The sequence below is a fragment of the Lucilia sericata genome, unplaced genomic scaffold, assembly GCF_015586225.1.
Source record: "Lucilia sericata isolate MDLA Ls3-8-SP2 unplaced genomic scaffold, ASM1558622v1 Contig000027F_arrow, whole genome shotgun sequence".
In the NCBI taxonomy this organism is placed as follows: Eukaryota; Metazoa; Arthropoda; class Insecta; order Diptera; family Calliphoridae; genus Lucilia; species Lucilia sericata.
In genome coordinates, this window is record NW_023994065.1 from 258,543 (window position 1) to 330,631 (window position 72,089).

Consider the following 72,089-nt stretch of genomic DNA (forward strand, 5'->3'; position numbering starts at 1 on the left):
TAAAATATAATAATTAAAATATATAGAAAACAAAAAATCTCAATCTTAAAATCATAATGAAATAAAAAAGTTTCTTAAGAAAATTTCAAACATTTTTGAACAAATATAAATACATATCGTTTTACATCACTTTTTGTTATATTGCTATCTCAAAATAGAATTTGAATTTTTGTTGAATAAAATAAGTGCTAACTTCCATACAAAATTTACAACATTTTCATCATTTTTAATTTAAATTTAATTTATTATTAGTTGTGTTTTTTGGTAACGTTCAATGGCAATTTCATATAAATTAAAAATGTATAAACGTTAGGATTTAACGTGTAAAATTATACAAGTAAATTTTAACTTCGATAAAAGTGCTTCCAATTCAAAAATAAAAATTCAAATATGAATGTGTGGATGTCAAATAATAAAAAAAGTATTTTAAAATAAAATTTAAATTACAAAAAATTAAAAAATAAACAAAATTTTAAAATGGGAATGTTTTTAACAAAAGACCATATAAAAGAATATCAGCAAAAATAGTCAAGTTCTACAAACTACTCACATATTTCATAATTTTCAGTTTAAAAATCATAAAAAGATTTTAAAAAGTGTTTCAAAAATTTGTTGTCAAAGACTCCAGATTTTGTTTGAAATAAATTAATACTATTTAGGAATTTATTATTGAATATTATAAACTTTAGTTTGAAAATAAAGCAAAAATAAAGACATAAAAAGGTTGATGCACATATAAAATAGAGGATTTTTCTAAATAAATAAAAATTAAATACTAAGTTAATCTTAAACCATAACGTGCTGTATAATATAAATATGTTAACGCTATATAATAGCTAAAATAATGCGGAAAAAAAATATGTACCTACATAAGAACATTTTTTATTTGCCTACACCACAATTATTAAATTTGTAAACACTACGTTTTCTGCACACGAGAAACTTTGATGCAAATATTTTTGTGGTTAGCCAATAACTCCTTGTTTATAATTATCTTCTGCTTCCATTTCTGAATTTAAATGAGTAAATAATATAAAAACCGTTAAAATGAATATCTATATGAAGTTTGGAAATAAATTTCATACACATGACCGAACTTTTTTCAATGTATTTAATATAAAATCGTACTTTTTTCTAACGTCTTATCGATTTTGGTATAAGCATCATTGTCAGCTACCGATTAATGTTAAGTATTACCAATTTTAATTAGCGGTTTAGGTGTGCTTCGTCGAATTATCTTGTAACTCAAGAAACAACGCAATTTCGGCTAAAGAGAAATTTTTATGAAATTTCTATTGTAGTTAGCATAAACCCTTTTCAATATTTTGTATTCACTCTAAAATCTTTGCATGCTAATATTTTATCGCGGCTTTATGATTTCAGCATGTAAAATTTAAAAGTATTTCGATCACGCGATATTTTGGGTATATTGAAGTTACGCTTTTAGTGTGCTTCGCGAAAAAGAACTTTTTTCTAAACTTTCACGTTTGTTTTTCCAATATTTAAGCTTCTCCTGCCGTGATATCTTCTAGAGCACAATTTAGAGATATACATCAAACGACGCGTAATTACAATGTCTACTTTTTCTCATTTATACATTTTGCATAACGGAAGAGCCGCAAATATTATATCCAAAAAACTGCAAATATTGTAAAATTATATAAATTTGGTCTCAAAACATTGCGATACGTCATTCTTTACTTATAAATGGCACAATAATTAAATATGAACTATAGTCATTCAACAAGTGTATACAGCTTACATTAGCAATATTGACTTTCTAAGTTGTAAGCCGCCCTCATAATATCAAAAAGTTTAAAAAAAACTACTTGGTTTCAATCACATTTTTGAGAAATTTTAACTTTAAGTGTTTATTTCTCCAACACGTAACTACTATCTACCACAAAATTTTATGGACGTATCCCACAACATTTTATGGACGTATTCTTTGAAGTCTTGTGAATAAAAATTCCTCATCACTTAATTTTCAAAATATTACACGAAAGAAATATTTAATGCATAAAGTTGATTTCTTAAAATCTAAAACAAAAAAAAAAAAAAAAAAAAAAAAAAAAAATAAAAATTCCCATATGTATATTATACTCAAAATGCGGTGGATTTCTTTTTAAATCTTTAAATGTAGTATCATTAGGTGCTCCAAAAAAAAAAAAAAAAAAAAAAAAATAGAAGCATACTTGTTTTTGGGTATATTCCATCAAAGATTAAAAAAAAATTAACCCACAGAATTAAACGTGTTTTTTAATATTTTCTCTAGTCCACAATTAAACATCGATACCAAAAATTTTATAATTAAAATGTAGCCTATATATTCACCTATCAAATGTAAAAAAAAATAAAATTTTTGGCAATTATTTTTCTAAAACATAAAAAAAACACTTTTTTATCTTAGAGTTTTTATCTATAAATTGTTCTGACTTTGGTGCCATCTAGCAGATACGTTACGAGTTAAATATATTTTTTTTTACAAAATTTGTGCTAGTTATTTAGTTACGAATCTAACACAAACTTTTTTCTTTCGGTGGATTTCTTTTTAAATCTTTAAATGTAGTATCATTAGGTGCTCCAAAAAAAAAAAAAAAAAAAAAAAAAAGAAGCATACTTGTTTTTGGGTATATTCCATCAAAGATTAAAAGAAATCAAAACCTCGCTGCTATTGCGTTTAACAATTTGCAGCATACATATGCCAAAAAATGCGCAACACAATTCGGCAGCCAATTTATTGAACACCACGCCACGCAGAGCCGGACCAAAAGAGTTATAGTTCGGAGAACTAAGAATCTCACCCGAAACTCTCAGCCATACTCCTTTATCCCCCGTGAGGAACTATCTCTTCGCCAATTGGCGATTCCAGATATCTGGAAGGTCGTCCGAGTAATCCCTATTCTAAAACCAGACAAACCGGCTACTCAAGGAGAATCATACCGCCCTATCTCCTTGTTATCACCTGTAGCAAAGATTTTAGAATCACTACTACTACCAACCCTAGAAGAGCATTTTCCGCTCGCCAATCACCAGTCTGGATTCAGGAAGGCGCAGATAACCTCACAGATCGCCAATCGCCTTAGTCAGCACCGACCTTGTTAGCGCACCATCGTCGCCGCCCTGGATTTATCCAAGACCTTCGATACGGTCGGTCACTCGATGCTGATAAACAACATCAATAATTCAACACTCCCCAACGATGTCAAACGCTGGATAGCTAACTATCTCTGTGGAAGACATGCACTTGTTGAGTTTAGAGGTCAAAAATCAAACTACCGCAAGATAAAAATGGGCGTGCCTCAAGGAGGAGTACAAGTATAAAGCTGATCTCAAAAAAGCAAAAAGGATTTCATGGTCCCAGTACTGTGAATCCATAGCTATCTTTCATTCGTCCCCTTCAAGTCACATGGGCTGGATGGCATATTTTCAACGCTTTATCTCTACTACTGAAAATTTTTAGGAGATGCCTTATTAGTAGGTATTTACCAAAGAAATGGAGGGATGTTAGGGTAATTTTCATACCCAATGCCGGAAAGGCAAGCCACTCAAAGCCAAAGGATTTTAGACCTATCAGCCTATATTCTTTTCTTTTGAAGACACTTTGTAACGGTTCACGCGTTGTGTGGAGACCTGCGGTACCTATTATTCCGACCGTGCTCAAGGTTTGGGGTGGTGTTCTTGTCTCCATCAGGATAGGCTAAGAACTGCACATTAACTTAAAAGGTAGCTATTAATATCAACTAATAAAAGTAAAACAAAAAAATAAAGAAAGTTTTAAGTTAAATGTCCCAAGAAGATGGTGGTATTTCTTTTCATTCTATACCCTCCCAACCTTTGTATCTTATTAAATCATCCTTAAGACACCCTACAATGATTCCCGAACTGTAAATGTGTAAAGCTGGGTTTCCGCATCACCGTAATCGGCGACGGAAACGAAAACTGAAACTTAAAAACGTTGGTGTTCGTCGCCGTCTCGTTTCTGAATTGTTTTCGTTTAAGTTAGGTGCGTTGCGGCATAAAACATTAACGAAATTATTTTTTAAATTGTCATTTGGAAGTTCCCCACCGGGGCATGTTTCCATGATGAAATGTCCGTCATGGTGTATTGCAATCCCGGAGTAAAGAGATGCTACCAGTATCTCTAGTCTGCCGGGACTATAAACTGGTGATGTCAAATGTATCCTTGGCTTCGCCTCGGAATGATTTGGCATGGGGTCTAACCAGAGCACCATATAATCTGGCACTACGGTTGGCCGGTTGCCCACAGGACCTAGTCTTGACCGGTCAATTGGTTGAGGTTCCTTCGGGATCCACGTAGTGGCTGTGGTTGAAACCCAAATCGCGGGGAGAGAATGTTGGTTTAAGGACTGTCAGGTTAGTATTCAATGGTTGCCTGTCATCCCGTAGAGCGATCTTTATGGTCATGGGAATGGAACTGATGCGGAAATTGGTGAAAGATCGGGAAAGTCTCCATATATTGGAGATAAGTACTGATTTAGTATGCCTTTTTACGCTTCGGGGAAGTTCTTCTGTGCTGTTGCCATCTCAACAGGATATATTGATACATGCTACGCGACTAATTTGTCGGGGCAATTATTGGAATTAATTGACTTTGGAAATTCCTTTGTTACATTGATCGGTTCATAAAAGAGGGATCCTGATCCATTTTGTTGGGTATTTCGGACTACCAAATATGTCTCTAGGTGCTGTTGCCAAACCAACAGGGCCATCTCAGTAGTGTGGTTGCGCGGTCTTAAAGAGGTTAAGGAATGCACTGGAATGGGTCATTAGATGATGGGGATTGCATTTTGAATAATGCAATCTTTCATGACATCATAAGGGTGGTCACCTTCCGGCTTAACGGAAGATTGATTTCACCTGATGGTGGGACTTGTCACCCCCTTCTATTGACTTTAGACCAGTGATTGCTTTTTTCCTTGTCGGGGTTTGCATCCCATGCTGCCTGTCATTCCGCAACGGCGCTACTATGGCAAGAGATTAGATAGCTCGAGTTCTTTAACAAAGTGCTCAGCCATGTACAAAAATTGCTACCTGAGTTCTTCATTGAAGAATTCAGGGGCGCGGGTAGACCGTCTCTAGTCTACCCAGTGGATGAAAAAGACCACCGTGAAATTAGGCCGTCAAGGCAGGTGTTCACGTTAAACTCTTGACATTCATTGTCATTTGGAAGTGGAAAATTGTGCATCGAAAAGTATATTGAAGAATTACTAAGATTACTAAGAAGAATTACATGGTACAGCATCAATACGAAGAAGATGTGTTATTGCTGTTAATATTGAAAGCAAGAAAAAAAGAAAAAAGATTCACGTAATGTACAAAAACCGGTCCAGGGAAGGTGCACACAATATCTTGGTTGATAGATATTTGATGGATGATGATACGAAATTTAAAGAATATTTTCGTTTAAGTCCTTATCTCTTTGAATCCGTGCTGAATATTGTGAAATCTGATTTGGAAGGAATACTTACAACCTGGAATAGAAACCCAATTACACCAAGACACAAATTATGCATTACCTTAAGGTAAGAAAAATGTTTTTATTAAATGAAAATTGATAAAAATGTGGCCAATATTGGAATGGTTAAATAGAATCATTGTTGTTTCTGACTTCCTCTTCCGGCGAATTATTTGCATTTGTATTATGGACAGTTTGGACGTTTGTTGAGGCGTTTAAGCTTGTTTTGGTTGAGAGATTTGTAGACATTTGATTGTTTTCATCGTATATTTGGATGTAGTGGACTTGATTTAATTGACTTCCTCCTCACCTACAAGCTGCGACATTTTCAATTTTAATTTTGCAATTGAGATCGGTGGAAATGGACGCATCGTACTGGCAAGTGAGTCAAAAAAGTGATCCAAATGGTCCTTTGGTCTTATTTTCGGTTGCAAAAAATCCACTGGTTTTGGCTTGCGACATGAAATAAGTTCGTAAAGTAGTTGGATCGGAAGATGGGGCACGTCGTTTGTTTTGTCTACGTTGTGGAGTTTCCAAATCAAGGCTACTAGCCCTACCATCTGTACAAACAGATGATGATGTTATGTTACTTGAACGACTAGCAGTTCCATCCTTCATTATCGACTCCCGTTCGAAAATAGTATCCAGTTCGGACTGATCCACTTCAATTTCTGAGCTTAAATCAATATAGGTTTCACTTGATAATGGTCCCTGGTTGGTTGGTGAAACCTCGTAAGTTATTGATGCTTGGCTTAATATAGAAAATGAATATTAGCAATTCTAAAAATTCAAATATATTTACCTTCGTTTCAAAGAGAAGGTATCTAAAAGAAACATCATAGATTCATCTCGCTTTGTAGCAGTCGCTGGCTTTCCGGTTGATTTTTTCGTTTGGTTCAGAACAAAATAGTCGCGCATATTTGCCCATTTTCTTTTCACTGCTTCAACTACATAAAAATTAATAAAACGTCAATAAAATATTTTGTTATGCATTTTAGATATATAGCTACTGGTGAAACATTTGAATCGTTAGCCTTTCAATTTAGTATACACAAGTCCACAATTTGTAAAATTGTTCCAATATTCCTTGCATCTATTGTCAAACATCTAATGCATACTGCGATGCCAACACCAACAACTGAATCATTGAGCCAAAATATTGCCGAATTTTCAGCCAAATGGAATTATCCGAATTGTTGTGCGAATCAAATGTCCCCCCAAGGCCGGGTCGGCTTTTTTTAACTACAAAGATTTTCATTCCATTGTACTTTTGGCAATGGTCGATGCGAATTATAAGTTTACGGCGATAGACGTTGGCTCCTATGGCCGATAAGGAGATGCAGGCATTTATTTGAAAAGCGAAATGGGCCTAAAAATCAATAATGAGCAGTTTAATATACCACCACCAAACGTTCTACCATACACTTAAACAGTTTTGCCGAATGTAATACTTGGTGATGAAGCATTTGCTTTGCACAAAATCCTGATGAAGCCCTATCCAAGACAACAATCACTACATGATAGATCTAAAGCTATTTACAATTATCGCCACTCCCGTGCTAGAAGAATGACGGAGAATGCTTTTGGAATTATGGCTTTATATTTCCGTGTTTTTCACACACCGATTGGTATTTGTACACCAGAAACAATTGACAATGTTATTTTTGATGGATGTATAATTCACAATATGATGCGGTCAGAAAAAATTAATTCACCAGCAGACACCATATTTGGAAATGTAAAGGATTTGACAATGCCAGTTAATAATATGTTTCCAATTACAAATGTATCAGCAGGTGGCCGACCAAATAATGAAGCATCGATAATTCGTGATAAATTTAGGGATTATTTCAATGAAATTGGGGCGGTTGAGTGGCAGGAACAATCAATTTCACCATTTTAAGAAAATAAATTTAAAACAACTTACCTCTTGCGTTTAATTCATCTGCTAATATAACCCACAATATATTTTTCACTTGACTGTCAAGGAATTTTGGATGTCGCACATTAAATTGAATTTCATTGGTTTTGACATAATCTATTATTTCTTCCTCTTCCAATAAAGAAAATTTATTTTTTTTTATTCATTTTGATTTTTATTTAATTCGAAATAAAAAATAAATAAAATAATTTCGTTTCTACAGCACCGAAAACAACCTACTTGAAGTTGTTTTCGTTTCGGCCCCAAATGACAAGTTTTTCGTTACTGATTGGTGCGTTTCGTTTCTAATTTTCGTTGCCGGTTTCTGAAACGAACTTTTTTTCGGTGCAAGTGTATGGATTTTTCGGTGCCGATTACGGTGTATGCGGAAATGTAGCTTAACTAACCTTTCGTGGAACAACAAAAAATTTAATTATCCATAATTTAAATAAAATTAATAAAATTTATTATTAAATTTTAAAGTTAACATATAAAAAAAATTTATAATAAATAATAAAAAAAATGTTTATTAATTTTTTTGTAGTATAATGTAATTGTTTTTTTTGAGTATTCTAAATTGAAATGTTATTAATAAAATAAATCTAAATTTACTTCCAAATGTTATTAACATAAAACTTTATGATATTATGTTAATAATATTAATGTTTTAACATAAAACAAGTAAGAGTGTTATATTCGGCTATGCCGAATCTTATATACCCACCATCAAACCTCGAATGAAACTTACTTATGTCGAATTTCATCTATATATTCGTATTTTTAGGCCAGTTATAAGCGTTAACGTAATTTTCTGAAGGGGACCTTATATGGGGTAGGGTCAATCATGGACCGATCAACATAAAATTTTTTAGATAGATTTTGACTCGTATGAAACTAACTTATGTCGAATTTCATCTATATACTAGAATTTTTAAGCCAGTAATGAGCGTTAAAGTCATTTTCTGAAGGGGACCTTATATGGGGGGTAGGGTCAATTATGGACCGATCCTCATAAAATTTTTGGATCATAAGAAACTTACTTATGTCGAATTTCATCGCTATATTCGTATTTTTAAACAAGTTATGGCTGTTTTTCGAAAACGTGGACCGCTATTGCCCATTTTCAATACCAAACAAACCTTACCTATAAAGAATATTTGTGGAAAATTTCAATCCTTTATCTCGCTCCGTTCGGACTCTATCGTGCTTTCAACAGACAGACAGATAGACAGGCGGACGGACAGACGGACAGACATGGCTAGATCGTCTTAGAATTTAATGAGGACCCAGAATATATATACTTCGGTAGCAATAAAATAATTAATCAAATTGGTTTAGGTTCCATATGTAAATATTGAGCCATATACTAATTTTAAAAGTATTTTAGAGAAGAAAATCTTTAATGTAAATAGAAAAGAATACTCTCATTAATTTGTTATTAGAGTGTTCAAAATTGTAAATTATGACCATACTCAACATCATAAAATATATCTTCATTAATGTCAACAGCCTTACTCAAGGTTATTTATTCATATAAACAAACCAAAAATACTCAAATGCTACCCAGGAAAAACTTACATTAAAAAGTAATGAGTTAAAAAGCTAATAAAACCTCTTTTTACTACTTCTTCATTAGCATTTTAAGTCATTATTTTAACACGGTGATGTCATTGGAGGCAAGTACTTCTACGCTCGCTTACAAATAGGGAGTTAAAGAAGTACTTGCAATTTCTCTTACAAAACAGTTGTTGAGTAAGTTGTTTTATTTTTTAATAATAAAAAGAGCCAGCTAGAATACAAACCAGGGACTTCGGTTTGTTAGTCAACCGTTCTACTCACTGCACCACTGCTTAGCTATTTTATTGCGCGTCAAATAATGGTTTTCACACACAAATTTTATTTTGTTTTCTTTTTTGTAAAATACAATTCTTTACACGTAATTAAATAAAATGTGCAAACAAAATGACAAAGCCGAAAATAATGTACTTCTATATCAGATTATAAAAAAGTCATTACTAGAGTACTGCTAAGTAATGCAGACGATAAGTAGTAGTCATTGAAAAGTAAGTGGTTATGGAAGTACAACCCGTTACCGAGTTTTTGCTGGGTACTGAATGAATATGAATGAAAATTAAATTGCAAATATCCAATGATAGTAAAGTTGATTTTTACCTAACTTTGTATATTTTTATACGTACGCGTGCAAGTATAATAAAATTATGAAAAATATAATATAGAAAATAGCGATTTTAGCATTTTTATTTATCAATAATAGGTAGTAGTTTTCGCGATTTTTATACATACATACATATGTATAAAATATAATAAAAACTCACAATAAAGCATATTTCACAGAATTATTTTGGGAATATGCCACTTTTTAGAAAAAAAAAACATTGTCAATTAAAAAAGGGGAAAAAATACTTTTACCTACTTTTTGTAATATTTATGTTCACACGTGTAAATGTAATAAAATTCTAGAAAATGTATGGTAAAAAGATTTTGATATCCTTAACTTGAATGATTTTTAGTGATAAATAAACATTTATGAGGATTTTTACCTGTTTCTCGCGGTTTTTATATATGTATGCATGGATGGAAATGAAAAATTTTCCACTGACAAAAAAGGTTTTTTGTTGAAAATCATCATTAGACATAAATATAAATAAATAATATAAATATTTTTTAAAACTTACTCATTAATAAAGATCAATTATGAGAAATATGAATGCATATGATCATCCATACATACATTCATACATACATACATACATACATACATACATACATACATACATACATACATACATACATACATACATACATACACATACATACATACATACATGTGTTTTTAAGTTCTTTATTGTTTATCAGTCTTATGCAGTACAATTAAATTAAATTTTTTATGAACTTTTAAACAATATTTACTCCTTATTAAATTAGTACTAAAAATAAAAACAAAGGCTTTCTCCTTAAAGAAATATTTAACAAAAAAATAAAATAATTCATATTAGTAGCGTCAAAAGAAAATGTACATAATAAAGGTACTTCTACAATAGATGAAGTGTACTGAAATTTAATATTTTGTTTGCTTCCCTTTTGCCTTAATGACGGCTTCAATTCTCCTAGGCATCGATTTTACGAGGTTTCCAGTTACGTCTGGCGAAATTTTTTGCCATTCCTCCATTAACACGGATTTTAGGGATTCTTTGCTTGTTATGGTCCGTTTTCGTATTTGACGGTCCAGATGTTCCCACAAATGCTCTATGGGGTTGAGGTCCGGTGACTGAGGGGGATGATCAAGTTGTTTGGGCGTGTTAACTGCCAACCATTCCTTTACTATTTTGGCAGTGTGTTTGGGGTCGTTGTCCTGTTGAAACACCCAATTTTCCTCCAAGCACAACTTTTCAACGCTAGGTACCAAGTTTTCTTTTAAAATGTTCAGATAATCTGCCTTGTTCATTGTACTTTCAATAAACACTAAGTTTCCCACACCATTCGCTGCCATACATCCCCATACCATCACCGAACCTCCCCCATGTTTTACAGTGGACAGTATATTTTGCTCGGCAAACTCCATATTTTTGCTCCTCCAAATTTTTACGTTTTTTTTCTTACCAAAAACTTCAAACTTACTTTCATCAGTGAAAATAGTGTTGTTCCAAAACTGGTTTCCGTGATTTCTATACTTTTTAGCAAAATCTAGGCGTCGCTTTTGGTTAACTTTTGATATAAGGGGCTTTCTACGAGGAGCTCGACCATGTAATCCATTAGCATTCAATGCTCGACGAACTGTGCTGGCACTAACATTGATACCTGATGTTTGTGATATTTCTTCCGATATTTTAACATCACTTGCTGTTGGATTCTTCCTCACATTTCTAACAATTGAGCGTATTTCAGCCTCATTAAGCCTCTTTGGTCTACCGGATTTTGGACGGTTTTCTAAGTTTTTAAATTTTTTGTACTTTTCAATAATTTTTTTTATAGTATTATGACTTCTGTTTATAATTGATCCAATTTCCCTTAAAGTTTTTCCTTCATTATGGATCTTAAGCACGATTTTGCGAGTATCCAAAGATGTTTGTCTAGCCATATTACAAAAATATTTTCTACGCAAAATTTTAAACGATCGCGACTAAAGAAAGATTGTAAATAACTAATTTTAATTATTTTGAACTTAATTCCTTAAAAAAAAGTAAAATAACTGTAAATCACAACTGAACGAAACTCTCCAAAACAAAAAGAGACAATTGTACACTTTCTTTTGATTCTATAAAATATGCAAATTTTTTTTCTACTAAATTGTTGTTGTCATTTTAATGCTAACAAAAACGGAGTAAATATGGTTTTCAAATAGCATAAAATTTTTAGTTCAATTGCATTCCATAAGACTGTAATGCAACGAAGATCATAAAAAATCAAGCTGTACACTTTCTTTTGAAGCTCACAGTACATACATACATACATACATACATACATACATACATACATACATACATACATACATACATACATACATACATACATATGAATGTATGTATATAGTAATTGAACATCTGGATATGTGGTATGTACGTACATATCAACAGCTCTAATATGGGTTCATATATAATTCCATATATGGAACATAATATTAGTTTTGAAATCATATATTTTCATATATGATCCCATATATGGCAAAATTATTTATGGATGAATCCATATACAGTTAATCACAAAAATAAGTATACAGAAATACTGACGATTGGTTTTATTTAAAAAAGATATTATTTTTTCAAAAAACAAAAAAGTAACACATTTATTTATTAAAAACAATTATGATAATTATTATTCACTACTTTTTTCTTCATATTTTGGTTCTTTGAGTTCCCATTTAAGGTGAAGTTAAAAAGGTGCAAAATTTACGTCACAAAAGTAAGTATACAGATCATTTCAGTATATATTTGCTTTAATGATATTAACAAGATTTATGAAAATTTTACTTGTATTAATATAATTACTTTTTAATAAAATATTTTTTACACAATAACTTGGAAAAAATAAACTTTTAGTTCCGAAATCTTGAAATTTGGGCCGATTGGCTCCGGAATTAATTAGTAGAACAGTTTTTTCTCATTTCTACGATTTTTTCCACTTTAGACCCCGGATTTTGGATCTGGTGGTCATTGAACCCTCCAAATGATGCATTGGAGATATAATTTTTAACTTTTGAAATATAATTTTTGATATGCATTGATTTGTCCATTTTGAACACAGTACGTTCTTAAAAAACCGAAATTTAACTCCGATTTCTTAAGACTTACAACATAAACTTTAAAATTTAGATAATTCTATATATTTCCTTTAATTTAAACAGGTTTTCCAAATACTCCGATTTCCAAAGCATACAATAATGCTACCAATCATATCTTGATATACTCGATACAATAAGCATGTTTTATGGATCGGACATTTTATTTGTTCTAGCAACAAATTAAGATGTATCCGTGTTCAAAATTGTTCAATTCGTATTCATACCACCAATTGAGCCTGATTTAATATAAAAATTTTACTATTTTGGACAATAATCAATTTCAGAACCGATATGTAGTGTAAGTTATTGACATGGTCACCATTTGACCATTATTGGTAGTATTTAGGAGTGTGTAATGGATGAAAAAAAACTTCTTTTAATTAATGGATACAAGTACAAATATTATTAATATCGCATTTATACTATGTTAAAAACGGCAATGGATTGCAATTATTGTAAAGAAAGAATTAATTTAAAAGTTAAAATATCGTCTTCCAATTCATCATAATGAACAAACGAGGGATATTATTGAATATCCGATCCAAAACTCCCGGGGGTCTAAATAGTTATATGTTCTTAAATAGGAAAAAATGTTCCTATAAATAATATTCAGATCAATTACCAAAAATTTCAATTTTTCGGAACAAAAAGTGAATTTTTTCCATGTTATAGTCTACAGAATATTTTATTATAAAATAATTACATTCAAACAGGTAAAATTTTCATGAATTTTGTTAATATCATTAAGCCAATTACATATTGAAATTATCTGTACTACTTACTTACTTTTATGACGTAAATTTTACACCTATTTAACTACACCAAAAATGAGAACTCAAGTAACCAAAATAACCCGGAAAAAAGTAGTGAATAATAATTATCATAATTGTTTTTAATAAATAAATGTGTTACTTTTTTGATTTTTGAAAAAATAATATCCTTTTTTAAATAAAACCAATTGTCAGTATTTCTGTATACTTATATGACAAAAGTGTTCATATATGAGTCCATATATGATACAAGTTTTCATATATGCTTCCATATATGCGTCCATATATAATTCAATTCCCCATATATGGTTCCATACAAAGCTCTAAAAGAATTCATTCCCTAATTCTTTTTTTGAAATTGAGTTATATTTTAAAGAATTAACAATTCTTTAAACTCATTCCCTTTGATTTAATTCCTAGAATTAATTCTTAAAGCTTTCGATGTCGTTGAATTAATTCTCTAATGAATTAATTCTTATAGAATGTTAAATTCCTTCTGAATGAATTAATTTTATTTGCATTCAATCTGTTACAAATTGAATTAAAATAAATTTCAATAATTCCTCTTGATTTTTAAATTCCCTCTGAATGATATAAATTTTGTTTGAATTCAATCTATTACAAATTGAATTTAATAATTTTTCAACCATTCAATTTGAAATAGATTGAATGAAAGTTTTGTTTTATAATTCAAAAGCATTCTGTATATTAAAAATTGAATTAAATTTTTTTCTTTGTTCTGATTGAACCTAATCAAGTGAGCCAAAAAAATATAGCTAAAAATCGTAGTATGTTAGAAAAAAAATTATTAAAAATCCGCTATTTGGTATTGCGCTAATTTTTGTCTCACCAGTGATACCTAAGACATCATGTTATTATTTAAAATTTTTTAAGAACGATTTTTTTCTATTCTAAAGCCAAAATATTATAAACTATGATTTTGATAGTCTCAGACATATTTACATACAGTTAATCACAAAAATAAGTATACAGAAATACTACTTTTATTTAAAAAAGGATATTATTTTTTCAAAAAAGTAACACATTATTTATTAAAAACAATTTTAATAATTATTATTCACTACCTTTTTTTCTGGATATTTTTGTTATTTGAGTTCTCATTTAAGGTGAAGCTAAATAAGTGCAAAATTTACTTCACAATAGTAAGTATACCTGTTTTTTGTTCATTATGATGCATTAGAAGACGATATTTTAACTTTTAATGTAATAATTTCTTTACAATAGTTGCAATCCATTTCGGTCTATTGCCGTTTTTAACAGATATAGCGTTCATATTCGATATTTAAAATTTATTTCTTTAAATGCGAAATTATTAATACTTGTACTAGTTTCCATTAATTAGAACATGTTTTTTGATTCCAATCATCCATTACACACTTCTAAATACTACCAATAATCGTCAAATGGTGACCATGTCAATAAGAAATTGACCGAAATTGGTCATCGTCCAAAATAATAAGATTTTTATATTAAATCAGGCTCAATTAGTGGTATGAATACGAATTGAACAATTTTGAACAAGGATACGTCTTAATTTGTTGCTAGAACAAATAAAATGCCCGATCCATAAAACATGGTTATTGTCTCGGGTATATCAAGGTATGACTAGTAGCATTTTTTTATACTTTGGAAATCGGAGGATTTGAAAAGCCTGTTTAAATTAAAGGAAATATATTAATTATCAAAATTTTCAAGTATATGTTGTAAGTAAATAAAATCAATTGTCAGTATTTCTGTATACTTATTTTTGTGATTAACTGTATATTTAGAAATCCCAGCCTTAGGGGGAAAAACGGGTAAAAAAGGGAAATCTGTATTTGCTGCGTAAAGGGACTCAATAATAAATAAATAAAACAAATAAATAAACAAGAAAAAATTTATAGTTGGGCATGGCCGACCATATGATGCCCTACACCAATGATTATGTTACAAATGTTAATTGTTTTAAATAATAAAGCATTTAAATTAATTTTTACCTTTATTCAGAAATATTTTAACAATTTATTGACAAAAAAAAAAAAGATTTTCTAAAAGAGCGTTCTATGGGGGCAGGTGGGTAATATGAGCCTATCCTTATAAATATTGGTAAAGGGATTTTCGTCTACATTAAAGTTATTTATGTAGAATATCGCCGTAATGTTAGTGTTTAAGGGGACTTTATATGAGAGATGTGATTAAATGAGGGCCGATCATTACGAAAATCAGCAGTGTCATTAAAACTTATATAAAACTAAGTTTTGCCGATTTTTGGTGTGATACAAAAACATTTAACATATTTATAAGCTCAAAAGCCATATTCAGGGGTGCGATTGTATGGGGGCTGTGCGAAATAATGGTCCGATTTTAACCATTTTCAATAAGTTTCGTCCTTGCAAAATTCCATCAAATTATCTTGCAAATTGCTACCTGTTGCATGCGCATAATGTTTTAAATTACATTTTAACGGCTAGAACGATTTTCGATAAATTTGAAAGATAGTTAGATATATATATAGGTGTATGGTGTGATAGGCTATATTGTTTTCCAAAACTTGGATAAGAAGGGACAAGAAGGGGTATGTGGATGAAAAAGGGACAAAATTCGTACTTTTGGAAGTAAATACTAATTATTGTCTATACTCAAGCAAAAACATTTCTGATTAAGCTTTTAAACTGTCTGAAATATTATTATTATGTAGCAAAGTTTCGTTTCGAAATAGGAGAAAAGGCGAAAAAACAGTAAGTAAAAATATTTTAGACGATGTGTTTTTAGTTTCAGAGATATGTGTATTCGAAAGTCCAACCCCATATAGGAAAAACAGGCTAATTATGTGTTCCTTTGCTAAATTTTTTGTACACAGAGGGAAAAATAAATATACACGCCTGGTACCAAATTAACACCAAATTTTTCAATAACATCGATAACAAACGTGGTAAGCTCAAAATGCGTTGCCAATAGTTAGCTTACCACGTATGTTAACATTTAGACAACGTATGTGCATAAAGTTTAGATTGCAATGTTGACAAAGTTGCGTGGTCTACATTACATGTTGTTGTATGTATGTATATTTCTTTTATGAAATTTGAGAAATATATGTTTTTTATTAATATTTTACCGTAATCGGTAAAAAAATGGTATACTTACTATTGTGAAGTAAATTTTGCACTTATTTAGCTTCACCTTAAATGAGAATTCAAATAACAAAAATATCCAGAAAAAAAGGTAGTGAATAATAATTATTAAAATTGTTTTTAATAAATAATGTGTTACTTTTTTGAAAAAATAATATCCTTTTTTAAATAAAAGTAGTATTTCTGTATACTTATTTTTGTGATTAACTGTATGTACATATGTCTGAGACTATCAAAATCATAGTTTATAATATTTTGGCTTTAGAATAGAAAAAAAATCGTTCTTAAAAAATTTTAAATAATAACATGATGTCTTAGATATCACTGGTGAGACAAAAATTAGCGCAATACCTAATAGCGGATTTTTAATAATTTTTTTTCTAACATACTACGATTTTTAGCTATATTTTTTGGGTTCACTTGATTAGGTTCAATCAGAACAAAATCAGTTTACTGCTGGCAGTGAGTAAAATCCATTCATATTCTAGTGTCTGTGAATATAGACAATATAATTTTTAACAAATAGGTTGCGGTAAGCCATTAACTAAAGAATAAAATGACAAAATTCAAGCGTTTTTGGAAACTGTCCAAAACCATAGGAATTTGGCAAAAAATTGGGGAAATTCAGAATGTTAATCGCAATTGTATAAGAAAACAGTTTGAATATTAAGAAAACATAAGTGGAACTACATATAGAGTCAAAACAAAAGCGGACAGAAGAGATTTCATAAAATTTGCCTCCAAGTTAAGTGATTCTGTAGCAAAACTAAGAGAAAAAGTGGGTGTTACAGCAAGCCTAGCTACAGTAAAACGAATTGTAAGAAGGGCCAAGGCTTTAGGAATATTAAAAAATTAATAAAAGCCACTCCAATTGCCACTCGTAAAGAGAAATCCTCTTCAGTTTGCACGTGAACACATGGTTATAAAAAGCTATATCAACATCTTGTATTTTCGGATGAAAAAATGTTTAATTTAGAAGGTCCAAATCGATACAATCATTATTTTTATGATTTTTGAAAGGAAGAGCTCTACCTGAGTCGTTTGCATAGCTGTTGAGGATATGGGATGTAGTAGGGGGCAATTTCGTATTATGAAATATGTGAGCTTAAATTTCTTTCATCTAGTAAGAATTGTAATAATTGTAATGCTATACTGGAAACAGCTTTTTTCACATTTTCGGATATCTTTAACCATTGCCGTGGATATTTCAAAAATATAATGCCCCGATCCATACCGCCAGTGCTGTAAAAGGGTGGATTCGAAGCCAGAATGTCAACATTTTGGGGTGGCCTCCATAATCTTCTCACCTATTTATTACTGAAAAGGTTTCGGATATTCTTTCTCGTAATGTGTATAGGTCGGGCAGACAGTATGACACAAAAGAAGCCTAAATTGAAGGAACCAAAAAGGCTTGGACCGAAATTTCCTTGCCATTACTTAAGAATCTTTATAACTCTTTATCACCTCGAATTTTCGGAGTTATATCAAGTAACGGCGGATATGTTCCTTAGTATATCTTTTCTAAAACCTTGTAAAAATGTTTATAAAAATAAAAAAGTTTCATGAAAAACGCAATTTGTTGTTTTTGTCAATTAAAGATGACGAACCTATTCAAATGAGCCAAAAAAAATATTGTTCGAAAACGTAGTATTTTAGAAAAAAAAATTATTAAAAATCGGTTATTAAGTATTGCACTAATGTTTGTCTATCTAGTGATATATAAGACATCATGGTATTAATTAAAATTTTAATATAACCAATTAGTCCATTATTTTTTGCAAAAAATTAATTTGAATGTAAACAAAACAGTGAACCTATTTAATTGAGAGGGAGTGTATATATTTCTAACAAATTAAGTAGTTTAATCGAAAATGCTTTTGTTTAAGGATAGACAAAATCAGTATTTACTATCAAAAGTACTAATTTTGCCCGTTTTTTCACCCATTTGACGCCCTTTTTGCCCCACTCTCCAAGTTTAGATCTAACTATGTTCCAAATTTGAAGCGAATCGGTCCAGCCGTTATTATTATTATCATTGTTATTATTATTATTATTATTATTATTATTATTATTATTATTATTATTATTATTATTATTATTATTATTATTATTATTATTATTATTATTATTATTATTATTATTATTATATTATTATTATTATTATTATTAATTGTTAGTTACCTGTAAGGTTTTATTATTTATTTATTAGCCGTAGGCTAATAAATAAAAAAATGAAAATAACTTTTCAAGTCGAGGTTTGCAAAATAAGAAAGTTTTTGAATGTGTAACAAATAGCACAATACTTAATTCATGTTTGTATATTTGTAATTCAAACAAAGTTTCACAATAGTGTATCGTTACAATTACTTTGTATAAAAATTTAAAGAGTTGTAATTATGTTAAATTTAAGTACAATATTAAACATAGAAACGAAATAAAAAAATATATAGAAAATATTTTTTTGTATAAATCTTTCGATCTGGCCTCTAGAAGGTTTGGACTAATGAGCGTATAAGTTAACACATTGTCCGTTACACTACTCATAATAAGTTTACCATAAAGCAGACACAATAACAACAACCACAATAACAACAACAACTATAATTATTGCACACGAAACGTGTCATCAAAATCAACAAGTTCAACAACCAACAAACGCGCCAACATCAAGACTGCAATACTAGCAAATTCACATGAGGTAACCCGAATCCACACAAGCTCCAGTAATAAACACTGTTCAACGGTTCAGCGTGAGAAAATACAAAATCAGCAAATGCATTACACGCGCATTCGAAATAATGGTTCGATGCGGAAATAAGCAGAATCAGCAAATTCATTTTAAAATAAGTTTCATTTTATATTAAAATTGTAAAGTCTTTGCAGTCAGTTTAGTGAATTAAACAATAAAGGTTCTATTACTAACTTAAGTTAGTAATAAAAAAAAATATTAAAAAAAAATAAACCTTTAAAATATTAATTTGCGCCCGAGCAGGGACCCATGGAAATAAAGGGTCCTTTGTCGTAATAAGTGTTATAAATCGTGGAAATGATGCGCCTTAGTAGTCTTTCTTAAGAGACAAAAGGGAGGTCCTCTTAAGGATCAGCGGCCGCGATATAAATAAATAAAAAAAAGATAAGAACATTTAGATTAATAAGTGAACAATAAATAAAATTAAAAAAAAAAATAATAACAAATTTGTGAACAATGAATAAAATTACTCTAAAAAAATAAAAATAAATAAGTGAACTATAAATAAAATAAAAAAAAAAAGCAAACAAAGAAATAAATGAGTTATTATCGAATAAAAACTTTAAGAAAAAAAAAAAGAAGAATAAAAGCATAAAAGCATATAATTGAACACTGAAAAATAGAAAAAAAAATAAGATCAAATCTCAATAATTAAAGACAAGGACATAAATATAATATTCCGAGCTAGAGACGCAAAAAATTTGGAGAAACATCTTACTGTAAAACTACTCCGAGGGCAGCTACCAGAACAACATTCAACAAAAAGCAGCATGTTCCCGACATCAGTTCTAATGTAAGATTATTTTTATTTCTATCTAGAATTATTACACTTATTATTAGTAAAATTAATTACCCACAAAAAAAAAAGAAAAGAGAAAGAAAAAAATATTCATTACAAAAAATTTTTTTATAAAAGTTATTATTACATAAATTAAAGAATACTACGTCCTTGAAATTAAAATTGGTATAGAATCAAGTGATTTTCTGAATTTGATCGCGACCATTTCCAATGCCTGACGAGACTATTGACCAACTGACTGACAGACTTAATAGAACACTCACAATGGCAACACCGGAAACTTTGCGAGCACCACAGTGTGGTAATCTGGACGAGGACATGGACCAGAACACCAAAATTAGAGGAATTGGATAGGGTACCCAATATTGTAAAATCTTTAAGGGAATTTTCAGGTACCATAGGGGAATTCAATTCTTGGAGGAAATCGGTGGACAGGGTGTTGTAATTATACGAATCACAAAAGGGAACAGGGCGATACTATGCCATTCTTCATACCATACGCACGAAAATTACAGGAGAAGCTGACACGGCACTTGAGTCTTACAGGACACCGCTGGATTGGCCGAAAATAAAAAACGTCTTAAGATGCATTATTCGGACAAGAGAGATATTGGTACGTTGGAATACCAAATGACTGCCCTCTGCCAGGGCAATAGGTCGATAACGGAGTTTTACCAAGTAGTTTACCAACATCTCTCCCTGATATTGGATAAAGTAGCCTGTCTGGATATTGACGAAGGAAGCTTGAGAGTTATGACCAATACCTATAGGGACAAGGCACTTGATACCTTTATAAGGGGATTAAACGGAGATTTACCGAGACTCCTGAGTGTTCGGGAACCATCGTCACTTCCCCAGGCCCTACACATTTGTCTAAAACTGGATAATATGACATTCCAGCGGAATTACGCCCACGGTCAGCTAGCTAGGAATAACGTACCAAAGGATCGTATTAGCACAAACACATACCAGGGAAACAAACCTAGATTTTATCCGGAATTGGCCCATATTGGCGGTAGAATTCTTCCTAAACCACCACTATCACCTCAGAATACGACAACACCAAACTTTAATCCGAATACTATATAAATCGACCAGCGAACACAGCGTTCAAGAGACCACCTCCAGCATCCATTCAAGCCCCACAAAATAAGATGCAGAGAAACTTTCACATAACAGCGGACAACGAGAATGGACTCCAGCAGCCACCACAGGAAGCCATTAATTATTATCATGAGGAAGGCGCTATTGGAGGGGTACCTGACATAGAGGAATATTACAGGGAAATCGAGGACAACGAACAACCTTATAGACAATAAAACGAAGCTCTTGTGGACCTTGTACCAGGAGAATTAAGCTTTTTCAACATATTGCACTGGACGTTAATAATATCGAGCTGAGGACTGATCATCTGTCCGAGTATCAGAAAAACTCTCTGGAACGCGTAGTGGACCGCTATAGGAACTTATTCGCGGATCCAGACGAAAGTCTCACATACACAACTAGGGTCGTGGGCGAGATAAGGACAACAACCAACACACCCACGTATTCAAAAAATTACCCCTACTCAATGGCTCTACGGGGGGTTGTAGAGGAAGAAATTACTAGACTACTGAATGACGCAATAATTCGACCATCACGTTCTCCGTATAACTCACCAATTTGGGTAGTCCCAAAGAAACAGGATGCGTCCGGAAGAGAAAAATATAGAGTTGTAGTGGATTTCAGAAAACTTAATTCAGTAACGATTCCTGATAAGTACCCCATACCAGAAATAAACGATGTCCTCTCTCATCTTGGAGGGAACAAATACTTCACGGTGATCGATCTAAAAAGTGGCTTCCACCAAATACCCATTAGGGAAGAGGACATAGAGAAAACGGCTTTTTCCGTAAACAACGGAAAGTACGAATTCATGCGCTTACCTTTCGGATTAAGGAATGCTCCATCTATATTCCAACGAGCTCTCGACGACATTTTAAGAGAACATATCGGCCGGATATGCTACGTTTACATAGATGACATTATTATTTTTAGCAATAATGAAGTCTCACACTTGCGGCACCTAAATGATGTCTTTAGGACTCTGAATGCAGCTAACATGAAGGTCCAGTTGGACAAATGTGAATTCTTCAAGGAAGAAGTCGAATTCCTTGGCTTCATTGTTTCCTGCAATGGAATAAAAGCTAATCCGAAAAAATTGGAAGCAATCGTGAACTTTCCCTATCCTGTAATATTAAAGAGCTTCGATCATTTCTTGGCCTCTCCGGATATTATAGGAGATTCATAAGGGGATACGCGGACATCGCTAAGCCACTAACAAAGCTCTTACGAGGAGACGGAGGAATGATTTCCAAATCAGGGTCAAGCAGGAGGGAAATAAATCTCGACAGTTCGGCAAGACTTGCTATTGACACATTAAAAAACGCCTTAGTATCCAAGGAGGTAATACTGTCATATCCAAACTTCGAAAATGTATTTCAGCTAACTACGGATGCATCTAATGTGGCGATAGGAGCAGTACTAAGTCAAGACGACAGACCGATATCCGATATAATATTAATTCTCTAACAGGAACTGTGCACAGTGGCGATAGCTCACCGGAGGAACTAATACCCAGTGTAGAAGTCCCAATTAACGCATTCAAAAACCAAATTTTTCTTCAAATTGACGACACCCCAACATATGAATTTAAGATAATATTTCCCGGATATCACATACACCTGATAAAAGAACAGGATTATGACACGGAAAAATTGATATCCATATTAAAGAAATACTTAAACCCGTCGGTGATAAATTGTATAAAAACCCCGGAATGCATTATGGGAAAAATACAACTTCTTTACCCACATCATTTTGGAAATTTTAAGGTGCGATTTACACAAAATTTTGTGGATGATATTCTATCGGAATTGGATCAGGAAACCCTGATCATAGAAACCCATAATCGTGCACATAGAAATGCAGTAGAAAACAAAACCCAGATACTTGAGAAGGCTTATTTTCCCAGCATGTTTTCTAAAATTAAGAGGATACTAAAGCTCTGCTGTATATGCAAGAGGAATAAATACGAAAGACATCCCAACCAACCGAAAATAAATGAGACACCAATACCAACTTATCCCGGCCAAATCATTCACATCGATATTTTTTCTACTGATGGGAAAATAGTCCTAACAGCACTTGACAAATTTTCCAAATACGCGCAGACCAAAATTTTACAGGGAAAATCTATAGAAAATGTTAGGAGACCTTTAAGGGATATTCTTTTTTTTCTATGGGGTCCCTAAAACAGTTGTTATGGACAATGAGAAGTCCTTGAATTCCGCCTCAATTCTCTTTATGATGAAAGATGAATTGGGAATAGAAGTCTTTACAACGCCACCCTATAGAAGCGAAGCAAATGGTCAAATCGAGAGATTCCATTCGACATTGGCCGAAATTTTGAGATGTCTTAAGGATGAGGGGGTTTGTAGGGATTTCGGAGAGTTATTGGAACGATCTGTTAACGAGTACAACCATTCCGTACATTCCTCAATAGGAAGAAAGCCGGTAGACTTGTTTTTCGGTAGGACCGTAGATTTTTCTCCAGGGAGCTACGAACGAACAAGACAGAATAACGTCGATAAACTGAAAAGGAAATAGGAAAAGGACTTAGACTATCACAATAGGAACAAGGCGGAAACTAAGCAATACATACCCGGACAGGAGATTTTTGTAAGGGTAAATAAAAGACTTGGTACGAAACTGACCGAAAAATTTAAACGGAAACTAGTAAAAGAGGACTGTAGTGACTGAAAGAGGCAGAGTAGTACACAAGAAGCACATAAGGAATTAACTTTTACCGAATTTTATTACAGGTTACTTTTGCCAACATTCCATTCGGTAATATGGACGAATTACTAAATTTTGCTAAAGTCAAAGTTGCATCAAATAATAGGGAAATTATTTACATAGTAAATATCCCAACAAACAGTAAAGAAACTTGTAAAAAATTTTCAATTAGACTTGTAAAAAGAAATAATGTAGTAATTAAGACAAATTTTAAGAAAATTTTGAAATGTTATAATAAGATATTTGGAATTAAAAATTATTGCAAAGACTATAATAAAATAAGTATTTGTGAAACAGACAACATTATAGTCATAAGTGAATCAGAGTGCATCCCGAACCTCCTGAAGAGTAAAGCATCCCGCTGTACAACAACTAATGATGAGCATGTGGCACTAGTAGAAAAGATAGATGAAAGCATGGTACTTCTGAATCAATTCAAGGGGCAAATTGAAATAGATAATTCGACAATCAACATAGATGGCACAAGTCGAGAATAAAATCAATCTTTCGGTTAATCTTGGACTGATAATGGCCATAACAGTATTAGCTATCGTTGCCTGCGTAATGAGAAGGAGGGGAAATGAAACCACTGAAATAGAAAACAAGTCACCTGAAGTAGGAAAACAATCACCAAACTTGGAAAGACAAGAGGAGACGGTTGAAAATGATAAATTCCACGTAAATCCGGAAGTTTCTTTGTCACTGCCATCAATAAGTGTCAAGAACAAGAGTATTCACGACCTTCCATTTTTCTAGTAATTCATACGAGGACGTATGAACTTAAAGGGGAAGGAGTTAACACATTGTCCGTTACACTACTCATAATAAGTTTACCATAAAGCAGACACAATAACAACAACCACAATAACAACAACAACTATAATTATTGCACACGAAACGTGTCATCAAAATCAACAAGTTCAACAACCAACAAACGCGCCAACATCAAGACTGCAATACTAGCAAATTCACATGAGGTAACCCGAATCCACACAAGCTCCAGTAATAAACACTGTTCAACGGTTCAGCGTGAGAAAATACAAAATCAGCAAATGCATTACACGCGCATTCGAAATAATGGTTCGATGCGGAAATATGCAGAATCAGCAAATTCATTTTAAAATAAGTTTCATTTTATATTAAAATTGTAAAGTCTTTGCAGTCTGTTTAGTGAATTAAACAATAAAGGTTCTATTACTAAATTAAGTTAGTAATAAAAAAATATTTTTAATATTAATATTTATAACCTATGATATAATATGTTGGTCAGGTGCCTCCGGAATAGGTTAGTTGTTGCCGCTCTCCTATAGTTTGAACCTTGTCGTTGGAGCCAGCCTTTAATTCCTGGATAAAGCATAGTGTGGAGGTGACTGCCACATTTTTACATGTTTCCCTGGATGGGCAGGCTCTTAGTCTATGATATAATATGTTGGTCAGGTGCCTCCGGAATAGGTTGGTTGTTGCTAGATTGTCTTGCCGGGCGCCTATAGTTTGAACCTTGTTGTTGGGGCAGGCCTTTAATTCCTGGATGAAGCGTAGCACAGTGGGGCAGAATGGAAATTTTTTGGAAATAAATCTGGCATTTCTAAACGGCTAATCCGATCGGGATAAAATTTGGCGTGAGCGTAGCCAAGGAGTATTCGAGTTTAAGTTTTGAAGATGAACCCTGCAGATGCCCCAGGGACGGCGCTGTGGCGGCTCAAAGTAGGGTACCTACGACATGTAAAATTTTTAAACTCGTGCCATTTTTTTGTTTTTCATCCAAATACAAAGATTTTTATATTTTAGGAAAGCGCTCGACGAAATCTTGAAAAAACATGCTTGGACATACTACTTATCTCTTATAATATCCGAGTTATAGGCATTTAAAAATTTAGTGATACAAAATTTATCATACCTTGGTCCGCCTTTTTTTGAATACCGGGCGTAATTTTGGACCAAATGGACTCAATTGTTAGTTAGACAACAAAATTTCCAATAATATATAAAAAATTTCAGATCAATATCATTTACAGATCCAAAAATATACGTTTTTTAATTTAAAAATTTAAAAAATTTTAGATTTTTGCCGTTTTTTTGCCAAAAATGTGGAAGAAGTTTCTGTTATGGCATTGCTGACCTTTCCATCAATCATTGTTAAGCTTAGCTGATATGATACGTTAATAGAGAATTCCTTTATTTTTATGCAAATGGGCTCCAGTGCATTTATTTCAGCTTTTAAATATTCCACTAAATCTTTTGTTGTTTTCTTTGACTCCTTTATATATTCAAATCCAATGGGTCTATAAACATTTTTTGAACCCGGAGTTGTATTGATCCATATATCTTCAAATGAATTTCCGATACTTGACGATGATGGATTAAGGGAATATGAACGAATTCGTAATGGCACTAATGATGACATAAATACACTTTTGTAGTCTGCTAATGTCCGACTTCCACAAGCTTGTTTGTATTCTGGAAGTGCTGATAAACCGTCACATCCCCACTTACACATTAAGACAACATCACAGTTATGAATTTTCCTTAGTTGGTCTTCTGAAAAGTCTGACACAATTCTTGATGCTGTGTTTTCGAGCAAAGATGATATATCAATACAAGCTTCCACATCATTAACAGCAATAGGTGATGGTATGATAGTTTGTTTTCTTTCCTGGATCGCGTTGTATGATGGTAATATATTGTGTTTCATGCAGAGCTTTCCTTAATATTTGGTACTTATTTCAACTGAGACCCAGTTCCAACATAAGCGCTATTGCTTCCTCTTCGGTAAAATTTGATTGTGATGTTGGAGTTGGTATACTTTCCACAATTCGCTTAAGTCGTTTTGGTGATGCATTAGGAAGAATAGTTGCAATATGTACATATTTACATCAAAAGTTTTAAAAAGTTTTCAATTTTTGATATGCCTGTTTTGTCTACTTTTCTACATGTAGTTTTTATATAATTTGAAATGTCTTCAATTCTTTCTGGCGCTTTTGAAGATACACTCCATAAAACGGAACACAACTCTTCGTACTTTAATGTAATCTTCATTGTAGATTTATTAAATATGGTACTTAAAATCTGAGAAGTTTACTTATATACCAATTCTTGTCATTTCCGATACAGGTATTCCAAAGTAAAAAATTACGAATTGTCTACCTATTAACATTTAGGACTATATTACTATAATCTATAATTCAGTCATTGATATTTCTTATTAGTGAATGAATCGAAATTATCATTACCTGTATATTTTTACCTACATGATCATGAACGAAACAGAACGAAATGATCTGTCGAAAAAATTTAGGTAAAAAATAGTTATAAATTTTTTAAAATTTAAGCATAATAGGACCTTTCAATTATAAGGATAAGCAAACAAATAGAAAATAGGTAAATATAATATTTAAATATGTTCTGTCATATTTAATACTAAAATATGAAAAATATGAAATTAAAGGATACAGGTTTAAATGAACATATTTTTGAATGTAATTGAGATATTGGCTTGAAAATTTTTGTAAAGAATCGAGAATTTCCATATCTAAAACTAAAAAAAGATATTAAGGGATAAATATGGACTAAATTGTTGTAGCTATCTGCGACCCTATTAAAATTTTGATATAAATCATAGTTTTAGAAATTAAACAAATATGTAATATATGACAAAATCTTTATTTATGAACAAAACTCAATGAAATTTTCAACGCTTATGAAATTTGTCATTTCAAATAAGAAAATGCAAAAAAAAAAATTGAAAAGGTCAAAGGGCATCCCGCAATTCCCAAAAATAGGAACGAAAATTCCAAAAATGGGATGTTTTACTTTTTTGCCGATAGGGTCCAAGTTTCTTTCAGGGCTGGGAAAATACTTTTGGAGTAAATAGAAAACATATTGAGGTTTCCAAAACTGCTTTTAGTTTTCTGATCCCAGCTTTGGGATTTTAGAACATGTCGCCCAAAGTTGAAGTTTTGATAAAAAATAGGTCATATTCGGAAGGACGCAGTGGCAACATTTTCAAAAAATAGGACAAGTTTTTTACGCCAAAGCGTTCTGCGTAAAGATACCTTTTAGAAAACTATAAAACTGTTATATGTTCTTAAAGAAAATTTTATTTTATTAATAAAAGAGTTAAGACACATTTTTGGCAAAAAAACGGCAAAAATCTAAAATTTTTTGAATTTTTAAATTAAAAAACGTATATTTTTGGATCTGTAAATGATATTGATCTGAAATTTTTTATATATTATTGGAAATTTTGTTGTCTAACTAACAATTGAGTCCATTTGGTCCAAAATTACGCCCGGTATTCAAAAAAAGACGGACCAAGGTATGATAAATTTTGTATCACTAAATTTTTAAATGCCTATAACTCGGATATTATAAGAGATAAGTAGTATGTCCAAGCATGTTTTTTCAAGATTTCGTCGATCGCTTTCCTAAAATATAAAAATCTTTGTATTTGGATGAAAAACAAAAAAATGGCACGAGTTTAAAAATTTTACATGTCGTAGGTACCCTACTTTGAGCCGCCACAGCGCCGTCTCTGGGGCATCTGCAGGGTTCATCTTCAAAACTTAAACTCGAATATTCCTTGGCTACGCTCACGCCAAATTTTATCCCGATCGGATCAGCCGTTTAGAAATGCCAGATTTATTTCCAAAAATTTCCATTCTGCCCCACTGTGCATAGTGTGGTGGTGACTGACACATTTTTTACACGTTTCCCTGGATGGGCAGGCTCTTGACTCATGGCTCCTTGCCAGACAACGCAATATTTGATGACGTAGTTCCTGGCTCTGGTATTCATGTTTAATAATCGTCTGCAAAAGCTGATGGAGTGAAATTGGTTACACAGTTTACACTGGTAAACTTCCGGGTTGCGTATATAATATAGAATGGAAAATTAAACAAAATAGTATTTTATTTAATAATTGGCGGAGCTAAATTACAGCTCTAGTTCTTAATGCCAATTGTGTTCATTTAAGTCATGGATTATATACTTAATAATTGCTTACAGTGCATTATTACCTAAAGTGGATAGTGTAGTAGTTGGACAGGACATTGAACGCAAGAATCACATACAAACAAAAACGACGATCAGTACAACACACAAAGTATTCACTGTTTTATCGCTTGTCGGTATAAGTTACACATGGTTTATAAATTTTATTAAAAAATATATATCTTATAAGCTACTTAGAATATGTTTGGCCAAACTTTTTAATGGATAATTTTAATTCTATTCATTGTTAATAATCATAAGTCTATTCTTATGAACTATTTGCTCTTTCTTATTTTTCTTGTCTACTATAGTTACATTATTTCTTAAATCTAATAAAAACACCTAAGACAGTACCCAAAGCATCATTAGCAAGTACTGGTAATGTTGAGGAGTCAAATCCTAAAAGCGAGGAGGAAATCACTCACCCGCCAGAAGACAGAACACCAGTGCTCTCCAGAATTGGAAATGTATCTATTAAAAATACTGCTATTCCTATTCCTGATAAGGACACTGCAGTGTCATCAACAGTACCCACTGCATTAATAGCCACTTCAGGCTATCCGGAGGAGTCAAATCCAAAGAGCGAGGAGGTGACCACCAACTCGCTGGAAGACAGTTTAATGGATGACCATGATTGAGGTTATCCAAATAAACCTCCATCGGAGCGATAGCTACCAACGCTCTGATGGCTAAAATTAACACAGGTAAAATACATATAGCTTTAATCCAGGAACCTTGGACGATTCGCAACAAGGTTTCTGGATTAAATCACGTAAATATCCAACTTTTCTACACTGATACAGGATCTCGCCCGAGAACATGTATTTTATGTCACAAGAACTTATGTTTTCTCCTCTCAACAGGATTATCAAGATCGGATGCAACGGCGCTGAAGCAAGGTCGTGGCAACATATTCCTTGCATCTGTTTACCTGCCTTTCGATTCTCCGACACTACCACCAACGTCGGATCTGATGAAACTGGTTGAAGAGGCACAAAGAAAAATAAGAACATTGTAATAGGTTGTGATGCCAACTCGCACCATGTAGCTTGGCGTAGTACAAACACCAATCGCAGGGGACAAGCCCTCATGGATTTCCTTAATACTAAAGACTTGATAACATTGATCTTAGGTAATAAAGCTACCTTCGTCAACAGAATCAGAGAAGAAGTATTAGATATAACTATATGTCCAGAAGAGCTTATAAACGAAATTGAGGATTGGAGAGTTTCGGACGAGCACTCCTTTTCTGATCATCGGTACATAAGATTCAAAATACTAAGGCCACCACCAAAGCCATAAAGTTTCGGAATAAGTCTAAAACTAATTGGACAATGTTCGGGACCTTACTAAAGAATCGTTTAGGTCAGGACACTTTTCAATGTCGAAATAAAGAGGATATAGATGCCAAAGTGAAAACGTTCACAAGTGCCCTGGTTGAATCGTTCGAGGACAGCTGCCTACTGCGAGAGCGGAGATCTGTCCAGGAAAACCCCTGGGTAACTGGGGAGATCCGGAATCTTGGGAAGATTCTTCGCAAACTATTTAACTGGGCACGGCGTAAAAAGACCGCAGTATACTGGGATGAGTATCGTTATAAACTTGGTGAATATAAGAGAATCGTTCGAAAAGCCAAACGAGACTCCTGGAACAGGTCCTGTGAACAGGTAGATAGCGTAAATGACGTATCGAAGATAACAAAATTCCTATCCAAAACTCATGTCCAACCGGAATCTATGATCGATGACACGGGTAGGAGGCTTGAGGATATGGAGGAGACAATGAAACTCCTAATGGATTCTCATTTCCCACCCGGTATATCGAATAACATAGATGAACCGATATTGGAGGAAGGGGAGGGTAACACGGAAATAGTTATTACAACTGACATGGTTAAAGGGGCAATCATGAGCTTTGCTCCCTATAAAGCTGCAGGGCCGGATGGAATTTTCATAAATAAAGATTTTGTCATATATTACATATTTGTTTAATTTCTAAAACTATGATTTATATCAAAATTTTAATAGGGTCGCAGATAGCTACAACAATTTAGTCCATATTTATCCCTTAATATCATTTTTTAGTTAGATATGGAAATTCTCGACCCTTTACAAAAAATTTCAAGACAATATCTCAATTACATTCAAAAATATGTTCATTTAAACCTGTGTCCTTTAATTTCATCTTTTTCATATTTTAGTATTAAGTATGACAGAACATACATTTGGTGTTGAATAAAATATTTGGACAATTTTTAAAAATTATTTAGTTAATTATTTTATTAAAGACTATAACATTGTATATACAATAAAAAAATTATAATTTTATTATGAGCCACGCACAACAACACCTAAATCACCCCACACAAACCACCTTTCCCGCCCACCGAAATATAAAACCAATTTAATACAATATCATCAGTTAGTAATCCAAAAATCGTATTCTGGCATGAAGTGGTGAAATTCCGAAAGACAGGACTTCTTCATTAATACTTCTGCTTTTGTTTATATTTGAGAATTGCGACTTTTTCTCATTACATATTGAGCATCTCCAGAAGGAAGAAGTTTCTGTTATGGCATTGCTGACCTTTCCATCAATCATTGTTAAGCTTAGCTGATATGATACGTTAATAGAGAATTCCTTTATTTTTATGCAAATGGGCTCCAGTGCATTTATTTCAGCTTTTAAATATTCCACTAAATCTTTTGTTGTTTTCTTTGACTCCTTTATATATTCAAATGCAATGGGTCTATAAACATTTTTTGAACCCGGAGTTGTATTGATCCATATATCTTCAAATGAATTTCCGATACTTGACGATGATGGATTAAGGGAATATGAACGAATTCGTAATGGCACTAATGATGACATAAATACACTTTTGTAGTCTGCTAATGTCCGACTTCCACAAGCTTGTTTGTATTCTGGAAGTGCTGATAAACCGTCACATCCCCACTTACACATTAAGACAACATCACAGTTATGAATTTTCCTTATACTTTCCACAATTCGCTTAAGTCGTTTTGGTGATGCATTAGGAAGAATAGTTGCAATATGTACATATTTACATCAAAAGTTTTAAAAAGTTTTCAATTTTTGATATGCCTGTTTTGTCTACTTTTCTACATGTAGTTTTTATATAATTTGAAATGTCTTCAATTCTTTCTGGCGCTTTTGAAGATACACTCCATAAAACGGAACACAACTCTTCGTACTTTAATGTAATCTTCATTGTAGATTTATTAAATATGGTACTTAAAATCTGAGAAGTTTACTTATATACCAATTCTTGTCATTTCCGATACAGGTATTCCAAAGTAAAAAATTACGAATTGTCTACCTATTAACATTTAGGACTATATTACTATAACCTATAATTCAGTCATTGATATTTCTTATTAGTGAATGAATCGAAATTATCATTACCTGTATATTTTTACCTACATGATCATAAACGAAACAGAACGAAATGATCTGTCGAAAAAATTTAGGTAAAAAATAGTAATAATAATATAATAGGACCTTTCAATTATAAGGATAAGCAAACAAATAGAAAATAGGTAAATATAATATTTAAATATGTTCTGTCATATTTAATACTAAAATATGAAAAATATGAAATTAAAGGATACAGGTTTAAATGAACATATTTTTGAATGTAATTGAGATATTGGCTTGAAAATTTTTGTAAAGAATCGAGAATTTCCATATCTAACTAAAAAAAGATATTAAGGGATAAATATGGACTAAATTGTTGTAGCTATCTGCGACCCTATTAAAATTTTGATATAAATCATAGTTTTAGAAATTAAACAAATATGTAATATATGACAAAATCTTTATTTATGAACAAAACTCAATGAAATTTTCAACGCTTATTAAATTTATCATTTCAAATAAGAAAATGCAAAAAAAAAAATTGAAAAGGTCAAAGGGCATCCCGCAATTCCCGAAAATAGGAACGAAAATCCCAAAAATGGGATGTTTTACTTTTTTGCCCATAGGGTCCACATTTCTTTCAGGGCTGGGAAAATACTTTTGGAGTAAATAGAAAACATATTGAGGTTTCCAAAACTGCTTTTAGTTTTCTGATCCCAGCTTTGGGATTTTAGAACATGTCGCCCAAAGTTGAAGTTTTGATAAAAAATAGGTCATATTCGGAAGGACGCAGTGGCAACATTTTCAAAAAATAGGACAAGTTTTTTACGCCAAAGCGTTCTGCGTAAAGATACCTTTTAGAAAACTATAAAACTGTTATATGTTCTTAAAGAAAATTTTATTTTATTAATAAAAGAGTTAAGACACATTTTTGGCAAAAAAAACGGCAAAAATCTAAAATTTTTTGAATTTTTAAATTAAAAAACGTATATTTTTGGATCTGTAAATGATATTGATCTGAAATTTTTTATATGTTATTGGAAATTTTGTTGTCTAACTAACAATTGAGTCCATTTGGTCCAAAATTACGCCCGGTATTTAAAAAAAGGCGGACCAAGGTATGATAATTTTGTATCACTAAATTTTTAAATGCCTATAACTCGGATATTATAAGAGATAAGTAGTATGTCCAAGCATGTTTTTTCAAGATTTCGTCGAGCGCTTTCCTAAAATATAAAAATCTTTGTATTTGGATGAAAAATACATATAGCTTTAATCCAGGAACCTTGGACGATTCGCAACAAGGTTTCTGGATTAAATCACGTAAATATCCAACTTTTCTACACTGATACAGGATCTCGCCCGAGAACATGTATTTTATGTCACAAGAACTTATGTTTTCTCCTCTCAACAGGATTATCAAGATCGGATGCAACGGCGCTGAAGCAAGGTCGTGGCAACATATTCCTTGCATCTGTTTACCTGCCTTTCGATTCTCCGACACTACCACCAACGTCGGATCTGATGAAACTGGTTGAAGAGGCACAATGAAAAAATAAGAACATTGTAATAGGTTGTGATGCCAACTCGCACCATGTAGCTTGGCGTAGTACAAACACCAATCGCAGGGGACAAGCCCTCATGGATTTCCTTAATACTAAAGACTTGATAACATTGATCTTAGGTAATAAAGCTACCTTCGTCAACAGAATCAGAGAAGAAGTATTAGATATAACTATATGTCCAGAAGAGCTTATAAACGAAATTGAGGATTGGAGAGTTTCGGACGAGCACTCCTTTTCTGATCATCGGTACATAAGATTCAAAATACTAAGGCCACCACCAAAGCCATAAAGTTTCGGAATAAGTCTAAAACTAATTGGACAATGTTCGGGACCTTACTAAAGAATCGTTTAGGTCAGGACACTTTTCAATGTCGAAATAAAGAGGATATAGATGCCAAAGTGAAAACGTTCACAAGTGCCCTGGTTGAATCGTTCGAGGACAGCTGCCCACTGCGAGAGCGGAGATCTGTCCAGGAAAACCCCTGGGTAACTGGGGAGATCCGGAATCTTGGGAAGATTCTTCGCAAACTATTTAACTGGGCACGGCGTAAAAAGACCGCAGTATACTGGGATGAGTATCGTTATAAACTTGGTGAATATAAGAGAATCGTTCGAAAAGCCAAACGAGACTCCTGGAACAGGTCCTGTGAACAGGTAGATAGCGTAAATGACGTATCGAAGATAACAAAATTCCTATCCAAAACTCATGTCCAACCGGAATCTATGATCGATGACACGGGTAGGAGGCTTGAGGATATGGAGGAGACAATGAAACTCCTAATGGATTCTCATTTCCCACCCGGTATATCGAATAACATAGATGAACCGATATTGGAGGAAGGGGAGGGTAACACGGAAATAGTTATTACAACTGACATGGTTAAAGGGGCAATCATGAGCTTTGCTCCCTATAAAGCTGCAGGGCCGGATGGAATTTTCATAAATAAAGATTTTGTCATATATTACATATTTGTTTAATTTCTAAAACTATGATTTATATCAAAATTTTAATAGGGTCGCAGATAGCTACAACAATTTAGTCCATATTTATCCCTTAATATCATTTTTTAGTTAGATATGGAAATTCTCGACCCTTTACAAAAAATTTCAAGACAATATCTCAATTACATTCAAAAATATGTTCATTTAAACCTGTGTCCTTTAATTTCATCTTTTTCATATTTTAGTATTAAGTATGACAGAACATACATTTGGTGTTGAATAAAATATTTGGACAATTTTTAAAAATTATTTAGTTAATTATTTTATTAAAGACTATAACATTGTATATACAATAAAAAAATTATAATTTTATTATGAGCCACGCACAACAACACCTAAATCACCCCACACAAACCACCTTTCCCGCCCACCGAAATATAAAACCAATTTAATACAATATCATCAGTTAGTAATCCAAAAATCGTATTCTGGCATGAAGTGGTGAAATTCCGAAAGACAGGACTTCTTCATTAATACTTCTGCTTTTGTTTATATTTGAGAATTGCGACTTTTTCTCATTACATATTGAGCATCTCCAGAAGGAAGAAGTTTCTGTTATGGCATTGCTGACCTTTCCATCAATCATTGTTAAGCTTAGCTGATATGATACGTTAATAGAGAATTCCTTTATTTTTATGCAAATGGGCTCCAGTGCATTTATTTCAGCTTTTAAATATTCCACTAAATCTTTTGTTGTTTTCTTTGACTCCTTTATATATTCAAATGCAATGGGTCTATAAACATTTTTTGAACCCGGAGTTGTATTGATCCATATATCTTCAAATGAATTTCCGATACTTGACGATGATGGATTAAGGGAATATGAACGAATTCGTAATGGCACTAATGATGACATAAATACACTTTTGTAGTCTGCTAATGTCCGACTTCCACAAGCTTGTTTGTATTCTGGAAGTGCTGATAAACCGTCACATCCCCACTTACACATTAAGACAACATCACAGTTATGAATTTTCCTTATACTTTCCACAATTCGCTTAAGTCGTTTTGGTGATGCATTAGGAAGAATAGTTGCAATATGTACATATTTACATCAAAAGTTTTAAAAAGTTTTCAATTTTTGATATGCCTGTTTTGTCTACTTTTCTACATGTTTTTATATAATTTGAAATGTCTTCAATTCTTTCTGGCGCTTTTGAAGATACACTCCATAAAACGGAACACAACTCTTCGTACTTTAATGTAATCTTCATTGTAGATTTATTAAATATGGTACTTAAAATCTGAGAAGTTTACTTATATACCAATTCTTGTCATTTCCGATACAGGTATTCCAAAGTAAAAAATTACGAATTGTCTACCTATTAACATTTAGGACTATATTACTATAACCTATAATTCAGTCATTGATATTTCTTATTAGTGAATGAATCGAAATTATCATTACCTGTATATTTTTACCTACATGATCATAAACGAAACAGAACGAAATGATCTGTCGAAAAAATTTAGGTAAAAAATAGTAATAATAATATAATAGGACCTTTCAATTATAAGGATAAGCAAACAAATAGAAAATAGGTAAATATAATATTTAAATATGTTCTGTCATATTTAATACTAAAATATGAAAAATATGAAATTAAAGGATACAGGTTTAAATGAACATATTTTTGAATGTAATTGAGATATTGGCTTGAAAATTTTTGTAAAGAATCGAGAATTTCCATATCTAACTAAAAAAAGATATTAAGGGATAAATATGGACTAAATTGTTGTAGCTATCTGCGACCCTATTAAAATTTTGATATAAATCATAGTTTTAGAAATTAAACAAATATGTAATATATGACAAAATCTTTATTTATGAACAAAACTCAATGAAATTTTCAACGCTTATTAAATTTGTCATTTCAAATAAGAAAATGCAAAAAAAAAAATTGAAAAGGTCAAAGGGCATCCCGCAATTCCAAAAAATAGGAACGAAAATCCCAAAAATGGGATGTTTTACTTTTTTGCCCATAGGGTCCACATTTCTTTCAGGGCTGGGAAAATACTTTTGGAGTAAATAGAAAACATATTGAGGTTTCCAAAACTGCTTTTAGTTTTCTGATCCCAGCTTTGGGATTTTAGAACATGTCGCCCAAAGTTGAAGTTTTGATAAAAAATAGGTCATATTCGGAAGGACGCAGTGGCAACATTTTCAAAAAATAGGACAAGTTTTTTACGCCAAAGCGTTCTGCGTAAAGATACCTTTTAGAAAACTATAAAACTGTTATATGTTCTTAAAGAAAATTTTATTTTATTAATAAAAGAGTTAAGACACATTTTTGGCAAAAAAAACGGCAAAAATCTAAAATTTTTTGAATTTTTAAATTAAAAAACGTATATTTTTGGATCTGTAAATGATATTGATCTGAAATTTTTTATATGTTATTGGAAATTTTGTTGTCTAACTAACAATTGAGTCCATTTGGTCCAAAATTACGCCCGGTATTTAAAAAAAGGCGGACCAAGGTATGATAAATTTTGTATCCCTAAATTTTTAAATGCCTATAACTCGGATATTATAAGAGATAAGTAGTATGTCCAAGCATGTTTTTTCAAGATTTCGAAATATAAAACCAATTTAATACAATATCATCAGTTAGTAATCCAAAAATCGTATTCTGGCATGAAGTGGTGAAATTCCGAAAGACAGGACTTCTTCATTAATACTTCTGCTTTTGTTTATATTTGAGAATTGCGACTTTTTCTCATTACATATTGAGCATCTCCAGAAGGAAGAAGTTTCTGTTATGGCATTGCTGACCTTTCCATCAATCATTGTTAAGCTTAGCTGATATGATACGTTAATAGAGAATTCCTTTATTTTTATGCAAATGGGCTCCAGTGCATTTATTTCAGCTTTTAAATATTCCACTAAATCTTTTGTTGTTTTCTTTGACTCCTTTATATATTCAAATGCAATGGGTCTATAAACATTTTTTGAACCCGGAGTTGTATTGATCCATATATCTTCAAATGAATTTCCGATACTTGACGATGATGGATTAAGGGAATATGAACGAATTCGTAATGGCACTAATGATGACATAAATACACTTTTGTAGTCTGCTAATGTCCGACTTCCACAAGCTTGTTTGTATTCTGGAAGTGCTGATAAACCGTCACATCCCCACTTACACATTAAGACAACATCACAGTTATGAATTTTCCTTATACTTTCCACAATTCGCTTAAGTCGTTTTGGTGATGCATTAGGAAGAATAGTTGCAATATGTACATATTTACATCAAAAGTTTTAAAAAGTTTTCAATTTTTGATATGCCTGTTTTGTCTACTTTTCTACATGTTTTTATATAATTTGAAATGTCTTCAATTCTTTCTGGCGCTTTTGAAGATACACTCCATAAAACGGAACACAACTCTTCGTACTTTAATGTAATCTTCATTGTAGATTTATTAAATATGGTACTTAAAATCTGAGAAGTTTACTTATATACCAATTCTTGTCATTTCCGATACAGGTATTCCAAAGTAAAAAATTACGAATTGTCTACCTATTAACATTTAGGACTATATTACTATAACCTATAATTCAGTCATTGATATTTCTTATTAGTGAATGAATCGAAATTATCATTACCTGTATATTTTTACCTACATGATCATAAACGAAACAGAACGAAATGATCTGTCGAAAAAATTTAGGTAAAAAATAGTAATAATAATATAATAGGACCTTTCAATTATAAGGATAAGCAAACAAATAGAAAATAGGTAAATATAATATTTAAATATGTTCTGTCATATTTAATACTAAAATATGAAAAATATGAAATTAAAGGATACAGGTTTAAATGAACATATTTTTGAATGTAATTGAGATATTGGCTTGAAAATTTTTGTAAAGAATCGAGAATTTCCATATCTAACTAAAAAAAGATATTAAGGGATAAATATGGACTAAATTGTTGTAGCTATCTGCGACCCTATTAAAATTTTGATATAAATCATAGTTTTAGAAATTAAACAAATATGTAATATATGACAAAATCTTTATTTATGAACAAAACTCAATGAAATTTTCAACGCTTATTAAATTTGTCATTTCAAATAAGAAAATGCAAAAAAAAAAATTGAAAAGGTCAAAGGGCATCCCGCAATTCCAAAAAATAGGAACGAAAATCCCAAAAATGGGATGTTTTACTTTTTTGCCCATAGGGTCCACATTTCTTTCAGGGCTGGGAAAATACTTTTGGAGTAAATAGAAAACATATTGAGGTTTCCAAAACTGCTTTTAGTTTTCTGATCCCAGCTTTGGGATTTTAGAACATGTCGCCCAAAGTTGAAGTTTTGATAAAAAATAGGTCATATTCGGAAGGACGCAGTGGCAACATTTTCAAAAAATAGGACAAGTTTTTTACGCCAAAGCGTTCTGCGTAAAGATACCTTTTAGAAAACTATAAAACTGTTATATGTTCTTAAAGAAAATTTTATTTTATTAATAAAAGAGTTAAGACACATTTTTGGCAAAAAAACGGCAAAAATCTAAAATTTTTTGAATTTTTAAATTAAAAAACGTATATTTTTGGATCTGTAAATGATATTGATCTGAAATTTTTTATATGTTATTGGAAATTTTGTTGTCTAACTAACAATTGAGTCCATTTGGTCCAAAATTACGCCCGGTATTTAAAAAAAGGCGGACCAAGGTATGATAAATTTTGTATCCCTAAATTTTTAAATGCCTATAACTCGGATATTATAAGAGATAAGTAGTATGTCCAAGCATGTTTTTTCAAGATTTCGTCGAGCGCTTTCCTAAAATATAAAAATCTTTGTATTTGGATGAAAAACAAAAAAATGGCACGAGTTTAAAAATTTTACATGTCGTAGGTACCCTACTTTGAGCCGCCACAGCGCCGTCCCTGGGGCATCTGCAGGGTTCATCTTCAAAACTTAAACTCGAATATTCCTTGGCTACGCTCACGCCAAATTTTATCCCGATCGGATCAGCCGTTTAGAAATGCCAGATTTATTTCCAAAAATTTCCATTCTGCCCCACTGTGCATAGTGTGGTGGTGACTGACACATTTTTTACACGTTTCCCTGAATGGGCAGGCTCTTGACTCATGGCTCCTTGCCAGACAACGCAATATTTGATGACGTAGTTCCTGGCTCTGGTATTCATGTTTAATAATCGTCTGCAAAAGCTGATGGAGTGAAATTGGTTACACAGTTTACACTGGTAAACTTCCGGGTTGCGTATATAATATAGAATGGAAAATTAAACAAAATAGTATTTTATTTAATAATTGGCGGAGCTAAATTACAGCTCTAGTTCTTAATGCCAATTGTGTTCATTTAAGTCATGGATTATATACTTAATAATTGCTTACAGTGCATTATTACCTAAAGTGGGTAGTGTAGTAGTTGGACAGGACATTGAACGCAAGAATCACATACAAACAAAAACGACGATCAGTACAACACACAAAGTATTCACTGTTTTATCGCTTGTCGGTATAAGTTACACATGGTTTATAAATTTTATTAAAAAATATATATCTTATAAGCTACTTAGAATATGTTTGGCCAAACTTTTTAATGGATAATTTTAATTCTATTCATTGTTAATAATCATAAGTCTATTCTTATGAACTATTTGCTCTTTCTTATTTTTCTTATCTACTATAGTTACATTATTTCTTAAATCTAATAAAAACACCTAAGACAGTACCCAAAGCATCATTAGCAAGTACTGGTAATGTTGAGGAGTCAAATCCTAAAAGCGAGGAGGAAATCACTCACCCGCCAGAAGACAGAACACCAGTGCTCTCCAGAATTGGAAATGTATCTATTAAAAATACTGCTATTCCTATTCCTGATAAGGACACTGCAGTGCCATCAACAGTACCCACTGCATTAATAGCCACTTCAGGCTATCCGGAGGAGTCAAATCCAAAGAGCGAGGAGGTGACCACCAACTCGCTGGAAGACAGTTTAATGGATGACCATGATTGAGGTTATCCAAATAAACCTCCATCGGAGCGATAGCTACCAACGCTCTGATGGCTAAAATTAACACAGGTAAAATACATATAGCTTTAATCCAGGAACCTTGGACGATTCGCAACAAGGTTTCTGGATTAAATCACGTAAATATCCAACTTTTCTACACTGATACAGGATCTCGCCCGAGAACATGTATTTTATGTCACAAGAACTTATGTTTTCTCCTCTCAACAGGATTATCAAGATCGGATGCAACGGCGCTGAAGCAAGGTCGTGGCAACATATTCCTTGCATCTGTTTACCTGCCTTTCGATTCTCCGACACTACCACCAACGTCGGATCTGATGAAACTGGTTGAAGAGGCACAAAGAAAAAATAAGAACATTGTAATAGGTTGTGATGCCAACTCGCACCATGTAGCTTGGCGTAGTACAAACACCAATCGCAGGGGACAAGCCCTCATGGATTTCCTTAATACTAAAGACTTGATAACATTGATCTTAGGTAATAAAGCTACCTTCGTCAACAGAATCAGAGAAGAAGTATTAGATATAACTATATGTCCAGAAGAGCTTATAAACGAAATTCAGGATTGGAGAGTTTCGGACGAGCACTCCTTTTCTGATCATCGGTACATAAGATTCAAAATACTAAGGCCACCACCAAAGCCATAAAGTTTCGGAATAAGACTAAAACTAATTGGACAATGTTCGGGACCTTACTAAAGAATCGTTTAGGTCAGGACACTTTTCAATGTCGAAATAAAGAGGATATAGATGCCAAAGTGAAAACGTTCACAAGTGCCCTGGTTGAATCGTTCGAGGACAGCTGCCCACTGCGAGAGCGGAGATCTGTCCAGGAAAACCCGTGGGTAACTGGGGAGATCCGGAATCTTGGGAAGATTCTTCGCAAACTATTTAACTGGGCACGGCGTAAAAAGACCGCAGTATACTGGGATGAGTATCGTTATAAACTTGGTTAATATAAGAGAATCGTTCGAAAAGCCAAACGATACTCCTGGAACAGGTCCTGTGAACAGGTAGATAGCGTAAATGACGTATCGAAGATAACAAAATTCCTATCCAAAACTCATGTCCAACCGGAATCTATGATCGATGACACGGGTAGGAGGCTTGAGGATATGGAGGAGACAATGAAACTCCTAATGGATTCTCATTTCCCACCCGGTATATCGAATAACATAGATGAACCGATATTGGAGGAAGGGGAGGGTAACACGGAAATAGTTATTACAACTGACATGGTTAAAGGGGCAATCAAGAGCTTTGCTCCCTATAAAGCTGCAGGGCCGGATGGAATTTTCATAAATAAAGACTTTGTCATATATTACATATTTGTTTAATTTCTAAAACTATGATTTATATCAAAATTTTAATAGGGTCGCAGATAGCTACAACAATTTAGTCCATATTTATCCCTTAATATCATTTTTTAGTTAGATATGGAAATTCTCGACCCTTTACAAAAAATTTCAAGACAATATCTCAATTACATTCAAAAATATGTTCATTTAAACCTGTGTCCTTTAATTTCATCTTTTTCATATTTTAGTATTAAGTATGACAGAACATACATTTGGTGTTGAATAAAATATTTGGACAATTTTTAAAAATTATTTAGTTAATTATTTTATTAAAGACTATAACATTGTATATACAATAAAAAAATTATAATTTTATTATGAGCCACGCACAACAACACCTAAATCACCCCACACAAACCACCTTTCCCGCCCACCGAAATATAAACCCAATTTAATACAATATCATCAGTTAGTAATCCAAAAATCGTATTCTGGCATGAAGTGGTGAAATTCCGAAAGACAGGACTTCTTCATTAATACTTCTGCTTTTGTTTATATTTGAGAATTGCGACTTTTTCTCATTACATATTGAGCATCTCCAGAAGGAAGAAGTTTCTGTTATGGCATTGCTGACCTTTCCATCAATCATTGTTAAGCTTAGCTGATATGATACGTTAATAGAGAATTCCTTTATTTTTATGCAAATGGGCTCCAGTGCATTTATTTCAGCTTTTAAATATTCCACTAAATCTTTTGTTGTTTTCTTTGACTCCTTTATATATTCAAATCCAATGGGTCTATAAACATTTTTTGAACCCGGAGTTGTATTGATCCATATATCTTCAAATGAATTTCCGATACTTGACGATGATGGATTAAGGGAATATGAACGAATTCGTAATGGCACTAATGATGACATAAATACACTTTTGTAGTCTGCTAATGTCCGACTTCCACAAGCTTGTTTGTATTCTGGAAGTGCTGATAAACCGTCACATCCCCACTTACACATTAAGACAACATCACAGTTATGAATTTTCCTTAGTTGGTCTTCTGAAAAGTCTGACACAATTCTTGATGCTGTGTTTTCGAGCAAAGATGATATATCAATACAAGCTTCCACATCATTAACAGCAATAGGTGATGGTATGATAGTTTGTTTTTTTTCCTGGATCGCCTTGTATGATGGTAATATATTGTGTTTCATGCAGAGCTTTCCTTAATATTTGGTACTTATTTCGACTGAGACCCAGTTCCAACATAAGCGCTATTGCTTCCTCTTCGGTAAAATTTGATTGTGATGTTGGAGTTGGTATACTTTCCACAATTCGCTTAAGTCGTTTTGGTGATGCATTAGGAAGAATAGTTGCAATATGTACATATTTACATCAAAAGTTTTAAAAAGTTTTCAATTTTTGATATGCCTGTTTTGTCTACTTTTCTACATGTAGTTTTTATATAATTTGAAATGTCTTCAATTCTTTCTGGCGCTTTTGAAGATACACTCCATAAAACGGAACACAACTCTTCGTACTTTAATGTAATCTTCATTGTAGATTTATTAAATATGGTACTTAAAATCTGAGAAGTTTACTTATATACCAATTCTTGTCATTTCCGATACAGGTATTCCAAAGTAAAAAATTACGAATTGTCTATCTATTAACATTTAGGACTATATTACTATAACCTATAATTCGGTCATTGATATTTCTTATTAGTGAATGAATCGAAATTATCATTACCTGTATATTTTTACCTACATGATCATAAACGAAACAGAACGAAATGATCTGTCGAAAAAATTTAGGTAAAAAATAGTAATAATAATATAATAGGACCTTTCAATTATAAGGATAAGCAAACAAATAGAAAATAGGTAAATATAATATTTAAATATGTTCTGTCATATTTAATACTAAAATATGAAAAATATGAAATTAAAGGATACAGGTTTAAATGAACATATTTTTGAATGTAATTGAGATATTTGCTTGAAAATTTTTGTAAAGAATCGAGAATTTCCATATCTAACTAAAAAAAGATATTAAGGGATAAATATGGACTAAATTGTTGTAGCTATCTGCGACCCTATTAAAATTTTGATATAAATCATAGTTTTAGAAATTAAACAAATATGTAATATATGACAAAATCTTTATTTATGAACAAAACTCAATGAAATTTTCAACGCTTATGAAATTTGTCATTTCAAATAAGAAAATGCAAAAAAAAAAAAATTGAAAAGGTCAAAGGGCATCCCGCAATTCCCAAAAATAGGAACGAAAATCCCAAAAATGGGATGTTTTACTTTTTTGCCCATAGGGTCCACATTTCTTTCAGGGCTGGGAAAATACTTTTGGAGTAAATAGAAAACATATTAAGGTTTCCAAAACTGCTTTTAGTTTTCTGATCCCAGCTTTGGGATTTTAGAACATGTCGCCCAAAGTTGAAGTTTTGATAAAAAATAGGTCATATTCGGAAGGACGCAGTGGCAACATTTTCAAAAAATAGGACAAGTTTTTTACGCCAAAGCGTTCTGCGTAAAGATACCTTTTAGAAAACTATAAAACTGTTATATGTTCTTAAAGAAAATTTTATTTTATTAATAAAAGAGTTAAGACACATTTTTGGCAAAAAAACGGCAAAAATCTAAAATTTTTTGAATTTTTAAATTAAAAAACGTATATTTTTGGATCTGTAAATGATATTGATCTGAAATTTTTTATATATTATTGGAAATTTTGTTGTCTAACTAACAATTGAGTCCATTTGGTCCAAAATTACGCCCGGTATTCAAAAAAAGGCGGACCAAGGTATGATAAATTTTGTATCACTAAATTTTTAAATGCCTATAACTCGGATATTATAAGAGATAAGTAGTATGTCCAAGCATGTTTTTTCAAGATTTCGTCGAGCGCTTTCCTAAAATATAAAAATCTTTGTATTTGGAAAACAAAAAAATGGCACGAGTTTAAAAATTTTACATGTCGTAGGTACCCTACTTTGAGCCGCCACAGCGCCGTCCCTGGGGCATCTGCAGGGTTCATCTTCAAAACTTAAACTCGAATATTCCTTGGCTACGCTCACGCCAAATTTTATCCCGATCGGATCAGCCGTTTAGAAATGCCAGATTTATTTCCAAAAATTTCCATTCTGCCCCACTGTGCATAGTGTGGTGGTGACTGACACATTTTTTACACGTTTCCCTGAATGGGCAGGCTCTTGACTCATGGCTCCTTGCCAGACAACGCAATATTTGATGTCGTAGTTCCTGGCTCTGGTATTCATGTTTAATAATCGTCTGCAAAAGCTGATGGAGTGAAATTGGTTACACAGTTTACACTGGTAAACTTCCGGGTTGCGTATATAATATAGAATGGAAAATTAAACAAAATAGTATTTTATTTAATAATTGGCGGAGCTAAATTACAGCTCTAGTTCTTAATGCCAATTGTGTTCATTTAAGTCATGGATTATATACTTAATAATTGCTTACAGTGCATTATTACCTAAAGTGGATAGTGTAGTAGTTGGACAGGACATTGAACGCAAGAATCACATACAAACAAAAACGACGATCAGTACAACACACAAAGTATTCACTGTTTTATCGCTTGTCGGTATAAGTTACACATGGTTTTTAAATTTTATTAAAAAATATATATCTTATAAGCTACTTAGAATATGTTTGGCCAAACTTTTTAATGGATAATTTTAATTCTATTCATTGTTAATAATCATAAGTCTATTCTTATGAACTATTTGCTCTTTCTTATTTTTCTTGTCTACTATAGTTACATTATTTCTTAAATCTAATAAAAACACCTAAGACAGTACCCAAAGCATCATTAGCAAGTACTGGTAATGTTGAGGAGTCAAATCCTAAAAGCGAGGAGGAAATCACTCACCCGCCAGAAGACAGAACACCAGTGCTCTCCAGAATTGGAAATGTATCTATTAAAAATACTGCTATTCCTATTCCTGATAAGGACACTGCAGTGCCATCAACAGTACCCACTGCATTAATAGCCACTTCAGGCTATCCGGAGGAGTCAAATCCAAAGAGCGAGGAGGTGACCACCAACTCGCTGGAAGACAGTTTAATGGATGACCATGATTGAGGTTATCCAAATAAACCTCCATCGGAGCGATAGCTACCAACGCTCTGATGGCTAAAATTAACACAGGTAAAATACATATAGCTTTAATCCAGGAACCTTGGACGATTCGCAACAAGGTTTCTGGATTAAATCACGTAAATATCCAACTTTTCTACACTGATACAGGATCTCGCCCGAGAACATGTATTTTATGTCACAAGAACTTATGTTTTCTCCTCTCAACAGGATTATCAAGATCGGATGCAACGGCGCTGAAGCAAGGTCGGGCAACATATTCCTTGCATCTGTTTACCTGCCTTTCGATTCTCCGACACTACCACCAACGTCGGATCTGATGAAACTGGTTGAAGAGGCACAAAGAAAAAATAAGAACATTGTAATAGGTTGTGATGCCAACTCGCATCATGTAGCTTGGCGTAGTACAAACACCAATCGCAGGGGACAAGCCCTCATGGATTTCCTTAATACTAAAGACTTGATAACATTGATCTTAGGTAATAAAGCTACCTTCGTCAACAGAATCAGAGAAGAAGTATTAGATATAACTATATGTCGGTACATAAGATTCAAAATACTAAGGCCACCACCAAAGCCATAAAGTTTCGGAATAAGTCTAAAACTAATTGGACAATGTTCGGGACCTTACTAAAGAATCGTTTAGGTCAGGACACTTTTCAATGTCGAAATAAAGAGGATATAGATGCCAAAGTGAAAACGTTCACAAGTGCCCTGGTTGAATCGTTCGAGGACAGCTGCCCAATGCGAGAGCGGAGATCTGCCCAGGAGAAATCCCTGGGTAACTGGGGAGATCCGGAATCTTGGGAAGATTCTTCGCAAACTATTTAACTGGGCACGGCGTAAAAAGACCGCAGTATACTGGGATGAGTATCGTTATAAACTTGGTTAATATAAGAGAATCGTTCGAAAAGCCAAACGATACTCCTGGAACAGGTCCTGTGAACAGGTAGATAGCGTAAATGACGTATCGAAGATAACAAAATTCCTATCCAAAACTCATGTCCAACCGGAATCTATGATCGATGACACGGGTAGGAGGCTTGAGGATATGGAGGAGACAATGAAACTCCTAATGGATTCTCATTTCCCACCCGGTATATCGAATAACATAGATGAACCGATATTGGAGGAAGGGGAGGGTAACACGGAAATAGTTATTACAACTGACATGGTTAAAGGGGCAATCAAGAGCTTTGCTCCCTATAAAGCTGCAGGGCCGGATGGAATTTTCATAAATAAAGATTTTGTCATATATTACATATTTGTTTAATTTCTAAAACTATGATTTATATCAAAATTTTAATAGGGTCGCAGATAGCTACAACAATTTAGTCCATATTTATCCCTTAATATCATTTTTTAGTTAGATATGGAAATTCTCGACCCTTTACAAAAAATTTCAAGACAATATCTCAATTACATTCAAAAATATGTTCATTTAAACCTGTGTCCTTTAATTTCATCTTTTTCATATTTTAGTATTAAGTATGACAGAACATACATTTGGTGTTGAATAAAATATTTGGACAATTTTTAAAAATTATTTAGTTAATTATTTTATTAAAGACTATAACATTGTATATACAATAAAAAAATTATAATTTTATTATGAGCCACGCACAACAACACCTAAATCACCCCACACAAACCACCTTTCCCGCCCACCGAAATATAAACCCAATTTAATACAATATCATCAGTTAGTAATCCAAAAATCGTATTCTGGCATGAAGTGGTGAAATTCCGAAAGACAGGACTTCTTCATTAATACTTCTGCTTTTGTTTATATTTGAGAATTGCGACTTTTTCTCATTACATATTGAGCATCTCCAGAAGGAAGAAGTTTCTGTTATGGCATTGCTGACCTTTCCATCAATCATTGTTAAGCTTAGCTGATATGATACGTTAATAGAGAATTCCTTTATTTTTATGCAAATGGGCTCCAGTGCATTTATTTCAGCTTTTAAATATTCCACTAAATCTTTTGTTGTTTTCTTTGACTCCTTTATATATTCAAATCCAATGGGTCTATAAACATTTTTTGAACCCGGAGTTGTATTGATCCATATATCTTCAAATGAATTTCCGATACTTGACGATGATGGATTAAGGGAATATGAACGAATTCGTAATGGCACTAATGATGACATAAATACACTTTTGTAGTCTGCTAATGTCCGACTTCCACAAGCTTGTTTGTATTCTGGAAGTGCTGATAAACCGTCACATCCCCACTTACACATTAAGACAACATCACAGTTATGAATTTTCCTTAGTTGGTCTTCTGAAAAGTCTGACACAATTCTTGATGCTGTGTTTTGTGCAAAGATGATATATCAATACAAGCTTCCACATCATTAACAGCAATAGGTGATGGTATGATAGTTTGTTTTTTTTCCTGGATCGCCTTGTATGATGGTAATATATTGTGTCCTTTTTCATGCAGAGCTTTCCTTAATATTTGGTACTTATTTCGACTGAGACCCAGTTCCAACATAAGCGCTATTGCTTCCTCTTCGGTAAAATTTGATTGTGATGTTGGAGTTGGTATACTTTCCACAATTCGCTTAAGTCGTTTTGGTGATGCATTAGGAAGAATAGTTGCAATATGTACATATTTACATCAAAAGTTTTAAAAAGTTTTCAATTTTTGATATGCCTGTTTTGTCTACTTTTCTACATGTAGTTTTTATATAATTTGAAATGTCTTCAATTCTTTCTGGCGCTTTTGAAGATACACTCCATAAAACGGAACACAACTCTTCGTACTTTAATGTAATCTTCATTGTAGATTTATTAAATATGGTACTTAAAATCTGAGAAGTTTACTTATATACCAATTCTTGTCATTTCCGATACAGGTATTCCAAAGTAAAAAATTACGAATTGTCTACCTATTAACATTTAGGACTATATTACTATAACCTATAATTCAGTCATTGATATTTCTTATTAGTGAATGAATCGAAATTATCATTACCTGTATATTTTTACCTACATGATCATAAACGAAACAGAACGAAATGATCTGTCGAAAAAATTTAGGTAAAAAATAGTAATAATAATATAATAGGACCTTTCAATTATAAGGATAAGCAAACAAATAGAAAATAGGTAAATATAATATTTAAATATGTTCTGTCATATTTAATACTAAAATATGAAAAATATGAAATTAAAGGATACAGGTTTAAATGAACATATTTTTGAATGTAATTGAGATATTGGCTTGAAAATTTTTGTAAAGAATCGAGAATTTCCATATCTAACTAAAAAAAGATATTAAGGGATAAATATGGACTAAATTGTTGTAGCTATCTGCGACCCTATTAAAATTTTGATATAAATCATAGTTTTAGAAATTAAACAAATATGTAATATATGACAAAATCTTTATTTATGAACAAAACTCAATGAAATTTTCAACGCTTATTAAATTTGTCATTTCAAATAAGAAAATGCAAAAAAAAAATTGAAAAGGTCAAAGGGCATCCCGCAATTCCCAAAAATAGGAACGAAAATCCCAAAAATGGGATGTTTTACTTTTTTGCCCATAGGGTCCACATTTCTTTCAGGGCTGGGAAAATACTTTTGGAGTAAATAGAAAACATATTGAGGTTTCCAAAACTGCTTTTAGTTTTCTGATCCCAGCTTTGGGATTTTAGAACATGTCGCCCAAAGTTGAAGTTTTGATAAAAAATAGGTCATATTCGGAAGGACGCAGTGGCAACATTTTCAAAAAATAGGACAAGTTTTTTACGCCAAAGCGTTCTGCGTAAAGATACCTTTTAGAAAACTATAAAACTGTTATATGTTCTTAAAGAAAATTTTATTTTATTAATAAAAGAGTTAAGACACATTTTTGGCAAAAAAACGGCAAAAATCTAAAATTTTTTGAATTTTTAAATTAAAAAACGTATATTTTTGGATCTGTAAATGATATTGATCTGAAATTTTTTATATATTATTGGAAATTTTGTTGTCTAACTAACAATTGAGTCCATTTGGTCCAAAATTACGCCCGGTATTCAAAAAAAGGCGGACCAAGGTATGATAAATTTTGTATCACTAAATTTTTAAATGCCTATAACTCGGATATTATAAGAGATAAGTAGTATGTCCATAAGATTTCGTCGAGCGCTTTCCTAAAATATAAAAATCTTTGTATTTGGATGAAAAACAAAAATGGCACGAGTTTAAAAATTTTACATGTCGTAGGTACCCTACTTTGAGCCGCCACAGCGCCGTCCCTGGGGCATCTGCAGGGTTCATCTTCAAAACTTAGAAATGCCAGATTTATTTCCAAAAATTTCCATTCTGCCCCACTGTGCATAGTGTGGTGGTGACTGACACATTTTTTACACGTTTACCTGGATGGGCAGGCTCTTGACTCATGGCTCCTTGCCAGACAACGCAATATTTGATGACGTAGTTCCTGGCTCTGGTATTCATGTTTAATAATCGTCTGCAAAAGCTGATGGAGTGAAATTGGTTACACAGTTTACACTGGTAAACTTCCGGGTTGCGTATATAATATAGAAAGGAAAATTAAACAAAATAGTATTTTATTTAATAATTGGCGGAGCTAAATTACAGCTCTAGTTCTTAATGCCAATTGTGTTCATTTAAGTCATGGATTATATACTTAATAATTGCTTACAGTGCATTATTACCTAAAGTGGATAGTGTAGTAGTTGGACAGGACATTGAACGCAAGAATCACATACAAACAAAAACGACGATCAGTACAACACACAAAGTATTCACTGTTTTATCGCTTGTCGGTATAAGTTACACATGGTTTATAAATTTTATTAAAAAATATATATCTTATAAGCTACTTAGAATATGTTTGGCCAAACTTTTTAATGGATAATTTTAATTCTATTCATTGTTAATAATCATAAGTCTATTCTTATGAACTATTTGCTCTTTCTTATTTTTCTTGTCTACTATAGTTACATTATTTCTTAAATCTAATAAAAACACCTAAGACAGTACCCAAAGCATCATTAGCAAGTACTGGTAATGTTGAGGAGTCAAATCCTAAAAGCGAGGAGAAAATCACTCACCCGCCAGAAGACAGAACACCAGTGCTCTCCAGAATTGGAAATGTATCTATTAAAAATACTGCTATTCCTATTCCTGATAAGGACACTGCAGTGCCATCAACAGTACCCACTGCATTAATAGCCACTTCAGGCTATCCGGAGGAGTCAAATCCAAAGAGCGAGGAGGTGACCACCAACTCGCTGGAAGACAGTTTAATGGATGACCATGATTGAGGTTATCCAAATAAACCTCCATCGGAGCGATAGCTACCAACGCTCTGATGGCTAAAATTAACACAGGTAAAATACATATAGCTTTAATCCAGGAACCTTGGACGATTCGCAACAAGGTTTCTGGATTAAATCACGTAAATATCCAACTTTTCTACACTGATACAGGATCTCGCCCGAGAACATGTATTTTATGTCACAAGAACTTATGTTTTCTCCTCTCAACAGGATTATCAAGATCGGATGCAACGGCGCTGAAGCAAGGTCGTGGCAACATATTCCTTGCATCTGTTTACCTGCCTTTCGATTCTCCGACACTACCACCAACGTCGGATCTGATGAAACTGGTTGAAGAGGCACAAAGAAAAAATAAGAACATTGTAATAGGTTGTGATGCCAACTCGCACCATGTAGCTTGGCGTAGTACAAACACCAATCGCAGGGGACAAGCCCTCATGGATTTCCTTAATACTAAAGACTTGATAACATTGATCTTAGGTAATAAAGCTACCTTCGTCAATAGAATCAGAGAAGAAGTATTAGATATAACTATATGTCCAGAAGAGCTTATAAACGAAATTGAGGATTGGAGAGTTTCGGACGAGCACTCCTTTTCTGATCATCGGTACATAAGATTCAAAATACTAAGGCCACCACCAAAGCCATAAAGTTTCGGAATAAGTCTAAAACTAATTGGACCTTACTAAAGAATCGTTTAGGTCAGGACACTTTTCAATGTCGAAATAAAGAGGATATAGATGCCAAAGTGAAAACGTTCACAAGTGCCCTGGTTGAATCGTTCGAGGACAGCTGCCCACTGCGAGAGCGGAGATCTGTCCAGGAAAACCCCTGGGTAACTGGGGAGATCCGGAATCTTGGGAAGATTCTTCGCAAACTATTTAACTGGGCACGGCGTAAAAAGACCGCAGTATACTGGGATGAGTATCGTTATAAACTTGGTGAATATAAGAGAATCGTTCGAAAAGCCAAACGAGACTCCTGGAACAGGTCCTGTGAACAGGTAGATGACGTATCGAAGATAACAAAATTCCTATCCAAAACTCATGTCCAACCGGAATCTATGATCGATGACACGGGTAGGAGGCTTGAGGATATGGTGGAGGCAATGAAACTCCTAATGGATTCTCATTTCCCACCCGGTATATCGAATAACATAGATGAACCGATATTGGAGGAAGGGGAGGGTAACACGGAAATAGTTATTACAACTGACATGGTTAAAGGGGCAATCAAGAGCTTTGCTCCCTATAAAGCTGCAGGTCCGGATGGAATTTTCCCGGCACTTTTGCAGATGGAGGCGGGACTGGTTTCCGTACATCTGTCACAGATATTCAGTGCATGCTTAAAATTGGCATATACCCCAGTTAAATGGCAGGATGCAAGGGTAATATTTATACCCAAACCAGGGAAACCTAGCTATGCGACACCTAAGTCCTATCGACCGATAAGTCTTACGTCCTTCCTACTTAAAACCTTGGAACGGATAGTCGATAGCATGGATAAAAGCAGCATACCATACAAAGACCTTAAATATAAGCAGCATGCTTATGTAAAGGGACGATCGGTGGAAACCGCTTTAAACGAAGTTGTCCACTACATAGGTGAATCTTTCGATAGCAAACTGTATACACTGGCGGTATGCATTGACATCGAAGGCGCTTTCAATAACGTGCACACTGATACCCTTATCCAATCCCTAGACCAGTTTTATGTTGACCGGGTGCTCCGTAACTGGATCAACTACATGCTAAGGAACAGATGGATAAGCTGCGAGATGTACGATATAACTATCAGGAAAAAGGTATTTCGCGGTATACCACAGGGTGGCATTATGTCACCTCTTTTCACTAAACAGACAAAAATTTCTACATATACTGAACCTTGCTTCCTGGGCAAGAAGATACCGGCGACAGACAAAGTTAAGTACTTAGGTGTAATACTTGACCGGAAATTAAAATGGAGACACCACATAGAAGATAGGATCAACAAGGCACATCGGTGCTGGGCGATATGTAGGAGAACCATAGGCATGAAATGGGGTCTTAGTCCTACTATGACAAATTGGCTTTATAAAAGTGTAATTAGACCAATTCTAGCTTATGCTTCAATAATCTGGTGGACTGCTTTGGACAAAAAGTGTAATATCAAACTACTACAGGGAGTTCAGCGTACATGCTGCTTGGGTTTAAGTGGTGCCATGTGTACTACTTCAACCAAGCTTCTGGAAACGTTGCTAGATATTCCACCCATTGAAACATATATAAGATATGAGGCGGCGCTTATAGCCGAACGGCTCTTTACTTTAGGCGAGCTGGCCAAAAACGGTTATAGGACACGTCATCAATGTATACTGGACACATTGGAATGTTATACACATTCATCGGACGTGCCTGATCGCATACCAGACACTGAATATGTCGGAAACTTTGAAACGCTAATCCCTGATAGAATGTCTTGGTCAAGCGGAACATTAGAGCAAATACCAGTAGGAATCCGTTGCTACACGGATGGCTCGAAATTAGGGGACAAAGTGGGCCTGAGGTTCTATATTGAAGACCCAGAAACAGAAATATACCACCGTTTACCTAATCATAACACAAGCTTCCAGGCAGAAGTGCGAGCAATAACGGAATGTGTAAATTGGATTAGAATAAATATGGCGCCCACAGGGCTTAATATATTTACCGACAGCTAGATGGCAATTAGTGCGATATCAGGTGATAGAATTAAATCTTAGACCGTATTGGATTGTAAGAAAGCTTTAACTGAATACTCTCCCAGAGGTAAGGTTCACATCATATGGGTACCAGGCCACTCGGGAGTAGTCGGCAACGAAAGGGCGAATGTAATAGCTTTAAGGGGAATGGAACTCGATGTAGTTAACCTGACAAACGCAAAACCATTCGACGCAACAAAAGCTGAATTAAAAATATGGATGAGATAATCCCATAAGGCCTCTTGGAATAATGAAACGGTGGGTAGAACCACAAAGATTCTATGGGGTGACCCTGATGAAAGCAAGACGAGAAATCTCCTCAAAATGAGCAAGTCTGAGGTTAGTATGATGGTACGTATTCTGAGTGGACACACAGGATTACGTGCACATCTATACAAAATTGGACGTGCGGATTCAGACGAATGTAGAGCATGTGGAGAGGACAGTGAAACTCTGGAGTACTTTCTTTGCCATTGTCAGGCATTCGTCGAAGTTAGATCCAAGTATCTTGGAAGTGATGTTATTTCGGAAATAACATTCTTAACCAACACCGATTGGAAGATTCTTAGAAATTACGTCCAGGAAACTGAGTTTCTGTACATGGAAAAATAATACATTCAGTGAAAAAATTTTTTTTCTTGAATTGGAGCGCACAACAGGCCCGATAGTGGCCTAGGTGTATTTCTTCGGATTTGATGTAGTATACATCCTCCTATCAACCTGACCTAACCTATTTTTAATTTCGTAAGGTCCTTTATATTGTGGATCTATCTAACTTGTGATGCAATATTCTCTATTTGTAAAAGGTTACACAATTCGTTAAGTACTAAGTTTTTGTACTCTGCACTTGTCGCTGGCTGCGACCTGAGCATATATGTTGAGGACAGCGAATTTAACAAATCCCAAATAAATGAACCACAAATTGTTTAAATTAATGATGCATATATTTGAGCAAACGTTTATTTCTATTAAAAAATAAAATTATTACAAAAAGTAACTTACAAATAAATTAAGCGACTTACCGCAGTATTTATCCCCAACAAACTAAACTTTATAATTAGAGCCAGTAGTTACTGAGCCCACAATTTCTTTTTGTTTATGTACTTTTACAACAGTTTATTTCCAAATAAATAAACTGAACGAAACTACTGCAGTAGAATATAGGGACAAAGAATGCGTTTAGTTCGTAAACAAATAAGTACAAAAAGGAATACAAAATAATATAAAAAAATCCTAACGGACAAATGAACTATACAACAACAATAATCATACAATTGGTAAATAAGACAATTTAAGTAAACATTAAGGTAGCTCACAAACAATAAATATAAATAAAATAAATTAAATTTAATTGAATACTAATAAAATAAATGACAAATTTAATAAATCATTAGCCATTGGGCGACATTCCCACCCCCGTGGATCGGCAACGATTCCACGGGGTGGAAACAAGAACTGCTAGTTTGGAAACTGGACGCTTAAGTATTCCACTACTTGTTTGGACATCAGCTCTCCGTATTACTCCATCACTGCCAGGGAACACATTTACGATACGACCTCTCTTCTAATCTCGACGGGATACATCTGGATCACAAATAAGTACGAGATCACCAGGAGCCAAGGGCTTCGTATATTCACACCATTTGGACCGTCTTGTAAGTGTGGGTAAATATTCAAAAATCCATCTTATCCAGAAATGATCTCGTAGCTGTCTAGCAATTCGCCACTGCCTTTTTAGTACTACAGGCTTTGTAATTTCAATACCTTCTGGAGTTTGAGACGTATTTGCAGAACCCAACAAGAAATGATTTGGCGTCAATGGTTCGTCGTCTTCAGGGCTGAGTCAATGGGCGAGAGTTTACGATGTTTTCGGCTTCAATTAAAAAACTTTGCAATGTGTGCTCTTTTGGGGCGACTTCTCTGAGAGTTATTATTATTATTGGGCCAAAATAGTCCACACCAGTATAAGTAAATGGACGGACGTATGGAGTTAGTCTATCACTTGGCAATGAACCCATAAAAGGAGCCACTGGAACGGCACGTCGAATCTTACAAATGTTGCAATTTGATGTGGTCTTACTTAACAGCTTTCGTAGTCGTGGAATCCAGAACCTTTTCCTTATTTCGCCTATGGTAGCCTCAAAATTTTGATATCTCATTTTGTTATGCACATGGGCAACAAATAGTTGTGCAAAGCGGTGACAGGGCGACAAAATAATGGGGTGCATCGCATCTAAAGGCAACCAACTCGCAGCATCAATACGACCGCTCACTCGAAGTAAATTATTTTCATCAAAATAAGGCGAAAGAGAAAATAACTCATTTTCATTTTTTAAAGAACCACCAGATTTTAAAACGTTTATTTCAAAGGCGAAACTCTCTCCTTGGGACAGACGGCACAAAATAGTTTCAGCAACCCTTAACTATTCGGCACACAGGCATCTCAAACCACTATTTTTATCATCTTTTCGGCAACAATTAATAAATCTCACACCCCAAGCCATAGTACGTTTAAGCCTGAGAAATTAAGAAAAACGATTAAAATCTATAACTAAATTTGTACTAACCAGCATGACAAATCTGGGGCGTAGTTCTTCCTCACACAAATCATCAGATTTCTCAGAATTCTTATTCGGCCAATCAGCTTCGTTTTCATACAAAAATTGTGGCCCTTGGAACCAACGTGTTTCAATAGCAAAATCAACTTCATTTTTAGCTCTTGTAATGTCATCGGCAACATTGAGATCCGTAGGCAACCATCTCCAATCAGACGGGCGTGTGGAATCAAGTATTTCCGCGATCCGGTGGGCAACAAATGGTTTATATCTCGGCTTTCAGAACTAATCCAACTAATGACGAGGGGGCACATTTCGACTTGGCAGATATAAACGACACTCCTATATGTCCATCAGATGCACCGAAGGAATCTTCACTGACATCAACAAAAACATGCAGCTCTAACTCCAAGGGCAAACCATTTCCAAAATAACATCGTGGAACCTTAACGTGGACCAAATTTCTTAGCTCTTGGCGCCAATTATTCCACATTGCTTGTAATGTCGCGGGCAACATCTCGTCCCAAAGTACATTATGTCTCCAGACATCTCTGATCAAAAGTTTGGCAGTTATCATAAAATGGCACAAAAAACCAATTGGATCAAAAATGGACATTACGACACATAACAACTTACGCTTTGTGGGACACCTTTTACCGCTGATGACGTCAGAATTCACACGATGGAATTTCAGAACAAATTTGAATGCCTCATCCTTTGGATCCCAAAAAATACCAAGTACCTTTTCAGTTGAGCCGTCCACCTCATTTAAGTCACCTGAGAAACTGACCTGATGATTTAAACTGCCTTCTAGAGCCACAACCACCTCTGATGAATTCGATGTAAAATTACGCATTTCAAACCCAGCAGCTTTATGTATTTCTCCAACTTGTATGGCTATTTCAATGGCTTTTGAAGGGCTATCAAAACTAGCGTTTGTTTCCTTCACATAATGGGAAATACAAGCCGAACAGGCGGTTCCAAACGTCATCACAAGCATCTCATACACTCCCGGTGGACCACTTTCATCATCTCGCCACAAGAACCTCTGCGAACACCTGTCTTCTTCAGCAACAACAACTTGATGAAACATTTCCTTTATGTCTCCACATACAGCTACGGAACCGACTCTAAAATTAAACAAAACGGATGACAACGGTTTGTACTGCTGAGGACCTTTCATTAACTTTGAATTCAAGGAGACACCTTCCACCTTTGCTGCTGCATCAAACACCAAACGAACTTTCCCTGGCTTATTAGGGTTAATGACACCAAAGTGGGGCAAGTACCACGTTCTCGGATGAAATGTATCAACTTCACTCAGTGACAATTTGCGTACATAATTCTTTTTCAAATATTCATTAATTATTTTCTTATAAGCCACACCAAATTCCGCATTATTTTTCATTTTTCTTTCCAATCCAAAAAATCGATTAAGGGCCATGGAATAGCTATCCGGCAGGACTACGTCATCATTGCACCATAGTCGTCTGGACTCAAATCTTCCGGCAACCCTCTTCGTCGAATTTCTCAATATCTCCCGTGCACGCAAATCGTCTCAATATCTCCCGTGCACGCAAATCTCACTTGTAGAGCCTTAACACCAAAATTTTCTGTTTCAAAATAACTTGCCACCAACTTATTCAAATTATCCAACTGTGTTGCTAGCAAACAAGTTTGTGTTCCAAGGCGACCTCCTTTCACGTTTCCAAAAACAACCCATCCAAGAGGCGTATTGGCAGCATATGGACCAGCATCTTCCAAAGGGACTATTTCATCAGGCAATCCTAAATGGCAATAATCTAAACCAATTAGTACCTTTGGAGCCACACATTCATAGGAGCATAAAGGAAATCCACTTTAAAACTCTGACTAGGCAACTTCAAATTCGAGACACCATACACATTTTTCAAAGCATATTTCCTCTTCTTATTAACACAGCTCACATGAAGATCGACCACCATGACAGCTTCTTGTGCCGATTTACCACAATACCAACTGAAATTCAATTGACTTTGTCGAGCTGTCTCACTAAAGAGCTATCCATCATCGTGACCCAAGAACCTTCATCTAGGAGTGCATAAGTTTCAATAGCAGAATTTGGTCCATAAAGAACCACTGGGAGCATTCTGAACAACAAATCACTTTTTTCACTAGCACTGGAAACACAACTAAGCCCTGGCTCGACTATTGAAGCACTTTCTGTAGGGGGCACATTTTCAGGTCTTTGACTTGGTACACTAGGCTTAGTTTCATGCAATAATTTATTGTGATTTCTTTGGCACTTTTCCATGGGACCCTGCTGACGCCGACGACAATCTTTACTTGAATGGCCACCACTGAGACACGAAAAACACAACTTCAATCTCTTCACTTCACTCCATCTATTAGGCACACTCAATTCTAAAAATTTCTTACAATCAAATATTTTATGTGGGCCAACACAATAAAAACATTTTAACTACCGCTCTGGTCCATCAGAAGCATATAAAACCACTTTTCGTTTTGGATCACTGCTAGATCTACTGCCACTTGAACTACTTATTTGCACACTTCTTACCAAATTAGCAACACGCTGGAGCCAGGTACTAAAATCTAAAATAGTCGGGAACTGAGGTAAAGTAGAAGCAAACTGGGCCCAATCCAAACGTTTACTCATTGGAAGCTTCCGGACTAAATCCTCCATCAAAGTTGGATTCGACAAATGTTGATGACTATTGGCAGATTCCAAAAATGCTGCTAAATTTCTGGCCTTTATCAAATAAGCAACTCTGAGTGACCATATTGTAGCTTTAATTGTTCTATAACTGTTGGCACATTATTTGGGTGGATGAGTAACGACTTCACGTATTCTCTGGCTTCACCTTTCAAAGCCTTCTACAATCTCAAACAATTTTCAAAATTAGTGTACGAATATGCGGCTGTTGAATGTTCAAGGGCAGACAAAAACATTGGCCAGTCCTCGGGGGTACCATAAAATTCGGGCAGATCATAAAGTTTGCGTTGTACTGGCATAGGCACTGTAGCAGGGGAAACAAAAAGAGGCTGAGGTCTGACTGACTACCATAGGAATATGGCGTTGGATTCCGGCGATCAACCATGTCTTCAGGTCCAATAACACTTGGCATGTTTAAATTTTGATTTGCTCTTAAAGCACGTTGAGCGTTTGCCAAGCCCAGTTGGCAGGATATCAATCTGTTGTTGCAGGTTCTCATGATCGGATGTAGCTTGTGGTGGCTGGGTTCTCACATTAGGACCGGGCACTAATGGCGGCAGACTTAAGGGCTCTTCAATTGATGAAGTAAAAATGTTATGCGTTGATACGGCAGGTGTCGGTTCTCTAAGGGCACTTATGGAGGCACTAGTTGCTGTTGTTGTTGTTCCGGGGGCAACAGAACTGACATTTTATACCGACGGCATTTGAGAAACATTTGCTAAACTATCTGTTCCGGCAGGCGTGGAACTTTTCAGATTTTGGCTCATTGCCGTCTGCAAACGAGAGCTTTTTCTGGCTGGCGACCGTTGCATTATGAATCTCAAATGCTTTCAAAGGGCACACAAAATCACAAATATTAAACAGCAATACACTCCAAATATTTCGCAAAAAATAAATTTGTTCCGGCAGGCTTGGGGCTACACAAAAATTTACAAATTAATTGTTATTAACTGTAGAAAAAAATTCAATTGCTCCGGCAGCCAAGGAACCACACAATTTATCACAAAATTTAGCACCAAAGAATGCGAAATAAAATTTGTCGCTGGCTGCGTCCTGAACCTATATGTTGAGGACAGCGAATTTAACAAGTCCCAAATAAATGAACCACAAATTGTTTAAATTAATGATGCATATATTTGAGCAACCGTTTATTTCTATTAAAAAATAAAATTATTACAAAAAGTAATAACTATCCTTGGAACGGATAGTTGATAGTAGTATACCTGACAAAAACTTAAAATTTAAGCAGCATGCTTATGTAAAATGACGATCGGTAGAAACCGCTTTAAACGAAGGTGCTCCGTAACTGATATAACCGATATAACTATCAGTAAAAAGGTATTTCGCGGTATACCACAGGGTGGCATTTTGTCACCTTTACTCAGGGCTGCCACGATTAATAGCCTCCTAAGGACCCTAACCAAGAAAGGACTTAGACCTGTCTGCTATAAAGACGATGTCGTAATACTTTTAAAGGGAAAGGATACAAATTACTTGTGTAGAAGAGTTGAGGAGGCTCTGAATACGGCCTTGAGCTGGGCTCAACCGAGAGGCCTAAATGTTAACCCGGCAAAAACGGAAATCTGTCTTTTCACAAGAAAGAAAAAAATTTCTACTTATACTGAACCTTGCTTCCTGGGCAAGAAGATACCAGTGACAGACAAAGTTAAGTACTTGGTGTAATCCTCGACCGGAACTTAAAATGGAGACACCACATAGAGGATAGGATCAACAAGGGGCGATATGTAAGAGAACTATAGGCATGAAATGGGGTCTTAGTCCTACTATGACAAATTGGCTTTATAAAAGTGTAATTAGACCAATTCTAGCTTATGCTTCAATAATCTAGTGGACTGCTTTAGACAAAAAGTGCAATATCAAACTACTACAGGGAGTTCAGCCCACATGTTGCTTGGGTATAAGTGTTGCCATGTGTACTACTTCAACCAAGGCTCTGGAAACGTTGCTAGATATTCCACCCATTGAAACATATTTAAGATATGAGGCGGCGCTTATAGCCGAACGTCTCTTTACTTTAGGCGAACTGGCCAAAAGCGGTTATAGGACACGTCATCAATGTATACTGGACACATTGGAAGGTTATACACAATCATCGGACGTGCCTGATCGTATACCAGACACAGAATATGTCGGAAACTTTGAAACGCTGATCCCAGATAGAATATCTTGGTCAAGCGGAACATTGGAGCAAATACCATTAGGAATCCGTTGTTACACGGATGGCTCTAAATTGGTGGACAAAGTGGGGCTGGGGTTCTATAAAGAAGACCCAGAAACAGAAATATACCACCGTTTACCAAATCATAACACAAGCTTCCAGGCAGAAGTACGAGCAATAACGGAATGCGTAAATTGGAATAAATATGGCGCCCACAGCGCTTAATATATTTACCGACAGCCAGAATGCAATTAGGGCGATATCAGGTGATAGAACTAAATCTTAAACCGTATTGGATTGTAAGAAAGCTTTAACTGAATATTCTCCCAGAGGTAAGGTTCACATCATATGGGTACCAGCCCACTCGGGAGTAGTCGGTAACGAAAAGGCGAATGTAATAGCTTTAAAGGGAAGGGAGCTCGAAGCAGTTAACCTGGCAAACGCGAAACCATTCGACGCAACAAAAGCTGAACTAAGAATATGGGTGAGAGAATCCCATAAGGCCTCTTGGAATAATGAAACAGTGAGTAGAACCACGAAGATCCTATGGGGTGACCCTGATGAGAGCAAGACGAAAAATCTCCTCGAGCACATCTCTGCAAAAATTGGACGTGCGGATTCAGACGAATGTAGAGCATGTGGAGAGGACAGTGAAACTCTGGAGCACTTTCTTTGCCACTGCCAGGCATTCGTCGAAGTTAGATCCAAGTATCTTGGAAGTGATGTTATTCCATATAACAAATAACATTCCTGACTAACACTGATTGGAAGATTCTTAGGAATTACGTTCAGGAAACTGAGTTTCTGAACACTGAAAAATAATTCTTTCAGTTCCCTTTTTTCATGATAAGGAGCGCCCAACAGGCCCGATAGTGGCCTAGGTGTATTTCTTCGGATTTGATGTATATATACATCCTCCTATCAACCTACCTACCTATCAATAAATTAAGCGACTTACCGCAGTATTTATCCCCAACAAACTAAACTTTATAACAAGTAAGAAATTATAGTCGGGCGACCATATAATACCCTACACCTTTGACAAAAATATAATGTGATTTAGTTGCCATAATAAAGCATTTAAGTTGAATTGTACCTTGCCTTAGATATACATACTTAAGCCGTTTATTGTTGAATAAAATTGTGGACATTTAAGTGAAATTTAGTGAATGGCGGCTTTTCATAGGGGCTAGGGTCATATGAGAACCTATTATTATGGAATTCGTGGGGGTCATCAAGTCTTGTATACAACTTGGTTATTGCAGCTTTTTGTCGAGATATGAGTATATTAAACATAATTATGAACTTAAAAGCCCTATTCGGCGGGTTCAGTTGAATTATCTCCGAAATTGCGACCTGTAGTTTGATTACAAGTTTTAAAAGCCCTATTCGGGGGTTCAGTTGTATGGGGGCTAGGTGAAATAATGGACCGATGTTAACCATTTTCAATAGCCTTCGTCTACGATACCATAAAAGATCATGTGCCAAATTTCATTGAATTATCTCCAAAATTGCGACCTGTAGTTTGATTACAAGTTTTAAATGCCCTTTTCCAAGGGTTCAGTTGTATGGGGGCTAGGTGAAATAATGTCCCTGGGACAATAGAAGATCATGTACCAAATTTCATTGAATTATCTTCAAAATTGCGACCTGTAGTTTGATTACAAGGTTTACATGGACGGACGGACAGACGGACGGACATAGCTAAATCGTCTCAGAAAATTCTGATTCTGAGCCGATTGGTATACTTTAAGGTGGGTATAGGACCAATATTATTGTGCGTTACAAACATCAGCACAAACCCAATATACTATCCCCACTAAAGTGATGTAGGGTATAATTAGAGCCAGTAGTTACTGAGCCCACAATTTCTTTTTGTTTATATACTTTTACAACAGTTTATTTCAAAATAATTAAACTGAATGAAACTACTGCAGTAGAATATAGGGACAAAGAATGCGTTTAGTTCGTAACAAATAAATACAAAAAGGAATACAAAATAATATAAAAAAAAATCCTAACGGACAAATGAACTAAACAACAACAATGATCATACAATTGGCAAATAAGACAATTTAAGTAAACATTAAGGTAGCTCACAAACAATAAATATAAATAAAATAAATTAAATTGAATTGAATACTAATAAAATAAATGACAAATTTAATAAATTATTAGCCATTGGGTGACAGTACCCATGTTCGTAATGAACGGACCATAAGTCAGAATAAAATGTTCAAATATAGCTTTCGCAACTGATTTTGCGCTTTTATCTTGTATAGGTACTGTTACAAGAAATTTTGTCATGTTACATATTATTATTATTATATATTATATTTTAGACGACTGGCATTTTTGGCACATTTTAACATATTTCGTAATATCACGAGTCATATTCTTAGAGAAATAATATCTTTTTATTTTATTAGTTCTTGAAACACCAGAATGTCCTCCTTCGGCTGGATCATCGTAATATCGTTTCATTATCTCTTTTATTAATTTGACATTTGTTACGTGGATCACCCATTAATAATTTTAATAATTTATTGCACATTTCTTTAAATTCATTAATAAAGACAAATTCGAAAATTTTCTCACTATTTGACACTTGTAATTTATTAATTTTTAGTTTATCGGCCACTTCTTCGAGACTTCAAATTTCCCATAGATGTTTGTGGGTCAATCTTTAGCTTTCAATACTTTCCGATGTCAAAATTAATAATTGGGTTAAATATATTGGGCTTCTTATGTTTATTTTCTAAATGCTTTTTGTTTAATGTAACTGAAGACTTTTCAAGTGACTCTTTTGCCATTGATCTTGTGGTTATATTGTATACATTGTTGCTTTCATTGTTTATTTCTTTTAAGTCATTTATGGTTATTGGCAACAAAATTTTCTTTTCCCCTAAGATACTCAACTCTAAAATCATATTCCTCTAAATCAAGTCTCATTCTTGTTAACATTGAACTTGGATTTTTCATTGAAAACAAATAAGATCTGTGATCAGTGCGGACTAAAAAATGTTTTCCATATATGTATGTCTAAAATGCATAATAGCCCAGTGTATAGCTGTTAACTCCTGTTCTATGGTTGAATTACTGCTGTCTCGAATAATCAGAAAATTTTTTGATGAACATTCTATAATAGCTGCAAAAGGCTACGAATCATCTTGTCTCATCAGTGTTTTTTTTTTGATGTTGGATAATTTTCAATTACGCTATATTTGCTATCGTCGGGGAGTATTCCTTTATTAGTACATTTATGTCCAAGGTATGTAACCTCTTTCCTGAAGAACGTTCACTTCTCAGGATGCATCTTGAGATTGTATTTTATACATATTTCAAATACACTTGTTAAATTCGAAAGCATGTGCTTCTCGGAACAACCTAATACTAGATCATCCATATACAAGAAGGCTTGGTCAAGTTTTAGACCGCTGAAAGCAATTGTCACCATTCTTTGGAATGAATTTGGGGCTATTTTTAAGCCATAAGTTAACCTAGTAAATCTGTAAGATCCATTACTAGTTGAAAAAGATGTAAGCTCTCTAGAATCCTTTTCTAAGCCTATTTGATTAAAACCGGACATTAAATCCAATCAGGAAAAATATTTTGCTCTGCCAAGTTGATCCAAAATAGCATCAATTCTTGGCAATGGGAATTTAACCGATATTAATTTTTTATTTATTTGCCTATAATCGACCACTAATTTCCATCTCTTTTTATCAGAGTTAGGAAGAGATTTCTTTCGTATTTAATTTTTTAAAGGCATACTGGGGTTTTAGCAAGGATATATCTGAGCCTGTGTACACTAGCAGTCTTATTAATTCTTTAGTTTGATTAATCTGTAGTCTTATGAAAATAATATAGTGTTATATACTTAGGGTAGAAGGGGGACCATATGCCACTTTTTTTTGAGGCGGCCTCAAATTAAAACCACAATACATATTCTTAATTTTTGTCTTGGTTCAGATACTTAGATATGTTGGCTTTAGTTTTATCTCTTTCAATCTTTCCTAAGTCATCCTCAAGCACATATTTTTTTAACTTTTCCGCACTGACTAAAAACGGCGATACCGCCCCATCCATGGGGTAAATACGCCAAGGGGATGGGGCAGATTTGTCATTAGTAAAATAAGCCAAAAAAATTAAAAAGTAAAAACTTATTTTGCTGTTTTATATTTTAATTCACTAAACAAAGTACAACAAACTAGATATTTATTGTTTATTTCACATAACTAAACAAAAAAATGTAGGGGCGCTTGTAGTAGAAAGCAATGATTTTATGTATTGTTATTTCAAAATTGTAATTTTATTGAACAACTTTTCTGTTGAGAAGAGTTCTATTTGAATTTAACGGTTTTTGGAGATTTGGTTTCAAATGACATTTCAATTTGTTGACAGCTTGTATTAAATGATAATGCAGTGCTGTTGTCAAAAGATAAAAGGAAGACATTTTCGATATATATTTTGGTATTGGTTTTTCTTATTTTGTATGGGTTAGTTTTTGCTGAAAAAACATTAAATTTCCAAATTTTCCAAAATTTTTCTCTCAAATATTGGGTATAAAAAGGAAGCCATTGCCCAAAATCTTTCCTTTTTGCCTGCTGCTACCTACCAGTTTTCTTAAAAAAAAAAAAAAAAAAACGTCGTTACTCTGCCGGAAAATTTATTTAAAAAAAAAAATAAAGAAGTTTTTTTTTTGAAATTGTAAGTTTTTATCCTGTTTCAATTATCCTTCGAATTTAATTCATGTTAAACAATTCAGTGTTAAACAATTTTTTTTAAGTTTTAAATAAATTTGGCTTAAATTGTTCGCATTTCGTGAAAGGATCTTTTGGAATTTATATCCACAAAATTATCTGTAACAGGATAATAAAATAATGTAAGTTTTGTTTTCTAAAGGAAAACTTGAGAAAAAAATCCATTTTTTTTCAAATCAGTTTTCTATTTTTCTAATTTTTTTAACGCAGTAACGCCAATTTGACAAATTTCAACTCAAAAGTAGGCAGAAAGTGTTTTTTTACCCAGCGGCAACAAAAGTCAAAGAAAAAGAAAATCGTTTGTTTTTATTTACAAAAAGGTAATAATTAACATAAAGAAAACAAAACACACACATACAAACTAACATAACCAAAACCAAAATATCTTTACAGCACACAAACACACCTACGTCAATTTGATATATTTGACAAAATTCTTCCTAGCGACGAAACCTCCAGGCACAAAATCTTCGCCTGGGAAGGCTTCGTCCACAATCGTGCCTTCTTCGGCGTAAAACCAAACCTTCAGGGAAAGCTTTAGGTTGCAATTCTAAGGTCTTAGAGACGAGGAGAAAGGTGTGAAAAGTGCGGTGAAAATGTCAATTGTTTAAAGAAAAAAAAAATCCAAAAGAACACTCCAAAGTTATAATAAAAATCAGAAAATAATCTGTGTGAAAGTTCGTGGAGAGTAATTTTGAAAATTTCATAAAAAGTTTCACAAAAATTTTTAATTATTTAGAAAAAGGAAAATTTAAAAACTAAAAAAAACACTAAAAACCTTAAAAGAATCAACAAGAAGAACAAGAAAAATAACAAAAAGAAACAAAGTTTAAATATTAATCTTTATTTAATCAAATTTTAAAATTTTTACAAAATGTGGTTATAAATTAATTCGTAAAATATCGATTGTTCTTAAATCTATCACTTTTTTTTTACTTTTTTTTAATTATTTTATTTTCTTCGTAATATCTAACTAAATCACTTTTTTTGTTGATCACTCGCGACAGAAAACTAAAGAAACTAAATGTAATGCAAAAATCAATATTGTTAGTGGTGAAAAAGTATAATTTATAAAAATATTTTAAAGCAAGTGTCAAAATAATCTAAAAACAAAAATATTAGTAAAAAAGAAAAAAAATTAAAAAAAAAAAATTTACATTGAGTTCAAATGTTAATAACATAAAATGTTAATCTGTAATTTTAAACACATAAATTTTTAAAAATTTCAACAAAATTATATACACAAACATCTACAGGAAGCAGACGAAAGATCTTTCGACGTGGGATCCTGGTAAATGTAAGTTTAGTTGCTCATTTTTTTATGTTATTTTCATTTTTTTCTTTTAAACAAACAAAATATTAATAAAAACACATAACATCCACTGATACGTACATACAGAATGTTTAGTAAGTAAATATTGTTAACAAAAAAATTCGTTAACATGAGTGCAATTGTTAAAATCATCCTATATCAGTGTATGTAATGTCTTTTATTTATTCTCAAATACATTTAATATTTTACATTTCTGTAATTACATGAATGTTATTACATGTAAATTACATAAATGTTTAATTAACTAAATAACCCATAATTTCTCAAAACTCACCATAGTCTAGTGGATTGAGTTGTAATTTACCACTCATTAGGCCCTGGTTCGAATCCCAGTGAGGGCAAAGTAATTTTTAATTTATTTTTTTTTTTTTTGTAAGCCCAGGTTCGAATCCCGGACGAGTTAAATATTTTTGTTTTTATTTTTTTTTTGCTTTGAGACCCAAGTTCGAATCCCGATTAAACCCATTTTTTTTTTTTGGAAATAAATATTTTTTTTTTAAATATTGATTTTTGCAAAATATTGTTTTTACGCGATCTTCTCTAACTTTAATATGTTCAATATTAGTTAATTTTTTTTTATTAAACATTATGTTTAAGGATTTATTTTTGTTAATAAATAACATGAATTTCAAAATGCAGTTCTAAACTGTCTTTAACTGGTTCCTGGTGAACTGTTCTGGTTAGGGTAATAATCTTTGGGATCATACTTAATACCAACAGCATTTCCCTAGTATGATCATGGTTGGGAGGGGATAAAAGACACTGTGTTACCACCTTCACACAGTGCAGTTCAATATGTTAAATGTTCGTTTCCGTTTTCCTGTGTATTAGTCTCCCTTTCTCTTTTCTTTGTTCATTTCTGTTTTTCCCTACTTTAAGCACGCACAAAATAAAATAATAAATACTGTGCATGTCGACGTTTACTCTACTTAAAGTAGCAACGAATCCTCCCGATTGCCGACGAGATAGAAGCCGGAAACTAGTTGCGTGCTGGCTGCTTTAGTAGAGACAAGAGAGAACTCTGACACCATCAGATCAGTTGTATGCTACATTATTATTTTTGGCGCCCAACGTGGGGCCCACACAGTTCAATTAAATCTCAAACTACCATCATTTGAATTTACAAAATTCATGTTTTTGTGTGGTCCTCTTTATTAATGTAAATTTTCAATTCTTTTTTTTTATGTTTTTCTCATTCTGCTTCCTCAATTTCCATTCTCTAGTATGGTTAACTAATTGTCTGGAATTTACATGTGTTCTCTTTTTATGCTGTTAACCGACATTAATGTTAATCATACGTTCTCTTATTTGCTGTGTGTTATTGATTTGACAATTCACTTCCTGGAATTGTGATTTTTGGAGTTCGATCTAAAAACTGACCGGAAACTGAATAATCAATATTGATAATACTCCCTAATAGTATCAGTATGGTGTGGAAATGACTACTTGGAAACAAATTTTAAGCTAGTACCGGCCATTCCCTATGTTTTGTTACTATTTCTCTTTCCCTATAATATTCTTTGGTAATGAATTTTTAATCGATGTTGAACATTCTTTTTTACCATCCGTCAGTTTAACCAGGAACTAATTTCATGATTATTATATATTTAATTTGCGAAATATTTAATACTTTTTATTATTTTCATTATTTTTTTTTACTTATTCTTGTTTTTACATTACTTGGTTCTGAATTTTAAATCCATTGTGGTGTAAAACTTTTAATTAATTTTTCTTTAATTACCTTTAGTCTATTTTATAGTTTAAGTCTTTAACCGAATTTAGTTTTGGTTGATTTAACATTTATTGCTGAATTTTTAGTTTAATTTTGTTTTTCTTATTATATTTTAATACAATGTCTCAACCTCAAAGCGCCAGTGGCGTTCTTCCTAATTGTGTCCTCTGTAAAGATGCCATTTTGGAATCTGGATCTATGTATATCCCTCCTTGTGGTCATCCTTTACATTCATCTTGTTTGGGTAAAAGCCCTAAAAACAATCTAGTTTGTCCTGTTTGCGAAGGCAAACTAAAGGCAACCCAACCACAAAGACCGTCAACTACTGGTAATGTTAATACACAACCTCCACCTACAATTGTGACTCGTGCGCGTGCCCAGGCTCAAAGGGCTTTGGAATACGATAATAATCGTTCCAATAGTGTTCCACCTACAGATCCAAATATTTCTTTTATGTCAACTAGTTCTCCCCAAGGTCAACGGGACCAACTACAGTCTATGGTTTCAGCTGCGGTTAGTGCTCAGCAAGCCGTAATGCTTACAACCCTTAGTCAACATTTGACAAAATTGATAGAATCCAACATTGAAGCTGGATTCCAAAGGTTAAATCTCAGTGCACAATCGCCTGGTAATACCCCGACACAAATTCAACCATCAGTTTCTAATCAAAACCCACAAATTCTAACATTGCCAGCCGTAGAGCAACAAACTCTGGAACAGTTGTTAGGTTTACCAGCAAATAGAAATCCTTCGGTTCAAAATACTACAGTTAGTAATGCGTCGACAACAAATTCGTCGTTAAGGTCGGACAAGGTAGGACATATCATCCATAATTGGAAGATACGTTTTACTGGGGACTGTAAGGGTATCCCAGTGGAAAATTTTATTTATAGAGTTGAAGCTTTAACGAAGCAAACTTTGGGTGGGAATTTTGAGGTTCTTTGTGACCATATTTCGACTCTGTTTGAGTCCAAAGCCTCTGACTGGTTCTGGCGATACCACAAAGCTGCTCGGAGAATCGTGTGGTCAGATCTTTGCAGTGCTCTTCGCGAACAATACAAAGATTCGCGCACTGACGTAGATTTTCGTGAAATGATTCGTGACCGGAAACAAAAACCAGGAGAGGGTTTCGACCTGTTTTATGAGGCCATAATTGATATTTCTGATCGCCTTAGGATTCCTCTTCCTGAACGGGTGCTAGTGGAAATTTTACGCCGTAATCTACTGCCAAAAATTCAACACGAATTGTTAAATTTGGAAATTAACTCAATTTCCCAACTTCGCGACATCTGTCGTAAACGGGAATTTTTCATGCAGGATGTAGGGAAGAATCATGGACTTTCCAAACCATTGATTCCGCGCAGACAGGTTCATGAGATATACGAAGATGGGGGCGAATCATCAGATGAAGACATTTCCGCGATTTCTCTCGTTTGCTGGAATTGCCAAAAATCGGGTCATAGATTCCAAGATTGCCTCGATGAAAGACGTGTATTTTGCTATGGTTGCGGAGCAGCCAATGCCTATAAGCCAACCTGTACAAACTGTACTGGTTCAAAAAACTTGCGGTCCAGTGCACCGAAAAGTGCACGCAAACCGACCCGATCAACATACACCAACACCGACTAGAACCAACAACTTCATCAATCAATTCAAGTTCGAGTTTAGATAATTCTTTATCTAAACCGATTAAACATCCTGACATAAAAATTTCAGTAAATCATTCTTCCGAATGTAATTCTGAAACACCTATAGTGACCATTAATGAATCCAATTCCAAACCTAATTCTATAACACCTGCTCCAGACTTAAAAATTCATCCACCTACGTATTTTAAACCATTTCACATTCGTTTGGCCGAATACAATGCTGCTAGAAAACGCATTTTTAGTGATTACTCTCCAAATTCAAGAACAACACGGTCTACTAAGCGTGTCAAGAATTTTTGGGGGTAAAATTAAGTATACTCGTCGTAAACTATTAAGTTCTGTTTACGATAAGCCCAATGATATTCTTCCATATGCGGAAGTTCAGCTTTTTGGTAAAACGATGATGGGTTTGTTGGATACCGGAGCTTCGATTAGTTGTTTAGGCGCTCAAGCTGCGACAGAATTTCTTGATTCTGGTCGCCAATTTAAAAAAATACGATCCGCCGTTAAGACAGCTGACGGTAAATCCCAAAATGTGGTAGGTTTTATAAACACGAACATCGCTTTTAGGGGTAAAGTGGAACCCATAACATTATATATTGTCCCAACGTTAGCCCAAAACTTATATTTAGGTGTAGATTTTTGGCATAGTTTTGATTTGTTGCCACCAGGAATAGTTTCCGAATTACATTCAGATCTATTGCCTAAGGATACCTCGAGCATTTCAGACCAGAGACCACTTAGCGTAACTCAGAAACAGCAACTTCAAATTGTGA

At 33.7% G+C, this 72,089-nt stretch overlaps 1 protein-coding gene across 1 annotated transcript; it reads right to left on the reverse strand.

The window, feature by feature from the left end:
• Positions 1-5,594: 5,594 nt before the first annotated feature.
• Positions 5,595-22,125, reverse strand: LOC119610115. Its single transcript, XM_037965217.1, has 4 exons — positions 22,074-22,125; positions 11,040-11,348; positions 6,282-6,426; positions 5,595-6,230 (listed from the first exon to the last, which is right to left on the reverse strand). The coding sequence occupies exons 1-4, from the start codon at positions 22,123-22,125 to the stop codon at positions 5,867-5,869; spliced, it is 870 nt and encodes a 289-aa protein (XP_037821145.1). The 3' UTR covers positions 5,595-5,866.
• Positions 22,126-72,089: the final 49,964 nt, after the last annotated feature.

What these genes read in the sequence shown, in the direction of transcription:
- LOC119610115 (XM_037965217.1), bottom strand. Translation starts at nt 22,125, where the DNA reads ATGTCGTCGAGAGCTCGTTGGAATATAGATGGAGCATTCCTTAATCCG. An exon ending in AGCATTCCTTAATCCGAAAG is followed by an intron (nt 11,349 to 22,073) that starts GTAAGCGCATGA and finishes TTAAAAACTTAG; the next exon opens with AAAACCGTCCAAAATCCGGT. An exon ending in CACTATTTTCACTGATGAAA is followed by an intron (nt 6,427 to 11,039) that starts GTAAGTTTGAAG and finishes ATTTTTATGTAG; the next exon opens with TTGAAGCAGTGAAAAGAAAA.